We start from the raw sequence: 72089 nt of genomic DNA, 5'->3' as shown, positions 1-72089 counted from the left end.
CAGACACAGCAATGTATAATTGTTACGTTTTTTTTTTATGTCAACTTGACACAGTTTAGGGTCACCTGGAACAAGAGCCCTTGAGAATATCTTAGAAAGAATCTCCCGATTACAATAACTGTCTGAGAAGTTTTGCCAGCTGTGGGTGGTAACATGACTTATCAAGATTCTGAAGTGTGTAAGACTCATTCGGAGAAAGTGAGCTGAGCACAAGCTGCCTTTTCTTGGCTACGGATATACTATGGTCAGTTGTCTCAAGCTCCTCATATGGTGACTTCTCTGCAGTAATTGACTGTAACCTGGAATGCTGAGTTAAAATAAATCTTTTGTCCCCTAAGTTAACTTTTCATCCAGGGTATTTGATCATAATAATAGACAGGGAACTAAGACAGAAGGCACTGAAACGAGATGGTTCTATCCCTGCACCTGTCTAGCCTGAGATGAGGGAAGAGAAACTTCTTTGAAGTGGACCTGAGGGCTGAGGATTTAGTTCAGTTGGAAGAATGCTTGCCTAGCAAGCATCATGTCTAGGTTTGACCCTTTATAGTACCACATAAACCAGGCACGGGGGTGCCCGCCTATAATCCTAGCTCTTAGAAGGCAGAGGCAAAGGATTAGAAGTTCAAAGTCCTCTGAGATCTTTTTACAATCCTAACAATGACCCAGACAAGTTATTTTCTACACCTAGATTGAGGACATTGTCTTAAAGACTCAAGAATGGAAACGATTTCAGCAGGAAACATTTAGGTAGAAACATTTGATGGGCACTGGTCCAGTTTCCTCTTACACTCTGGTTGCCCCATGAACTAATTCAGAGCCTGAATCTGCAGAAGCAGGAGGTTTGCTCAGATTTCCACCATCTCTTGGGCTTTTTTCAGTAGATACTACCGTGAACTTATTCAGCTTCACTGAGATGGTGGCTCCCGTTCTCCATGGAACAATAATCTACAGTCCAGGTCAGCAAGGGAAGTGATTCAGACTGCAAGGAATGTCAAAACACTTGGTGGGGCAATAACTTTCCCTGGAGGCTGGCTAGCATATGGTATACAATGGCCAGAGCACTGATCCTGAGCTGAGGAAATGCTTTAAGGGGGGGCAGTCCTTTGGGACCAGCTTGTATACTGCATATGCAGGGCTTTCTTCCTGGTATAGAATGGGGTGCTTCAGACCAGCAGAGTGCTGGAAGACTTTGCTCCAGTGGGACACTCACTCAAGGTGAGTTATTCTACCATCAGCATCAAGAATGGAAGCAGATTCCCATTCCTTCTCCGAATATCAAGACAAAAGGAGTCTCAATAAAGAGATTTGGATGTCTAGCAAAACCAGTTGAAAACTGTTGATGGGAGAAGAGCCTTAGACAGGGCCTCTACAGATAACTAACAGCTACCTGGACTTTTGTATTTTGCCAGCTACAGTGTATCCAGAGGTAAGGGACTTTCTTCTGAGTCACATGGCTGGTCACAATGGGTTCCACCCTTGGAGATGCTGGAAGGTTGAGCTTCGTCTCAGTTTCACAGAGGATTCCAAAGGGCTGGGAGGTTAGTCCTAGTAGAGGTCTACAGTGAGGGAGAGGAGCTTGCAGTCATAATTCACAGCCTTTACAAAGCAAATTAGTCATCTTGGGGCTGCTACCAGCACACCCAGGTATCAAGATAGGTCAGGAAGCACTGTAGCAGCCAAAGAGCACAAGGCCACAAAGTCCTGCCAGACCCTATCCCACTCCCTAAATGGAACTGAACTGGTTTTCTAAGCACTTTTGCTCATGAAAACCCCACCCACTGGAGTATTGTCTTGGTTTTGTTCTTTTGTTTTTAGTTTGGCTTTGTTTTTACTTGTAGTTGTTTTTGATAACATACTCTTTACAATTACTGAAGTGATATATTGTTCCATAAAACAGTGCCATGTATATGGACTCAAATCACCCTGCCCACCAGGATGGTTATCATAAAAACCCAATGACAGACGTCAGCTGGGTGTGGACAACTGCAGGAATCACACATCAGGAATGCAGAACACTTCCACTATAAAAAAGAGTTCAGCTGAAGAAGAGTTAACAGAATGCAGAAAGTCCACTCCCAGGAACATGCCCAAGAGAAATAAAACCTATCCATGTAAGATGCTGTCTGCGGATGTGTAGTACAACCAATTTAAGCTTATCGCCAATTTACTTACAAATAAATGACACTCAGACTATAGTTATTCTATTTAGCTTTATTAGGGCTAACCCCTAATCTACTCTTCTAACTGTTGGTCTGGCTACCTTCCCAGTGGTATAATCCAGATACTTGGTGTTTCTCCTGGCCATTGCTCATGGTCCATCTCCCCTCGTGTTAGCTTCCTCCTTCTCCCCTCTTCTTCCTCCTCCTCCTCTCATCTCTCTCTTCCAACCAGGTCACTCCAAACCCATGCAAGTCTAATTCCTCCGATAATTGGCTGTAGCCAATTTTATTTAACCAATAGTTTTAAATTAAGGAACAAGGTTTGCACAAACAAAGCTTGTAAAATCAGAAATCACTTGTAGGCTTAGATAGCATTACAGTCCACAGCAACATAACAAACCTTAACACAGATGTCCGTCCCAGGGTGATTCTTAATAGCCCCAAATGGAAGCTGCACAGATGACCACGAGATAGTATGGTGTATCCATACAACCAGTCACTCAGGCAAAAAGGAGTGAAATGCAGGCTGTCGTGTGGGTCAACCTTGAGAATATTAGACTCAGAGAAAGCAGCCAGTCACAAAGGACCACATGCCACATGATTCTGTGCTCAGGAAATATTTGGAAGAGACTGATCACAGTAGTAAGTGGGTTAGTGGTTGCCAAAGGCTGTGTCTGTTAAGGTGGTGAGTGACTAAAAATGAGTAGCATGTTTTTCCTGGTATTAAAAGAATGTTGTGGAATGGATTCTGGCTATTATCACATAACTTTGTGAATATCCTAGGAGATCTCTACATGGATACTCTACATGGATGCTTTGTATGATATGAGAGATGTATGTAAATGAAGCTATTATAAAAATCATAAAACGTTTCTACACAGTAACTTTTACACGGATGCCGGCAACAGCTTTGTTCTCTTTAAAAATTAATTCATTAACCTTAACCTCAACCTCCCCTCCACCAACAACAGCTTTATTATAAATTATCAAACCTTTAAAACAACTAAGATGATTTCTGGACATACAATGGTGTCTACAACATATGGAACTTCATTTAATGCTAATAAGTCATAAAAAGACATGGATGGACCTCAAATACATCTCTCTAAGTGAGAGAAAAGAGTCTGCCAAGGTCTGATTATGTACGATCGCTGTTGACACTCAGAAAAATCCATGTTCTGGAATAGGCAACACCATGGAGACAGTTAAAAGAAGTATATCCAGGGATTAGGGAGGAGCGAGTGGACAGGTGGAGCACAGCAGACTTTTAGAGTAGGGAAGGTATTCTACACAATGCTGCAACAGTGGACACATAGCATTATATATTCCTTAAAACCTAAAGAAGGTACAGCACCAAGGGTGAGCTCTAATGACCACTGTAGAGTTTGGGTGAGGTGAGCCTACCTGTGCTAAATCAGCTTGTTGGCAGGTGGCAGTTTGTCGGGTAGGGAAGAGCAGTGATAACAGAGGTGAGGTTCATGTAAAGTAGAAGACAAATGGGACACTTAGTAGTTCATGTTCGATATTGACAGGAAACTAAGACTAAACAGCCCTTTTAAAATGCTGTTTTTTTAAAAAAAATCATATAGGTGGGAGAAAAAAAATCACATAGCATCCTGGCTGTGCACACTTATAAGATCATTCAACAGTGTGACTTGTGGGGGTCTTTGCAGATACCAGAGGCTGTTATACTAGTCATGTTATAGTTTTTTTTTGTTTTTTTGTTTTGTTGTTTGTTTTTGTTTTCTGGGTTTTTTGTTTGTTTGTTTGTTTGTTTTTTGGAGCTGAGGACCAAACCCAGGGCCTTGAGCTTGCTAGGCAAGGGCTCTACCACTGAGCTGAGCTAAATCTCCAACTCCTGTTATAGTTTTATCTAACTGTTTTTCTCTTTCAATCCTCACTCCCTTACTTGAGACCCTGATGACTGACTGAACTGGCTTGGTCAATCAGGTCATCTTAAATTTGGTTAGAGCTTCCACATTTTATCAGGGCCCTCAGGAGATCACTATCTCCAAGTGTCTATGACTTCATGTGAACATTGTGTCTAATGATAACAACTGAGAACTATGGGTCTCTGAACATCAACTGAGGAAACATCTACAAGGCACTTGGTTCAGTCACAAATCTTTATTAAGTATCCAGTACAAGGCTGTCTCTTTATTGTGGCTAAGAATCAATTCTAAGGACTAGGGATGTTTTTCATAGTGCTCAAAAAGAGTGCTATGCTTATAAAACAGACTGTAGTGCCCTTTAAAATGTGCAATGTTCAAATAAATTATAGATCCTCCATAGAATAGAGTTCCATGGCGCTGTTTTTGAACATAGGGAAATCTTTATTGGCATAGAAAAAATGTTTAAGTGTGTTGCTAAGGGAAGAAGGAATAGCTTTTAAAATTTTACAAAAAAGGAAATCTTACAAGACCACAAAGAATATTAGTCACTGTTCGAAGTACAAAGGTCCTTGTCCTCACAGATAGCACTAGAGAAACCAGCATGTTGAACACACAGGGTTGTCTTTTCAAAGGAAAGATGTTTAACCTATTTTCTGCCAAGAAGACTGGGAGTGGAGTTGGATAACTGTCTAGGTAACCCCTGTGCTATCTGTGAGGACAGGCCATAACCTGGCTCCCCCAAACTCCCACTACTAGGACTGGATATATAGCTGGTAGTCTAAATGATGTCTGATTATCTGTATGACTGAGCCCACACCAGATCCTCTCCTAGGTCTTAAGAACTGACTGTGTGTTTTGGATGCACCTAGAATGATATAAAAGCAGGCTGGAGACAAATAAAGCTGCTTCAGCCTCAGTATCTAGGTGCATCCAAAACACACGGTCAGTTCTTAGATTAAAGACAATGTAATCAAGTGAAGTAGTAAACAAGGAGATCACACAAGATAGTAATTAATTAAAGTAATAAGCAAGATATCACAAAGGTAGTGCTTGCACACTTGCATTCTTACTGCAACTTTCAAAATAGCCAAGATACAGAATCAGCCAAGAGTTCTATCAACAGATGGCTAAGCAAAGAAGACATGGTACCAATTCACAACGACATTTTATCCAGCTAAAGAGAATGAAATATTTACATTTGCAGGAAAATGGAGAGAACTTCAACAATGTTAAGTGAAACAAGCCAGACTCAGACAAATAATGGCTATTTCCTCTCACATGCAGGATCTAGACTTAAATATATATGTATATATACATACTTGAATGTGTATGGCTATGACATAAAGTACAAAGAGGACTGTGAGAAGGGAGGAATGGCCAATTGCTTTAAACCACTAGACATTTATGTGTAATAAAATGTTATTTAGATCCAAAGGGGTGTGCTATATTGTCCATCCCAGAAGTATATGAACTCACCAGTCACAAGAGACTCAGGCCTTAGCTATGTTGGTTGTTACCTTTCAACTGATAGATGGCAGGTGACAAAGAGGTAATTTATAGATGCCCAGTAGGAGGAGCCTGGTCCACAGTTGACCAGCACCTCAGAGAACTGCCCCCACCAAGGGCTTCTCTTTCCTAAGTACCACCTGATAAACCCTACTGCTCCCTAAACCCCACTTTCTTTTTTTTTTTCTTTTCTTTTTTTTTGGAGCTGGGGACTGAACCCAGGGCCTTGCGCTTGCTAGGCAAGTGCTCTACCACTGAGCTAAATCCTCAACCCCTAAACCCCACTTTCTATGCTGTTATGATCCTGTATCCCCATGTCCCCCATAACTATGCTACCCCTGACTTCCTTATGCGTTTATAGCATCCTTATAGAATACAAGGATGTAGACCAGTAGTTTTCAACTTTCCCAATGCTGTGACCCTTTAATACAGTTCCTCATGTTGTGGTGACCACCAACCATAAAATTATTTTCATTGCTACATCATAATTTTGCTACTGTTATGAACTGTAACATAAACATCTATATTTTCTGATGGCCTTATGCAGCCCCTGGGAAAGAGTCAGTAGACTCCAAAAGGGCTGCGACCCACAGATTGAGAACCACCCATGCAGACCATTTACCACGACTTTTATATTTTGATCTTTAGGGGACTGGAGATGGGAAATATGAGTTACGAGAATACTCTAGGCTTTCTTGCCAGCCTATGGAATTCTCTAGGCCTCCAGCTCCAGCAGGGCTTACTCATAAACATAGATAGGACAAGCAGTCTGGAGATTTCACCATTTATACCCAGACCAATACAAAGCCAGTGGCTGCCTTCTTTCCCAAGAATTGCTAGTATGCTGAACTCCCCAGAGAGCCTGGACAGCTGCCCTCATGATGGATGGTTTGGGTAGTTTCTTTACCAAGGAGTCTATGATTCTCACAGATGCTGAGGGCATCAGTAGAGATGACATCTGCTATTCTCATTTCCTAACGTGGGGCAGTAGAGGTGAACTCAAGGGGAGGGTACATGTTTTATACCAAGCCCACTCCACCAACCTGCCTTTCAGCAACTCAGCTTATATCACCACTGGCTGAATCCACTTGGGGTGCATTTCCACTGTCATATGAGTTGCACGTACCCCCTTTGAAATGTCCTGGACAGGCTCTCTCTGTTTTGTTCATTCTCTATGTCTCCCAGGCTCTCTCTCTCTCTCTCTCTCTCTCTCTCTCTCTCTCTCTCTCTCTCTCTCTCTCATGTCCCCATTCTGAGATGGCAATTTACTCCTGCCCTCACCCCCCAGTAAATCTCTTGGGTTAGATCAATGGTATGATACAACCAGCACCACACCTTGGCCCTAGACCTGCTGAAGTACACCCTCTGCTTTATCTCAACAGAGCATCTGGAGGAAGTTCAGGCCTCGTGTTTCTCCATCTTCCATGTCATGCAGTTTTTCTACTACAGCCTTGAATTTCTTTTTTATTTTTTCTTTTTAATTGCATTTTTAGTTACATTTTTAATGTTATTCCATTTCCTGGTTTCCCCTCCAGAAACCTGCTGTCCCCTCCTCCAGCTTCTATGAGCATACTCCCTCACCCACCCACCCACTTCCTCCCACCTCCCCATCCTGACGTTCTCCCACACTGGAGCATTGAGCCTTGGCAGGACCAAGGACTTCACCTTCCACCGATACCCAACAAGATCATCCTCTGCTACATATGCGGATGGAGCCATAGGTCCATTCATGTGCTCTTGGGATGGTGGTTTCATCCCTGTGAGCCCTTGAGGGGGGAGGGTCTGGTTGGTTGATACTGTGTTCTTCTTATGGAGTTGCAAACCCCTTCAGCTACTTCAGCCCTTTCTCTAACTCCTCCATTGGGGACCTTGTTCTCAGTTCAATGGTAGGCTGTATTTATAAGGCTCTGGTACAGCCTCTCAGCAGACAGCTATATTAGGCTCATGTCAGCTTGTACTTCTTGGCATCCACAATATTGTCTGGGTTTGATGGCTGCATATGGGATGCATCCCCACGTGGGGCAATCTCTGGATGGCCTTTCTGTCTCTGCACTACACTTTGTCTTTGTATTTCCTCCCGTGAGTAGTATTTTTGTTCCCCCTTCTAAGAAGGTCTGAAGCAACCACACTTGGGTCTTCCTTCTTGAGCTTCATGTAGTTTGTGAATTGTATCTTAAGTATTCTGAGCTTTTGGGCTATTATCTGCTTTTCAATGAGTGCATACTATGTGTGTACCATGTGTGTTCTTTTGTGACTGAAAACTCACCCTTTTTATTCATTGCCTTTATGTGTCTTTTTTAAAGATCTATCTATCTATCTATCTATCTATCTATCTATCTATCTATCTTTCTATCTATGTATCATGTTCACAATGTTCTGTCTGTATGTATGCTTGCAGGCCAGAAGAGGACACCAGATCTCATTAAAGATGGTTGTGAGCCACCATGTGTTTGCTGGGAATTGAACTCAGGATCTGTGGAAGAGCAGCCAGCACTCTTAACCACTGAGCCATGTCTTCAGCTTTTATGTGTCACCTTGTGTGACTAGTTGTCATGGTTTAGACTGTAGGAGTCTTGCTTAATCTCCTGCTGGAGAGGACAGGCTAGATTACACAGTTGTTACATGGAAGGAAAAAGAGCTTGACAACACAAGTGTTGGTTCTTCTTGGGAACAACCAGAGCTCATCATTTCTGAGTAAGTTCCATCTGTAGTGATGCTTGAGAAAGTCCAGGATTACTTTGCTTCAGTCTGGGCTTGGTTTATGTTTCCATTCACAGGAGCTGACTCTTTCTTTTTTTTTTTTTTTTTTGGTTCTTTTTTTCGGAGCTGGGGACCGAACCCAGGGCCTTGTGCTTCCTAGGCAAGCGCTCTACCACTGAGCTAAATCCCCAACCTCGAGCTGACTCTTTCTTAATCACTTTTTTTTTTTTTTTTTTTTTGGTGGTTGATACCAACCTCACCTTGGGATGTTGCTTTTGACCTTGAATGGAGCAATGTCTGCCACTGGTGTCAGGCAAAATGACGTCATTTCTACCAAATCTGCATGATTTTAGGGGCTGCCTTGTCCTTTCTGGTCCCTAGGCTCCCCACTTAGGAACCTGATAAGTTTGTCCTTGGGTTGCAGATGAACATGGTATGTGGCTAACAATCCTCTGGCTGCACAGTGGGTCGCCCATAGAAATAAGTGTCTTTTCTTCACCATGTTATACTCTGAATAGCCAGCTGATGCTTAAACACTCCCATAGGAGTGGAGGGGGTCTATAACCTTCCTTGGGTCTGATGGTCCTATCTACTCTATGGACAGAGCCATGGGCTAAATGGCCAACATATTTCTTAGTAGCACAGACAGGCTGTAGATAGACTTCCTGGGCTAATTAATGATGATATGGATTCTGAAGCCAAAGTACCTGATCTTTATTCTTCCTGTGCCACTGACCACATTATGTCACCAGGTACTTTCAGCTTTTTTTTTTTTTTGAACAGTCTCATCTATAAAAAAAAAAGGATTGATTCTAACAGTACCTCCCTGAGAAAGGATGTGTGTGGAAGGAACAATCTCACATGCCCACAGTACTAGAGCGGAGTGCAGATATAATAACAGCACTCCACAAACACAAAGCAATATTGTCTGCTGGGACCTCAGGGGCCATCCTGGCCATGCAAGGAGATCTTGGGATGGGGCTCTTGGTTAACCATAAGTGGCTAGTTAAAATGAGAGCTCTTGTCATTGGGTTATAACAGCAGAGAAGGAACGAGACGTGATCTAAGGTGAAACCTGAGGGCTGGGAAGCTGCATGGCAGAGCCAAGACTGACAGTCTAGTTCCTAGTTAGGAGCCACTTTAGCAATATGACATTGACTCAGCTTCCCAACAGGATTTTGGAATGCAGTGGAGGGGCAGTGATTATCTTGTAGACTAATTTAGTAGGAAGTTACAGGTCTTCTGCAAAGTGGAGGCAAAGACTACGTTAGGAGCATTCATCTGTGTAAAATTGACAGAACTAATTACTTCCACTTTAATTAGGAAGTGTCAGGAATTTAATTTATGGTGACAGCAGGGTGCTGTCCCCCAGGGTCAGAGGCCTGAATCTGGGTGAGCCTCTGCCACCAAGGAAGAGAGTGATCTAGGACAGACCACCTCACCTTTCCAGGTCTTTTAAAAATTATCATTATCATTATCATCATCATCTGATCATCATCATCATCATTATCACCACCACCACCACCACCACCACCACCACCACCACCACCACCACCACCACCATCATCATCATTATTATTATTTATTTGGGGTTTCCCATAACATACCCCCATCATTCTAATTTCTTACTCTTCCCATGTCTGCCCCTCACCATGTAATCTCTTCTCCCCCCAGAAATGATTTTTTTTAATTTAGAGAATACTTTATTAGTTTTTGTAATCAAACCCACGTATATAAGACCTTACATATTTAATACAGTGTGTTACCCCTGTACAAGTGGAAAAAACATAAGTTCAACATTTCTAGACCAATATGGCTGTTAATTTCTGTACAGTGCCAACTCAACACAGTAAACGGGGATACTTTTTTCGAAAGTTGACAGCACAGGTAAAGTTTCAAAAAATTCAAATTATATATCTGTATATATATATTTATATTTATATAAAAAGACCAATAATAGCAGTGTGTTATGCATCAACAGCAGCAACAGCTTTTCCAGGTTCTGCAGTCATCTGAACAAAACTGTAGAGACATCCAGCACACTCCATTAAAAAAAAAAAAAAAGTAAAAAAACAAAACCCGAGAAAACAGCACAGTTCTGTTACTCTTGTGGTACCTGGCACCATTTTTTTTTAAATTAGCTTCTCAATCATCATCTGGAAAGAAAACATTCTGAGCAACATCATTAAAAACAGCTCTGATAAAGCACGGTCACTACTACGTATCATAAAGCAGGTACAAGCTATTTTACATCCACAGAGGTATGATACAGTACTGTCCTACATCTATAATACTAGAGGATACAATTTAAAAGGCATTATTTGAGACTTGATTCTACTTTTCCAGCAGAGGGCCCAAAGGATGGTGTGACACAGCTTTGTAAAGAAACATACTCTAAACAGGATTTCCTTTCACTAGTGGCACACTTCTAAGGATTCATTCTCTTCATGAATGTCAGCTAAAACCGTTATTAAAAAAATGAAATATTCCTAGAACAAAACCGTATAACCACCGGATTCACATGAAGATGACCTAGTGGAGACAAGCTGGACCTCACCTTACCAACAAGCTATCAAATCTGTTATGTTTAAACAGTGAGACCTCCAAGGAAGGAGATGCCAAGTAGTGCTTCAAAGCTTCGGACCACAATCAAACACAGCATCCTTTTCAACAGAAGCAGAAGCTCATCTGAATATGCTCATGGATGCTGACATCAACATTTAATCATCTCCTCACTCATCCAGGAAGAGGGGGAGATCAGTTACTACTGTACTTTATTGTGTTCAACCAAATCACCATGTTACAAAAATAGCAAGCTGCCATAATAAAAAATAAGGCTCCTCTATCCAGCACCAGATAGCATCATTTTACTTTCAAGCCTAGAAATTGCACACTTGTATATAAACCAATCGAAGATGAGGATTGAGAGTTCATCTTGGTGGATTTTTCCTTTGATGAATATGAAGTGTCCTTCCTTATCTTTTTTTTTTGATGACTTTTAATTGAAAATTGATTTTATTTGATATTAGAATGGCTACTCCAGCTTGCTTCTTCTGACCATTTGCTTGGAAAGTTGTTTTCCAGCCTTTCACTCTGAGGTAGTGTCTGTCTTTGTCTCTGAGGTGTGTTTCCTGTAGGCAGCAGAATGCAGGGTCCTCATTGCGTATCCAGTTTGTTAATCTATGTCTTTTTATTGGGGAGTTGAGGCCATTGATGTTGAGAGATATTAAGGAATAGTGATTATTGCTTCCTGTTATATTCATATTTGGATGTGAGGTTATGTTTGTGTGCTTTCATTCTCTTTGTTTTGTTGCCAAGACGATTAGTTTCTTGCTTCTTCTAGGGTATAGCTTGCCTCCTTATGTTGGGCTTTACCCTTTATTATCCTTTGTAGTGCTGGATTTGTAGAAAGATATTGTGTAAATTTGGTTTTGTCATGGAATATCTTGGTTTCTCCATCTATGTTAATTGAGAGTTTTGCAGGATACAGTAACCTGGGCTGGCATTTGTGTTCTCTTAGGGTCTGTATGACATCTGTCCAGGATCTTCTGGCCTTCATAGTTTCTGGCGAAAAGTCTGGTGTGATTCTGATAGGTCTGCCTTTATATGTTACTTGACCTTTTTCCCTTACTGCTTTTAATATTCTTTCTTTATTTTGTGCGTTTGGTGTTTTGACAATTATGTGACGGGAGGTGTTTCTTTTCTGGTCCAATCTATTTGGAGTTCTGTAGGCTTCTTGTATGCCTATGGGTATCTCTTTTTTTAGGTTAGGGAAGTTTTCTTCTATGATTTTGTTGAAGATATTTACTGGTCCTTTGAGCTGGGAGTCTTCACTCTCTTCTATACCTATTATCCTTAGGTTTGATCTTCTCATTGAGTCCTGGATTTCCTGTATGTTTTGGACCAGTAGCTTTTTCCGCTTTACATTATCTTTGACAGTTGAGTCAATGATTTCTATGGAATCTTCTGCTCCCGAGATTCTCTCTTCCATCTCTTGTATTCTGTTGGTGAAGCTTGTATCTACAGCTCCTTGTCTTTTCTTTTGATTTTCTATGTCCAGGGTTGTTTCCATGTGTTCTTTCTTGATTGCTTCTATTTCCATTTTTAATTCCTTCAACTGTTTGATTGTGTTTTCCTGGAATTCTTTCAGGAATTTTTGCGATTCCTCTCTGTAGGCTTCTACTTGTTCTCTAAGGGAGTTCTTTATGTCTTTCTTGAAGTCCTCCAGCATCATGATCAAATATGATTTTGAAACTAGATCTTGCTTTTCTGGTGTGTTTGGATATTCCGTGTTTGCTTTGGTGGGAGAATTGGGCTCCGATGATGCCATGTAGTCTTGGTTTCTGTTGCTTGGGTTCCTGCGCTTGCCTCTCGCCATCAGATTATCTCTAGTGTTACTTTGTTCTGCTATTTCTGACCGTGGCTAGACTGTCCTATAAGCCTGTGTGTCAGGAGTGCTGTAGACCTGTTTTCCTGTTTTCTTTCAGCCAGTTATGGGGACAGAGTGTTCTGCTTTCGGGCGTGTAGTTTTTCCTCTCTACAGGTCTTCAGCTGTTCCTGTGGGCCTGTGTCTTGAGTTCACCAGGCAGGTTTCTTGCAGGGGAAAAGTTGGTCCTACCTGTGGTTCCAAGGCTCAAGTTTGCTCGTGGGGTACTGCCTAAGTCCTCTCCGCGGCGGCAGCAACTGGGAAGATCTGCGCCGCTCTTTCCGGGAGCCTCGGTGCACCAGGGTTCCAGATGGCGTTTGGTGTTTTCCTCTGGCGTCTGGATGTGCACAGAGTGCAGTCTCTTCTGGTTTCCCAGGCGTGTCCGCCTCTCTGAAGGTTTAGCTCTCCCTCCCACGGGATTTGGGTGCAGAGAACTGTTTATCCGGTCTGTTTCCTTCAGGTTCCGGCGGTGTCTCAGGCGCAGGGATCCTGCCGCTCCTGGGCCCTCCCCTACGGGAACCCAGAGGCCTTATACAGTTGCCTCTTGGGCCAGGGATGTGGGCAGGGGTGGGCAGTGTTGGTGGTCTCCTCCGCTCTGCAGCCTCAGGAGTGCCCACCTGATCAGGCGGTGAGGTCTCTCTCCAGAAATGATTTTTATAAAAGCCCCAACAAACAAATTCAATTTATGTTGCCCATATACTTACTGGAGCATGGTCAATCTCCCAGTGGCCACCTCCCTAAAGAAAAATGGTAAGTAAATTCTTATCACAATTTTTAAGAGTTCTCTTCGATGGCTTCTTGTCTAGGTTGTCAGTTTTTTCCAGGGGCATGTGGGTAGGGCTTGCCCCAGAATCCTTCCATGTCCTGCTTTCTCAACTGTGGAGCCTGTAGTCATTGATACCACTGCAGAGGAAGCTTCCTTGTCCCTTACAGTCAGTAGGAGCACGGAGCATGGACTTCCACATGGTATTTTTCTGGTCTCAAAAGTGAGAATAATCAAGCTTTTTAACCCATTAACTAACGTAATCAATAAAAACTGAATCCAGAAAGTGTTGGATCATACAAAAATATCAGGGTTGGTCATTGTTGTTTTCTGGGGGCGCTACCTTCCAAAAGAGTGGGAATATTTTTTCTCATTTATTATTTTCTGTAAGTCTTTCAGATAACACAGAGAAATAAATCTACATCATTCCATAATGAGTTTCAGATATTATTTTTCTTGAGACAAAGTCTCACTATGTTTCTCAGGCTGGCTTCGAACTCCTGGTCTTAAGTCACCCTCTTTCTTTGGACTGGCAGAGAGCAGGGAGTATAGGGAGTATAGTAGACTACATACTATTGCACGCATCTCAGTTAGAGCGGTTTCCTTTTTCTAATATTTATTTATTTTTATTTTATGTATATAAGTGTTTTGTCTGCATATACACTGCACAAATGCCTGGTGCCTCTCGAGGCCAGAAGAAGGCATTGGATCTCTTAGAATGCAGTTATAAGTAACCAAAGGTAGCTTTGAACTCTTCATCCCCCTGCCTCTACCTCCCAAATGCTAAGATTACATGTGAATTGATAGTGTGCTCCTGTAGTAACCAAGGCCCACAGTTACTACATAGGGTCTAATGTATCCTCAATCATTCCAGAGTGTACCTGGCCTGGTACTGTATATGCAAAGCCTCTACCTCCACTCACAGAACCTTCACATATAGACACACGGCTTTCTTTTGCTGTCAAATGTCTGCTTCTGATAGCTACCTACCTTAGAGTCTTTGCTAATGGTCCCTAATGGGATGCTCCAGGTGGTTGATTATGCTTAGGATAAATGAACGTTTCTGAACTATGAGACATGCTCCATCTTCAGGGTATGAAATCAATTTAGCATGTTAAGACCAGAATCAAAAAGCAACAAACAATATATTCACATAAATTCAAGTAAAGGTAGGTATTTTATCTAGGTTGTAACTTAAAGATATAACCGTGCAATTTTCAGGGTTGCAATAAAATTTATTTCTTATTATGGAGTGAAGTATAAATTCTTGGAAAATGATGCTTTTAGTCCAGCCATAGGGCCTGGGTCCAATTTCCTAGCTCCACTCGTTAAGCATAGCCACAGTATTTCTAGTTAGTGTAAGGAACGTTTCCAGATGCAGACGAAGTGTCTAGGGAGCTGTTGATTAGAGAACAGGCATGGGTTAGCGCATCATCTGCCTCTTCCTTGTTTCCTGTCCTTAACATGAATGTAATGCTTTGAGATGCAGCCACCACCTTGAGACCAACAGGGAGGGACACTGCCAGGTCTGTAACCAGTGTTGCCAGACAGTTATGATGGAGCTTCTCTCTGTGTGAGACACTGTCCCAACTGGCCTCTTGCTAAAAACCGTAGGAGTTTGTTCACCTACCACATGCAGTTGTTTGAAAGTTCAATTTTAAATGCCTTCTTTGCCACAGGGGATAGCCTAGTGTGTTTAGCTCTGCCACGATCCTCCCTCACACTTCTTCTCTCTGTGTCTGAAGGTTTTTCCTGTGGTGACTCGTATCTACAGTTGCAGTGACATATTTGACTCATCATTGTTGGCTGGCATCATTACCCAAGGCAGTGACAGCACTGCAGATAAATCCTTGTTAGGTGAATTTGACAAAACGGGCAAGACATCAGGCCATTTGTATCTTAGACTGGAATTCAGGAGTGCAAAGAAGTATTTTATTCAGCAGCATCCTTGTGTCTTCACTACATCACTTAAACAGGCAGCCCTGCTGGAGGTGGGTACTGTTTCTACTACACGCATAGGGGAGGAAGCCTCAGATAGGTGGGATGCTTGACCCAAGTCCTTCACTGGGGTAGGTGTGACGCTGCTGGTGATCAGACTTGGGTCCTTCTGATTGTCAAGTCCCGCTTGTTCCACTGCCTCCAGTGAGCAGCCTTCCACAAAACAAACAAAACCAAGCAAAACAAAACTTGCTTTTCAGAAAAGAAGACAAGTTCTTGATATCTGAGTTACTCCTTAGAAAGGATGTCCAGGACTTCAGAAAGCCTCCAAGAGGGTATAAATTGGGGGACAACTTTCACAGATTCCCTTGGGATTCATCCTTTGGGATGAAGGTTGGTGGCTTCTAGGACTGCAGGGACTGGGAAGCAGTCAGGGAGTCGGTTCATCTCTTTCTGTTTGATCGTTTCTTTCTTTTCTGAAGTATGTGCATGGAAGGTCTTTATCTTGGCTTCACTTGGCTTGCTGTCTAAAAACACAGAGTTCAGTTGGTATCTCTAGACTCTGAGGCAGGTTATTAAATGGAAGAAAACAATTATTTCATTTTTAATATTTATTAAAAATTATTATAATAAAACACTTGTTTATTTATATTTAATCATTTAATATTTAATAATTATGTAATTGTTAAACGGGGAGCTGGGTAGAGGCAAGTGAAATTTACATTACCATAGAATAGCAAGACGGGAGAATCTTCAGGTTAGCTAACTGGTTAAGCTTCTATGCTTGGGGTTGGGGATTCAGCTCAGTGGTAGAGCGCTTGCCTAGCAAGCACAAGTCCCTGGGTTTGTTCCCCAGCTCAGAAAAAAAGAAAAAAAGCTTCTATGCTTGCTGCAGAAGCAGAGAAAATAGAGGTTTAATATATATAGCCAGGAAGCCCTCCAGTACTTTCCAGTTTTGCTTCTTCAGATTTCCTTCCCTTCTTCATCCTCCACCAACCCTCCTTCTTTTTCTCTTCCTTGTTTTCTTTGTTTGTTTTTGTTTTTTAAGAATGGGTTTTTCTGTGTAGCTCTGGCTATCCTGGAACTCACTCTGTAGACCAGCCTGGCCTTGATCTCAGAGATCTACTTGCCTTTGCCTCCTGAATGCTGGGACTAAAGGTGAGTGCTACTACCAGGACTTGGTTTTTTTCCCCCCGTCTTCACTCAGAGCTCTTGCTGAGGATTTACTCTTTTCCATCCTGAGCAGTTTTTTCTGAGACATGCCACACAAAAGACACTTCATGAATCTACTCTTAAGCTTCCAACCAGAGCTCTTGCATTTAACATGTTAACATTTTTTCTTTTTTTGTTAATAACCTATGTGATGGGTTGTACTTGCTTGACCCAGGGAATGGCATTATTAGAAGGAGTGCCCCTGTTGGAGTAGGTGTGTCACTGTGGGCATGGGCTATAAGACCCTCATCCTAGCTGCCTGGAAGCAAGTCTTCTGCTAGCAGCCTTCAGATGATGATATAGAACTCTCAGCTCCTCGTGCACTATGCCTATCTGGATGCTACCATGTTCTTTGATAATGGACTGAACCTCTAAATCTGTAAACTAGTCTGTTGGGAGCGATGCCCTTGAAACCCTCCATTGTTGATGTTATTATTATGGTTAGTTAAGTATGACTAGGTTCATGGAAAAATCCCCAGCCAGCTGCAGAAGACTAATACAAATCCGGTGGTCAAGATGAATAATGATATGATAAAGTTGTGACCTTGCTGAGAAATACATCTGACGTCAAGATGCGCAATGTGATGACCTGTAACCCTTCTGAGAAACCAACATCCTGCTAATAGATATGACAAAGCTGTGACCTTTCTGACATCCTGTTGACATCAGCAGACCACACGAGTACTGTGTTTCCCACTTCCCCCCTCTCTTTGTTACCCCTGTTATGGTATAAATTCAGCCTTGGGAAAAAAAATTGTCGCCTTGATCAGACTCTTGTCTTGGTGTCCTTCTTCGCGTCTCTTGTCCCCCATTCTCTTGCAGGCACCCTCAGCACCCTCGCTGACACTAGTCCCAATTAAATGTTGGCCTTAGGAGAGTTGTCTTGGTCATGGTATCTGTTCATAGCAGTAAAATCCTGACAGCATATTTCAAGAGTACACAATGATTTATCAGTGCCACCGAGGGGTTGACCAATCTTGAGTGGGATGAGGAACTTCTTCTACCTGTGTGATCTCATTTTGATGTCCTAAAAGTTGGATTGAACCTTCATCAAATTTTTTAATATTAAAAAAAATGTTAACACTAAGAAGAAGAAAATTACAGTGTGAAGTGGGGAGCTCAAGAGATGGCTCACTAGTCCAGAGCACTTGCTGTTCTTATAGAGGACCAGAGTTTGGTTCCTAGCACCAACATTAGGTCTGTAACTCCAAATGGAAATCTGCCATCCTCTTCCGCCTCTGTAGGCACCCATGTACATGTGCTTATGCATGAACACTCATATACACACATAAAGGTAATAAAAATAAAACTTTTAAAAAGGGACACTTTAAAAAGTGTCACTCTATGACAGTATTAAGTGATGTGAAAGGAATGAAAAATATCTAATACACATATATTGCATATATTAAATATTATAATATTTAAGCACACTGCTGGCATAAGCCAAGTCTCCTGTTTTAAAGCTAGCAAGAGTTAGTAGGCCAATCACGCAACCCAGAGCTTCTGAGAGTAAGGTATTTAGGCAGCTACTGCCTTTAAGTAAGTCAGAATGTACTTGTAGAAGGAATTCCAGATTCGCAGAAGGACCTCAAGGAAATAATCAGAAAAAATGAGCAAAGTAAAGGAACTCTTCAAATAAATTATGGTCTGGTTGTACATGGAATTCCACACAGCTATTGAAAACACTCTCAATCATTGGCATGGATGAATGCCAGCACATTTATAATAAGGGGAACATGCTATAAGTCAGCATATGTGATAGATGCCTGTTGTGATATGTTTACGAGTGGACACCTAGACCTACACATGTATTATCGGTAACAGTTTGAAGAAACAGACTAAGCTAGATGGTGTAGCTGCAGGTGTTTTTCTCACTGTCAATTCTTTTTTCTTTCATTTTTTTAAAATTATGGGTGCATACACACACACACACACACACACACACACACACACACACACAGAGGTGAGTGCAGGTGCCTGTGGTGTATAGAATTAGACATCAGATTCCCTGTAACTGGTGGTTACAAATGGTTATGAGCCACCTAATATGGGTGCTCAGAATAACTTGGGCCCTTGGGTCCTCTGGAAGACCAATAGGTACTTTTAACCATGAAGCTATCTCTCTATTCACCCTACTTTTTAAAAATGGTCTTAGGGTTTTATCTATACTAAATCGGTATTACTTGAGGATCTAAACTAATAATACCTTTAAAATGCCTAATATATTTTTTTTTTTGGTTCTTTTTTTCGGAGCTGGGGACCGAACCCGGGGCCTTGTGCTTCCTAGGTAAGCGCTCTACCACTGAGCTAAATCCCCAGCCCCTAAAATGCCTAATATTTGCTTGAGCTAGAAAGAGCTTGCTCTCCACAGTTCATCCTCAGTATGAAGACAGCAGTGCTGACCATATTCTACCCATGAACTGGAAGCTGTTAATAGCAAAAATGTACCAGGCTTTTGTGGCGCCCCTCCTCCCGAGGCCTGGCATAGAACCTATTGGAAAAACCAGAGCTTCATCAGCCCTATTGGGCACATACTGCAGGGTCAAAAGGGAAGTCAAAGAGAATCCACTTAAAAAATGAGTCCTCGTTATTCTGCTGTACTGGCTGGTTTTGTGTGTCAACTTGACACAAGCTGGAGTTATCACAGAGAAAGGAACCTCCCTTGAGGAAATGCCTCCCTGAGATACATCTGTAAGGCATTTTCTCAATTAGTGGTTGTGATGATTTGCATATGCTTGGCCCAGGGAGTGGCACTATTAGAAGTTGGGAAGTGTGTCACTGTGGGGGTGGGCTTGGAGACCCTCCTCCTAGCTGCCTGAGGATGCTCAGTCTGTTCCTGGCTTCCTTCGGGTGAAGATGTAGAACTCAGCTCCTCCTGCACCATGCCTGCCTGGACGCTGCCATGCTCCTCCTGTCTTGATGATAATGGACTGAACCACTGAACCTGTAAGCCAGCCTCAATTCAATGTTATCCTTTATAAAACTTACATTGTTCATGGTGTCTGTTCACAGCAATAAGACCCTAACTAAGATAGTGGTCAAGTGGGGGAGGGCCCATTGTGGGTCGTGCCATTCCTGGGCTGGTAGTCCTGGGTTCTATAAGCAAGCTAAGCAAGCCAGGAGAAGCAAATCAGTAACATCCCTGCCTAGCCTCTGCATCAGCTCCTGCTTCCTGAACTGCTTGAGTTCCAGTCCTGACTTCTTTGGTGATGAACAGCAATGTGGAAGTGAAATTGGAATAAATCATTTCCTTCCCAACTTGCTTCTTGGTCATGATGTTTTGTGCAGGAATAGAAACCCTGACTAAGACAATGATTCTTTAGAGAGAGAAAAGACACTTCAACTGTATAAGAACAATCCATTCTTAATCCAATTCTAAAAATAACACTGCAAAGACCATCTATGGAGAATTTGCATCATGTGGGAGTCAGAAATGTAAAATGAAAGGAAAGTATTTGGGATGGAAACCCAATTATCTGGGTATGCTTTGGTTGGAAAATGGTTAAAGTGGGCTGGGAAAGGTCTCACAAAGACTTTTATACAAGACTGTCTGAATGTCTAGCCCACTCTGTAAGCAAACAGACCCTGTGAAATCTTGGCTCTTACCTCAGTGGCTTAAGTTGAGAAAAGGGCTTTTTGAACTGCGGCTTCCACATCTGCAAAATAAGGGCTTTGCAGGGACACAGTACAGAAAAAACGAGGGCATAGATTATAGGAGACTTGCAGAGTGGCTGTTGTAGAAGTTTGGTAAGTATGGTTTAAACATCACAATTAATACTGCAAGACAAAGCTAGGAGACATCTGAGAGGAGGTACTGAGAAGATGAATGCCTCACGAAGAGTTGGATGTCTTGTTAGAGGTGCTTAAGCTCAAGGCTTAAGTCGTCTCTAAGCTTATGTTTGAGGGCAAAGTGAATCATATTTTTATAGCTATTTGTAAGGGAAAGGAGGTCATATTCTTTTGTACTTTTCAACAAGATGGCGGAATGCCTTGACTCAGATATACCTCAAAGGCTTGTGATGTACTAAGCCCTGTTTCCCAGTTGGTGCCGTTGAGGGAACATTTGGAATGCAGAGCTTTGTGGGAGGTGCACTGTATTTGGGGGTGTAGTGTATTCTGGAGGCCGACCCTTGAAAGGGACTGTGAGACTCACATACCTCTGTCTCTTGGTTTTAGCTTTCCGATTGTTAGGTAAGCAGCCTTGCTTTGCCTCATGTCCCTGCTGTCAGGTGCTACTTCACCACAAGCCAAAGTGACAGGGAAAATTGAGCATGGACTGGAACATGTAAACTTGAAGCTAAGAAAACCTTTGCATACTAGACTGAGGCGTCCTCTATAACGGTAGCCAGCTGAGCCCTCTGGGTGGAATCTGAACTGCTATGGCTTTATCTTATCTTACCAAGGCTTTCGCAACCCAACTTTCTGCTCTGCCCCACAGGGAAGAGCTCAGCTCATTCTGGTGTTCAGCATGGGGTTTACAGACCACAGTCTTTCTTTGGTCTCATAGAAATGTTTGTCCTCCACTAGGGCTGATGAGCAAGATTAGCTTGACCTCAGAGTCACTCCTGCAGCGTGACAGATTTGAAGAGGGCTCATCATGTGATAGTCCAGTGAGAAACAAAATCAGATAAAAGATGGGCTTTCCAGATGGTGTCAGCACTGAAGCAAATGGACCAAGTCTGGGGTCAGGATCCTCTCTTTGGATTCACCAAGGGATATTGGCAGGTACCTTCAGGACAGTCTGGAGTCTTGGCACTGCCCTAGTGTGGCCCCAGGTGTGCACGAGCACACTGCATTCCACACAGACACCCCACTAGCCTTCTTGATCCCATGACAGCTGCACTGGGTACTTGCACCAACAGTATCTTAGCTTCTCCGGCCCTTAGGCTGGTATGGATGTCCCCAGCAGCTTCCTTACAGGACCTCCTTTTCCCAATCCTTCTCTTGCAGAAAACAGCTGATGGCACAGGCCAAGACTGCAGAAAAGGGGCGTAATGTCCTGCTCTGCCACCTGTGTGGTCGGCACATGTTACTCTTCCTTTCTAGATCGTGTTTCTGTAGGATGGGACAACAGCATGCACTCCGTAGGGGGATGAAGTTGAAACGATGTGGAAGATGAGAACAGCGCTGTGCCTTCACTCCAAACTCCAAAGGTATTAGGTGTTAGTCCTTTGGGAGGTCACCAGCCTGCCTTCAACACGCTCATCTGATCATAGTACTTTGTATGTACATGTACATAGTACAGAGTAGCTCTTCATTTCTCCTCTGTATAACTGAACTTAAAATCCCACACAAGCTCCCCTCTGCCAGTCTGAGTGGGGTCAGGTGCAGAATCCTCAGCAAGGCATTAAGGAGAGCTTTCAAGCTCCATCTCCAGATAGAGGCCCTGCCTCCTCTGACCAGAACCGTCCTTTGTGGTCTCAGTAGTGGCTGGCTCTCAATAGGCACAGTGTGTGTGTGTGTGTGTGTGTGTGTGTGTGTGTGTGTGTGTGTCTCCAAGGCTGTGCTGTAGACATGCTTCCTTCTTCAGTGACAACTGCCTTGCCGTCCCCTCCCTTCCCCTCAGCCCTATTCTAACAAGGTACCTTAAGTGCACATCCCTCACAGTGGCTCCTTTTAAATTCTTTTTTTTTTTTTTTCCCCGGAGCTGGGGACCGAACCCAGGCCTTGTGCTTGCTAGGCAAGCGCTCTACCACTGAGCTAAATCCCCAACCCCTTAAATTCTTGCAACAAGTACATCTGGCTGTCTCTATCAGGAGCTGGGGGACCCAGGGATGCAGCGCCGTCTGAATAAGGTGGTCTCCTGCGATCAGTGTCTACGGACAGGGACGAGAGTCTCATTGTCAGGTGTGCGTTTAGCTGTCCCCTCCCTTACCCACTAGACAAGATCCGCTCATGAGCACACAGCATAACTTGTTCATGTTCGTGCCTCAAAGTAACTGGGACGTTAATGTCTATTGGCTTTCCTGTCTGCATTTCACTGGCCTTGCTAACTCTCTAACAGCATCTCTGACTTTCTCAGTATTTCCATTCCTGTGATGACATAGTTAAAACAGGAGCTTATATTTATTCAGAAAAACTTCAGTCTAGAAATTATTTACTCACTCTGCGTGCTGATGACCCTGCCAGTTTGTTTTGCTTCCCAAATCGAATCCCTTAAGAAGCCAGGTAGCTGGCTAGCTCAGTGAGAGACACCGCCTCAGTGAATAAGTGGACACCATCCTTGGGCCTCCATACACATGCTTGTGTATGCATATCAGCATATATGTACACCCACACAGAACACCTCTCCCCCATGCACACACACTGCACATGGACACACACACACACACACACACACACACACACACACAAAGTTAGGTTTACCCTCATAAACTACTTGGTTTCCTTATTGCAAGATGAGGTTATATGTTCAAAGCAAAACTCTGCCAACCAGTGCCGGCCATGCCCCTCACTACCTTGCTCAGGTTTCCTTTGCCTATGGAAGTTTAATCAGTCAGGCCTTGTTTATTCATCAACCTCCCCACCCCCTGGCATTCACAGTTCCTCGTACTTGAAGCAAACATTTGAGAATCACTAAAACCTCCTTGCCATGCTGATTTCTTCTGAGTAACTCACACCCTCCTCCATCACTGACACTCCTTCTTTTCCCTAGGTGTTTCACAAGAAAACTCTAAAGCAGTGGTTCTCAACCTGTGGGCCCCAACCTTTGTGGGTCAAACAACCGTTTCACAGGGGTCACCAAAGACCACCGGAAAACATAACTATCTACATTACAATTCAGAACACTAGCAAAATTAGTTATGAAGTAAAACCAAAAATAACCTTATGGTTGGGATTCCCACAACATGAAGAACTATTTATTAAACTGTATTAAACGGTTGCAACATTATGGAAGTTGAGAACCACTGCTGTAAACCATCCTGGATGTCCAAAGCATTTACCGGATACCACACACCACACTGAACTGTACCACAGAGCTATCTTCAATAACCATGGGCATGACACCCTTGATCTCAGAGACCTTTACTGCTCTCTTGGCTCATTAGCTTTTTTGTGTGAATGGGTGTGTGTGTGTGTGTGTGTGTGTGTGTGTGTGTGTGTGTTGTGTAGGACAGAGATCAGTTTGTGTGAATTGTTTCACTTCTTCCACAGTGTGGATTCCAGGGATTGAACTCATACTGTCAGGCTTGGCAGTCTTTGCCTGCTGAGCCATCTTGCTGGCTCCTTCTAAGTAAACTCTTCTACATTCTTTCCTGACATAAAGGGCAAGAAATATCTGCTCATTAGCAGTCTGTGAACAAATCAGACTTCAGTGTTCATCTCCAGGGCGTGTGGGCTAAGCTCTGAAACACAGGGAGTAATGACCCTTACAGTCTCCTCTACTAATGACTCGCGGTACACAGGGTGTCTGTAGGGAGTGTTGCTGGAGCCTGAGTTTGACAGATGGGTCCAACCGTCATCTCCTTCACTCAGTGCTGTCAACAGATCTTCTTGGATTGGGGTGGGGCACAGACCTGCCCATCACAGCCGAGAACCCAGGAGTTTCTTGAGCTTCTTTGTCTTTTAGGAGAGTCTAGAGTATTCTAAGTCAATCAATACCTTTTCCTTTCAGAGGCATCCTGGGCCTCAGTTCCTTGCCCCTGCCACTCTAGGGTGCTGTGCGACACACATATGGTTGGGGATAGCCACCAGCTTCTCTAGGTACCAAGGGTGAGAAGGGGCAGACTCAAAGGTGACTTATGGTATGAGAGTGTCGACTTGAAAATGGCTTCTTCACCTTCTGACTCACAGAGTAAGGGCCACGAAGCTTGGCTGCAGTCCTGTACACAGCATGTGGGAAGATCGGTCTGGCAGGCAACGAGCAGTATTCAGTAAAAAATAGTTTCCTTTTTTGTCTACCCCCTTTAGAAAGCTCTGGGAAACTGCTACCAGATGACCTTAAACACAGAACAGGGGAAGATCAGCTTGCTACCACAATGTGAACTGTGCTATCCTATGTCTGCATCCATACCTGACCACTGGCCAGTTGTGCCCAGCAGGCAGGGACCCTGGTGGAAACAACAAATCACTGTGAGAAAAAAACCACTCAGAGCTGAGGCCTATGAAAATAAAGTAAAAGAATCTTGTGAACTCTTCTCTGCTGAGTGAACAGGAGCAGGGCAGGTGCTACAGAGGTGGAGAGGCAGACGCTGAGGGGCTGAATCTAGCACACTTTTTTCAAATGCTGTCACAGGACCCCAGGGAGCCAAGATAAAGTCATCAGTAGCATTTGGTACTTTGATCTGTAGGAAAAGCTAAAATGGGTCTGATGTATGTTGCACCTTAACTAGACTTTTTAAAAACCAAAGTATTGTCTTGTCTGTGACTCCCATATTATGACAACAAGATACTAACACTGTGACATCAAGATTACCACAGAATGCAAATGTCTTCGTGTGGTAAGAGATACTAACTGGTCTATGACCAACGTGAAGGCTAGTCTTTCAAAGATAAAAGAGCAACTTTTTTTTGTCATTTAGGACAAGAGTAAACATAACTAACCCCGCCCTATTATCTGTAAAGTAGAGTAAGTTCTGCTTATACTAGAACTATCCCAGTGAGATATCTACCCCATCAACTATAACAGTAATCGCTGCTACAAGAAATTCGGTGACCTTTTTAAAAAAGATTATAAAATTGAATTTATTGAGTTTCACACAAGATGCACTTATAAAATTAGTACTGAATGCCATTATGACAGAAGTGAGCATCATCCACACTCCCAAGAGCATCTGCAAAGGAAATCAATCTTCAGAGAATAGCACAGAAACAGAAAATCCAAGCGAACAAAAAGATACATCTAGGCCGTGTTCTTGTTCTGACCAGGGCCGCATTTGGCAAAGCTTTCTCTGCACCTCCCCTGGTTGCCAAGGATACTTTCTTTTGTTAAAAAAAAAAGTTTAGAAGTGGGGCCCCACTAAAACATACACAAAAGAATAAAAATGTTCATTTTAAACTTAAACTGCTTCCTGGTTTTACAAGGCATAAATATATAGCATCTCCAACAGCTACCTGTAGATTCTGTTAGTGCAAAACCTTAGAAACCCTCCTGGAGCTCAAAGGCATCCGGACTAGTTTTGTACTTAAACAGGATACGGGTAAACCACTTAAAATTTGCCATCTCTGCCCAAAGTGTTTGCATGAGAACTGAGTTTCAGAAGACAGCATAGGAAAGAGTCAGAAACGGTCAACTTTTTTTCTAAGAGAAGTGCAGAAAAGATTCTTAAGATAAAGTGGGGTGACAAGAACTTGTCCTTTGATGCCAATAGGTAGTAATGAAGCAGGAATAGCATCTTTATCTCAAACAGAAAACCTAGAGCACCTTTTGGTTGCTAGTTACAGTGTCCACGCTGTAGTACCCCCTCGTGTCCCAAACATCCCATTTACGGTCGGTCATGTGAAGGTCTCTCCCAGCACAAACACTCACCATCTCCTCTCTACACAGAACACACCCACAGAAAGACAAAAGCATTTTACAGTCCCAGCAAGGCGATGCTGCTCAATCTGCTGAGAATACTTTAAAACTGTTATTCAAAACGAAATAAAACCCCAAAACTAGCCTGTTGCTAGCAACAGCTTTTCAGCCAATTCAACACCAAATCCTTTAACTTGGAATAACCGATGAAGCAATTAGCCTTAAAGTGAAACCTGGTCACACTGCACCTGGAGTTGACATTGCTCTGTGCCATTCACTGCCATTGTGCCTGTGTCACATAGCTCACACTCTGCCCTGAGAGTAACTGAGGCAGCAGGAAGCATTTTTCAGTGACACGTGACCTTCATTAGGTAATGACTGGGCCAAGAGCTCCTTGTTTCTTATAGGATCTGCTATTCGTCACCTTGTAGTTAAGTAGCCTTTTACTCTGACTAGCTCAGATGTATTGCCAAGGATGACTCTGGTGGTGAGAACATTTATCTGGACTTATATGTAATAACTTGTCAATGCTTTGGCAGATGGAGAAAAGTTTGGAAAGAGTGTGTGGAAACAGTCTGAGGCTGGAAAGGTAACTCATGGTAAAAGCTTCACAGTTTCCCAGGTGTGTCCTTATACTGAAGAGGCCTTGAGGAAAACCCAACATTCTGGAAGCCCAGGCTGACAAAGAAAAGGAGCTTTTGCAGTGCTCTGGCCAGGGCCGGAAGTGGCACTGCTGTTGGTCAAGCAGGAGGAAGTGTTCATCAACTGTCAGCATCCAGAGTCAAGGCCAGAGGCCATCGCTGTTCCGTGATCTGCCCTTCTACAAGGCCACATTACTGGAAGAAGATACTAAGATTTGCTTGCCATTAATAATTTAAGTTTTTAAATAAATATTTAAGTGCCGTGTTTAGCAAGTGTCCTGGCACCCAGCATCTTCATCTCAGCCACAAACTCAGTCAATCCGGTTTCCACAAATTGTGAACCTGTCTATCTCTAACAAATCTTTCTTTGAGGATCTGTGTTTTAACTCCGAGTTTTCCTGTGTTATGTCCTTCTCATCACCATCTGGGGTTGTCAGGAACTGATCAGAATTGCTGGTCACAAGTAAGGGTATGACATTTTCTTTCTGATGAACAGGCTGGCTGGTGATGGAGGCAGACAGGTTTTCTTCTGTGGAGAGGCCTGTGGAAAAGGAGACTGGATTAGGAGATGATTCCCTTCAGGCACAGTGAACACTGATCAAAGCTCGCATCTTTTCAGAGTACTGGGGAGTATCTGTAACCTTTCCTCTTAGATACACCAAATGAACACTAAAAGCATGCTGTATAAGCTGTAATTTACAATAAAATTTAGAAGCTACTCACACTCTGTTCATCCAAATATTACTCACCCCATAGGTAACACTACCCCAGATTCTGGAAAGAGCCTGCCTCTGATTTTGCAGCTCCCTCTCACATGAACACAATTTCTCAGGATTACTGCCTGAGTGGAGAACAACACTGGCTCTTCACCCTGGCCTCTGGGAAGAGCTCAGCAGACTTACCGTGTCCCACTGTATACTTTGGCTAGACTCAGTCTAGCATCATCATCTGCAGGAAGCCCACATTGGAAGGAATCACCACCACCCACTCGCCCTTGCCCAGGAATTTAGGATCCTGGCAATGGAAGCAGCTGAAGACACTAGGACCCACTGACCTCTGAATTAGAAATCCACCCTCCTCCACTTTCCTTCCCCCAGGAGCTTGGGACTGAACCCAGAGCTTTATGCTTGCTAGGTTATGTGTTCGACCACTGAACCAACATCCTCAACCTCACTCAGTACCCCTCTCCCCACAATGTGGTCCTTTAAAGGAAGCTTTAAAGCAGTGTGAGCTGCAGATAGATTGCCAGGCGCACTCCTGCTGAGACCTAGTAGTCCTCTGTGACTGAGAAGGGTAAGAGCCTAACACTGTTTTCAGCTTTGACTGGCACCCCTCTTCAGGGCCTGACTTCAACACCCTCCTGAATCATCTCTAACTTGTAGTCTCTTGACCTCTAGGGCATCCTTAAGATACTCACTTTAAATACACTTCACATGACATGACATGACATGACATGACATGACATGACCCCTGATCTGATGGCTACCCTCCATTAGACTGGCCCTAGACATTTACTAATTTCTGAATGTAACAGAACACAAGCGGACACACTTGCAATCTCTGTATCACTAACAGCACTTGCATGTGCTAACAGTGAAGGACCATCTGAGCCTCCACTTTAGCTTCTGAGAAAACACACAGGAGTATGTATGACCTTGGTTTAGACCCTGGACCAGCTGGTTCCTTTGCCCTGTTCAGAACAAGATTTGTACTCTCCAGCATAGCTGGGTGCTGTCTAGATGCACTGGCCTCCTCTCCCTTTTGATTCTAAGCCAAGAGCCTGGCAGGAGTGCAAGGCCCTGGGGTGTGGGGAGGTTCAATTCTAGGTCTTAGACCAAGTTGGCCATATCCTACCTCAGCACCACCTGGCTACTATCCTTCCAAACACCAACGGCCTCTGTGCAGCTCATCTTCCTTTCCTGACCACACTCACTGTGGTCTGACACATGCTCCACTCACTTTTCTTCCCTCTCCCCAACAGTACAGACCAAGTTTATCAGAGCAGGGATTTCTCTTCCCCCAACTAAATCCCCTGGTCCTGACATGTAATTGGTTCTCAGTAATCACCAATAAAACAGTAGATTAGCAAGTGTAATTACAGTGCTGGGGTTAGGTGTATCTGTTCTAGAACGCAACTATTAAATGACCCAATAGTAAAGTAGAACAAAAACTTCTCCAGGCGGCACTTAACCTTGGTGATTTACCAGGAGGAAGTCAGATGATGAACTCTGAAGTCAACGTACCTTGAGAGGACTTGCACTTGCTCTGGGATTTATTGGAGGGTTTTGCAGGTGTGCTGGCTGGGGGAGGATTAAATAGCTTCTCTTCCATTTTGGCTTCTTTCACATATTGACATGACTTTCCCAACAGCACAATACTATTAAGTATTTTCAAGGAGATCAACCTAAGAAAAGAAACAATGTTGTAGGAATTGATCTAAGTCATGATGTGAGCCAACCTCTTAGCCTGGCTTCTGAGCTGTAGGACAGGTTGAGGGATGGGCCCAGGAGTCAGAGGACCTGGGCTGTGCAACATGAGTTCCTTGTACAAAGCTTGAGCTTTCTGAGGTTCTTTATCACAAAGGAAGACTTCTGATACATTCTGATTCATAACAAATTCTATCAGTCAGTTGCTTTTCCTAATATAGATAATTCAACATATATTCTTTTCTATAAAATAGGTAGATTCAGATGGACAAAAAGTAAGAGACAATTCCCTGTGTGGCACCCAGTATATTATCAGCCATTTGCTCTGAGCACATCATCATTACCTTCTCCCTGTGCAGAAATGGGATCTATTTATAAGGCTGTAGTGGAGGCAAAGTGGGAGCAAGAGGAAGGATGTGGCGCCAGTGTGTGAGTAGAGTTCTTTTTGGTCCTGGGCAAAATTCTTCACAGCTGATACTTACATCACTCACACACACACACACACACACACACACACACACACACACACACACACACGCACACGCACGCACGCACGCACACACCATACATAATACATAGTTTACAAATATTTTTTCTTGTCTGTTACTGTTCCTAAGTGATCCTATGAATGCTTTGTGGTATGGGCACATATACACTTCAGTGACACCAAGGGACAAAACTCGTCTGTCTTCTTTTTGGCTGATCCCTAGAGCATCCTGGAACCTGGCAGCTAAGGCTGCTGAATAGATGGGGCAGGGCAGTGGCAGGCTTGTCTTCCCCGCCACAGCTGACAAGCACACGTCCTCTCAGGAGAACTGTGCAGAAACTATTGTAACAAACAAAGGTTTTTAAGCACACTATATGCAAACATCCCTTTCCTGATTTATGTTATAAACTATGAGAACAATTAACTTTTAACAAAAACAGGAGCAAGTAGAAAAAAGGGAACTATGCTAAGAATACCAACGGCAGGATGTGGGAGCCTGCACAGAAGGAGCATCGTGATCTTTTTTGTTGTTTTAAAGAAATATTTTAATATCTACTGTTATGCAGTCTAAGAACAAAGAAATCTCTTTAAGCTTTAACCCTCAAGCCTAACACCCAGTTTAAAGTTTTAACAGTGTCTTCAGTGTGCAAAGGCCAATGTGATTCCAGTCAAAGTAAGAAACAGCTCAGGGAAAATATGCAAAAAGACTAAAGAGTACAGAACATAAAAATAAAAGTCAATTTTCTGTGATGGAAGTTTTAACTCCTACCTAGAAAAGAAAAGTATACAGTAAAATTTCTAATATTGTATAATTTAATATAAAAAACTTAGTGTCAAACTTGAGAGAGGTGTACATGGAGGCATGTTTCCAGTAATGATTTATGATTATTATAAATTACTTAAACTGTTTACTTACTGCTTGTATTTCACAACCAGGTATGTATGTAAGCTAGTTGGGACCAAATTTGTAAAAGTTTCAGTTGGCCATAGCTACTAAAACTATATTTTTGCATCAGTTAGATTAATGTAAAACAAGCTCAGTGTGCTGAATATTAGTGTAGCAAGAACAAAGGAAAATCAAAGGGGTTTTTAAATATGGACCATGACTCTAATAAAAAATTCTTTCCTAAAAAGAATAAAGTATGGTTGAAATACAAATCTTGAGCAACAAGACCTTACTATAAACTTTGATTAAAGATTCAAACTCAAGTACATAGAATAGGAAAAATACCATTGGATGCAATTAGCTTCTATTACATCTTGCAGTCAATACACACTTTACTGTAAAACAGTCAAGAATAGTTGATCTTACCCAAAATAGAAGAGTATGACACAGGCATAGGACAGGATTCCTTGCACTTTAATTGAGCTTGTTACAACTCTGATGAGCTAGCCAGAAACAAACCAAAACACAAAAGCACAGCGACAAAACAGAACCAGAGTTATTAGTTGATAATTAAAAACAGTTTTTTTCTCTCTTATTTTAACATTTTAGAGCATACTTGCATCTAAGTCCAAGAGGTGGGGTCTAAACTTCTTAACACAATATGGCCCCTCAGTCATCTAATGGTGGCTTGTTTTGCTCAGGCTAGGCCTGCTGCTGCCCACTCTTGCAAGTCCCACACAGTCTTGAAGTGCTCTCTAGAAACAGCATCAGGTTAAGCGGCCACCTCCATGTTCCACTATCCATAGCACAATGCCCACTTCTGGGATTATCCATTAGAGAAGACAATTGCTTGCCCAATGGCTAGGCAAGAGAGTAGCCTCACTGTTAGGAAAGATATCTGGACAAGCAGTCCCCTGACGTACTCTCCCTCTGGATAGCTCAAAATCCAAAGGAATGATGCATTTAGAATTTAGGATAGACTTTTCTTTCAGGTTACTTATCATTTCTTAAGAAGCAAGTCCCATAGAAACAAAGTTACTGATAATACATACTGGTGTTTTATGATGATAGCCATGTCATGACAAGAACAGAAAAGCATGAACTTACTAAGACCGCTAGTGGGAGAGGAATAAATCCCATTCTTCGTGCTACCGAGTCACTGTAGTCTGTGTATGCCTGCACGCAAAGGAGAAAAGGACTCACTCAGTTAATCAGCATCTAGAAAGCACCACTCACTGTCAGCAAATGCTCCGAACAGGTGCCTTTGAACAGAAGAGAAGCCAGCACCTGCCATGAAACTGAACAGGATGCAGCAGCCTAAATGGTCGATATGAGTTTCAAAAAAAAAAGCTCTACCATTGCTACAATGCAGCAGGAACACACGCTATCCATGTTATTACCGCCCAAGAGTTCAGTGTCTAGAAGAAGGCAAGTTCAAGTCTTCAGTTCTACCTGTAGCACATTTATCCACTGGTGAGTTAATGTCAGACAACGCCTTTAACAGAATGCTTACATTTTTCTGTCGGCTGCTAACAAGGTCAAAAGCAAGGCTGGCTCTATATTCACTGTAGACCTGAAGGCAAAGAAGAAAAAAGGATGATGTAGACTACAACAAATACACGCAGTGCAAAGGCTAAGACTTTGTAGAGAAAACTGCTTCCTAATTACACAGGGGCAGATGCTAATTAGCAGATACCCACAGCCTGAGGAAAATAGTCTAAGCTCCCTGAGCTGCTACATTCATGGGCTTATAAAGGATTTGCCTTAAGACAAGTAACAGCCAATGACTCTCATCCCCAGGGTTTAGAATGTAGGGAGAAGTGGCTGTTTTAAGCAGTGCTATATATAAAAAAAAAATAATTCTGGAATTCCGACAATTAAGTACCACGACTGAGTATTTAACCACAACAATAACACCCTCCCCAAAAGGACAGTGACAGTGAGAGACAGAAACTGGGGCTGGACTACATTAGAGCCCTTGCAGCAGCCACTAGGGAGCTTTGACAACTGCATTTCCACTAAAAATGCACATACTACCTGAGTCAAACCTTTCATTTTAATTTCAGGTACTGAGAAAATGACCCCATGAAAAGAGAACAATCCTGCATTGAAGAAGCCAAGAGAGAAAATGATGAATCCATTTTTGATTCCTGCTTTACTGAAAAGGACAGAAAAGATGCTTCAAATATTCAGCAAACCAGAAACAGAATTTTCCAACTGATACCATGTTTGATTTTAAAAACAAGTACCAGTTTATGGTTGTCAAAATATAACTCCAGAAAATCAAGAAAGGTGTTGGGCCAGTTTTTCATTCTGGACATAAGGATGAGGTTGTATAGGACACCCTGCCTTCACTGTGTCTGTATAGTGACGTATAGCCTCAGACCTATTTCTAAAGATACTACAGAAAACGGTTCCAACATAAACAAATCTCTCTTAACATAAACAGCTTCTTCAAGTGCGTTCAAGTGAGTTCACAAGTAAAATGTACAGCTCATCTCCTGGAATTTAGCCATCTGATTAGATAATTCCAGCACTTGGGGGGCAGGGGCAGGCAGACCAATGAGTCTGAGGCCAGCTTGGTTTACAGAGTGAGTTCCAGGACAGCCAGGGTTATGCAGAGAAACCCTGTCTCTAAACACCATAAATAAAAAGGAAAAAAAAAAAAAGCCAACTTTTAAACTTCAAAGTTTGCCAACTTGCAAACTTGTCAAGGTTTTGATGGTTCTATTTTAAAAACAGACTCAGTATTTTAATAACTCATTTTTCATAAATACAGTAAACCAATGGCTCTATCTTTATTAGATAAGAAATCAATGAAACACTGAGGAGGAATTACTAGAAACACGTACATCTGCAGTGATGTCATTGAATTTGGTGATAAAGGCATGCTTTACAATATCCACAGCAATTTCTGATGCAATCACCATACAGACGTCAGGAAACAACACCCAGAGATGATCTACAAGCACAGAAGAAGCACACAGTTAGACTTCTTTACATAAGCAGAACTGCACCTCACGCTCCCAGCAGCCTGGGACCCCCCAGCGTTTCCAATTCATAGTGGAGAACTAGCATCTGTCAATCGTACCTTCATTGCCAAAGTCAACTTTACCAAGCTAAAGGATAATATTCAGTAGTTTGCACTGTCCTAGTACCACTTCACCTGCAGGCCAGTGTCCAGCAGAACCTCTGTCTCTGAGAAGTCTAGATACCAGAGAGGTGACATGGGTAAGTAGTTCTTTAGAAAAGCCATAACTGTCTCAGTCTGACAGTAAAAACCTAGCTGATATGCTGATGCTCTTTCCTCCTTCGTCACTATGACATAAAAGACCCCGAGGTTCATTTATTTCACAGTCACCTAGATGGAACTCACAACTCAGCATGGACAACTGGAGGGCAGGGCTGCCTATATGGACAATACAGAGCAGCTTTTCTGAGTCTGGCAGCAACTGGCTGAAGCTAGGAGTCTCCCGGAACTATTAAAACCAAGTGCTGCCATCTCCTGCAATGTTCTTATACAGATTTGCTAAGGTCTAAATTCCAGTCTCCCTATCTACAAACTGAGGACAATAGAAATCTCTACATCTCACAACGAAGATTTAACTGAGATACTGGTATGCAACAGTGCACTTTCCATACAAAATAGTGTTTCTGTTGTTACCCAGGGTACAGTGGGAAAGCATGACGTTCAAACCAGCGACAGCATCCAAGCATGGCGCTCCTTTGTCACTGCTGTGGTGACAAAGGAGACTCAAGGTAGATTATAGGAGTTCACAGATCCAGTTCTTAGGAGGCTCGGGTCTTCCTCTGGCATAACAATTCTGTTCCTGTGGGACTGACCTCATCTGGGCTCCTGGGGTTGTACATGCCCACTCTGACTTTTGTGGAAACTTATTAGCTGATCTTGTCAACTGTGCACCAAAAGCATCCAGTCAGAGAAGTGGTTCAATGGGTAAAAGGTACTTGCTGCCAAGCCTGACCAGTTGAGTTCATGCTCTAGAACTGTCGTTGTCAAAGGAGTAAAGCAACTGTCAGAAGTTGTTCTTCAGCCTTCGCTTGAGTGTGCAAGTGAGCATGCACAGGCATGCACACACACACACACACACACACACACACACACGTAAAACTAACTGCTTTGGAAGCATATAGATAACAGAGTCGGGTGTGTGGCATTAGGAGCTTTCCCACCATAGGTCAAGCGGCCTTTGGATCTATTGTGACCACAACTGCTGAGATCTACAATTTGACCTTACAGGTTTAGTAAAAAGGTAACTTCTAGAAATGTGTTTCCAAACTCAGTTTCACTTTATATGTGATTCTAATTCTTCAAATGTTCTTGAAAACAAGACACAACCCACTAAGTTAACAAGAGGCATCCTCGATGTTGGAAGTAACACAAGAAGTGTAAAACCCTGCCTGTTCCATTAAGAACAAAACTGTACATCAAGAAATTGACCAGAGCGACCGGAGCAGTGGTTGCATCCCACCCAGCTCCACACTGTGACCACTTTCTACCTCAGCAGCTTATGGGTCCCCAACACTCCTTAGCTCTTCTCACACCTGGATGGGGCACAGCAGCAGGTAACTGTTGACAGAACAGGTGAACACTTGTGGAATCTGACAGCATCCTGTCAGCCCAGACTCAGGAGCGGAGATAAGGAACACACGTTACTGTTTTCCACTCTGTTTCTAAAACGACCCCCATTTAATAATGGTGAGGGTGATGAAGAGCAGGCTCTAGCCTAATGGTAACTAGAGTAACCACACCAGCTATAGCTCCAACAGAGCCTTGAGCAGTATGCTTACTCACCACAACACCTCAGAGATGCTGAGGTCTTATGACAGCCCAGCCTGCAGAGTATGACCATCCGTTCACTTCACAGCGGTACAGATAGTCACTTCAGCACGGACTTCACTCCATGTGAAAGGGTGATCTTTTTTTTTTAGTTTTTCTGAGACAGGGTTTTTCTGAATAGAAGCCCTGGTTCTCTTAGAACTCCCTTTATAGACCAGGCTGGCCTTGAACTCAGAGATCCGCCTGCCTCTGCCTTCCAAGTACTGGGATTAAAGACTTTCGTTACCAATGCCCAGCCTTGGTTTGTCTCAAGAGTAAATTAACAGGATACCATATTTGATTCCAGAGAGAGCAGAGAGTGTTACCTGGATTCCAAGAGAACTGCTCCATGTTTCTTAAGCAAACTATTAGCAAAAGCACGTAATTTGTGAATCGTTCCTTGATATCTAAAGAGAGAGAGAGAGAGAGAATGAACAATAAGTGGTAAAGTGTATTAAGTAGGGGAATACTTAAAATAATTCTATTAAAACATTTGTAAAAAAAAATAGTGATTTTTGGAACCCATGGGGTCCCACTTTAGGCACCAAAATTCACAGTGCTCAGGTCTTTTATATATAAACACTGCACTAGCTGTACATAACCTATCACCTTCTGTCATATGCTCCGAGTCATTTCCAGATCCCGCATAATGCTGGTACAACTGAAAAACAATGACTGTAGTTGTTTTCCTGTATAATGTAGGGAGCAGTGACAAGAAAACATCTGCCCATCTGCCCATGTTCAATACAGATGTGGCTCCTGCTTAGAATATTCTCTACAGCCAAAACCATGTAGGCAGGGAACACAGACACAGGGGCCTAATTGCTGACTAGTGTGTGTGTGTGTGTGTGTGTGTGTGTGTGTGTGTGTGTGTGTGTACGTACACATGTGTGTATGAACATGGACACATGTGTGTAAGCCATTACTTAATTTAACGACATATTTAAAGTTGTTCAAACTGGGCCATCAAATGCCTCCAACAGTCTTTGGGCATACATGGCAACTGTTTTCATTTTATAGAAGAAAAATAGAATTAAACATAAGACTTGGGGTTAAAAAAACAAGACAAAACAAAAACTTAAGTGCTTCTATGAAATATCTAAACGGGTAAGGAGAAGCATGTAATTTTTTACCAAAGAGAATACTGGGTTGGGGATTTAGCTCAGTGGTAGAGCGCTTGCCTAGCAAGCGCAAGGCCCTGGGTTCGGTCCCTAGCTCTGAAAAAAAGAAAAAAGAAAAAAAAAATAATAGCATTCCTTGGAGTTATTAGATAATGTGTGTGTGTGTGTGTATGTAGGATTAGGTTTCACAGTGGTGTTTGCCCTAAGTTAATAACTAGTTGATTAATTGGTATGCATTTAGTGAAAATAGAAAACTGAAGTCATGTCAAAGACAGTTTTTGTATTTCATTTTTTTCAGTTGTTATTTTCTCTAGGAGTTTAAGATACCATGTGGTCCTGAACTTAGTCTGTGTGACAATGAGTGTGCACTGTGTGTGTCTGTGGACACACCACCTGACCCTGAGCACTACCTGTCAGCACCCTGCAGCTTGATTTCACCTCACCATCCTCTGTGACCGGCTTTGCTTCTCCACTTCCTATTCTTGTTGCTCTAGAACATGACTGGGCTTTCCTTTCATTGCAATCCCCTCTGGGTGAGCTACCTTTACTCTCTGTGCCCTCCTTAAATTCTTGAACTCTTCCCGTCAGAGCTGGCACCTCCCCTTTAGAGCTGCCAAGCTTCTCACTTGTAGCAGGGCTGAGCTGTACTTTCAGTGGGCACAAATGCTGTGCTGTCTGTGAAACCAGAGCATGAATCCTTACACAATCCCACCTGTAAGATATATATAACAACTGATTCGAAGTACACAGCACAGAACACTTCCTCTGAAATGCATTAAAAAAAACCCCAAAACCCGGAGCAGCGTGTGTGGGGTTTTCAAGTGCACATGTTGACCAGCTCCACAACACGTATGTATATTCTTTCACATGACTTCAAAGGGGATGCAACTTACAGTCTGTCCTAGCATAGCTCCTAGCAAAGTCAGACTGAAGGGAGGAAATATTCTCTGTATTTAGTTAAAGATGGATCAGAATTCACGGGATTGCTTTTCTAATGTTTAACTGGAATTTTATACAGTTATTTACAAATCTGTCTCAGTGTGGGCACTCTATCCTTTCTAATTTTCATGAACAAAGTTAACAAAGAAACGTATTCATGACAATGAGTACTGAGAATGGCTGTATACAACAAATCTGGTTCTGAACCCAATCAATAGTAGAAGGAAAAAGAGCGCATGGTTTGAAGTCAGTCAAGTGGGCTTCTGTGTGTAACGGAGCCACAAAGAAAGCTGTCCCTAAGCTTTCCAGAGTGGTTGCAATGTTCACACCGTATAGCATGGAAAAGCACTTAGTCCCTAACTTCCTTCTTAGCACTGTTAGCCTACAAGAGCATTCTGGGAGGTAATGCAGTGATGTCCCATTGATTTGCCTTTGTATTTTCCTAATGATTCGTGTGAACTTACTGGTCATTCATACATTTTCATTTTCAAAATCCAATCCTTCTGCAACTCTAAGTCATATCACTTTGATAATTAATTGGCAAATTTTGTTCAGGTATGGTAATGTCCTTGCTCAGATATATACATACATACATATATATGTGTGTGTGTGTGTGTGTGTGTATATATATATATATATATATATATATATATATATATACATATATATATATATGTATATACCCTTAACCTATATGTGATCTGCTTTTTCATTTAAAAAAATATTTTCCCTTCATTTTTATTTTATGCGTGTGAGTGTTTTGCCTGTGCTCCGTGACCCTGCAGTACCCATGGAGACCAGAAGGGACATTAGATCTCTTGAGACTGCGGTTGCAGACACAGGTCCTCTGAAGGAGCCCAGTGCTCTTAATTAACCTCTGATGGTGGGTTTTTGGTTGGTTTTCAAGACAGCATTTCTCTGTGCAGTCTGAGCCCCCTTTCCAGCTCCTGCCTTTCATTTCATTTTTAATCAGCGTAGACTTTTTTACAGTTTTGAAAAATTGATTTATAAATTCTTCTTATGGTTGGTAATTCTGTGTAGTCTCTAAAAATGTTCTCCTAAACAAAGCCTGTAAATATTTTCTTCTATATTTTATTTAAAATTTTAAGATGTAGCACTTATATTTATGGCAATAAATTACTTTGAATTAACATTCTTGGAGGAGGACAGGGCATTGCTGGGAAACCCTGTCTGCCCTCCTTCTCTCAACTCCACCCACAGAGAAAATTCTGCATCTGCTTGGAGAAAACTCCAGTCAACATGACATCATTCCTCACCTCGTGTTTCTGACAATCCACCCAAGAGTGCCCAGCTTCTGGCCATGTTTGACCACCATCCCAGCTCCTAGCTGGCACTCCTCACTCCCCGCCTAACCTCTCTAAGCCTTCCTTCCTGCTTTAGCCTGGATGTGACTTCACTGACCTCTACCTGTGAGAAGGGTGACTACACCAGAGCTGCCTCCTCATAAACCTGACTCTATTTTAATCCTGTCTAATCTGCCCTAGATCTGCAGGACTGAGGGAGAGAAGATGCCTATCAGTGACCGTTATTAGGTAAAAAAAATACCTCGCTATTTATCTGTTTTAGAAAACAGATAAACCTTTCAACCTTTAAAAATGTTTTGAGATATAATTACTTTTAATTAAAATGTCATTATTCAACATTTGTTTATGGTAATGAGTCACTTTCAAAGACTATAACTAGAGCTACAATCAGAGTCTGACAACTTACCACTATTTGACATCTGAAAGAGATTGTTCTTTTCAAACTTCTTGAATACACTTCCTTTAATTTCAACAAACTGAAATGGCAACAGAAACACCACTGTCACTTTAAAAATATTTATTTTATATTTATACGCACACACACACACACACACACATACACACACACACACACACACACACACACACACACACACACACACTCTGTCTTCAGACACACCAGAAGAGGGCATCAGATCCCATTACAGATGGTTGTGAGTCACCATGTGGTTGCTAGGAATTGAACTCAGGACCTCTGGAAGAGCATCCGGTGCTCTTAACCACTGAGCCATCTATCTCTACAGCTCCCATCGTTATCAATTTAACACCTTAAGAGTTGTAAAAATCAATTCTTTCCACAAAAAGCTTCTTAGACTAACAGGTAACCAAGAATTCCTTCCATGCACTGTATTACCATGAGCCCCTTCCTAAACTCCCAGTGCGGAAGTGTGACTCATACTTACATTATTAGACATCATGATAGTAAGCAGTGACTTGTTGTGAGAGTTAAAAGCTACATTGAGAGTTGTCGCTTGAACCATGATAAGAATTGCATGTAGAACTAAGAGCAAGTCAAAGAAAACACTTGTTTCACAATTATTAACACAATATCATACAATTTTAAAGGTAAAAAATGGGGGAATGAACATAGTTTCTAAATCAAATCTGCCTAACAAATATTTTCTTATTGTCACACTTTTCTTATTATCTAGTTGATATAACCTGAGATGATGTATGTACTCTACATGAAAGAGGCAGAAGCAGAGAGGAAATCTGAACATCCATTATTTACAACTGCACCTCTGGAAGGTGGCACAGTTAGGCCTTCACCAGGCCATGGTGGCTCATGCCTTTGATCTCAGCACTTCGGAGGCAGAGGCAGGTGGATCTCTGAGTTCGAGGACAGCTTGGTCTACAAAGTGAGTTCTAAGGCAGCCAGGACTACACAGAGAAACCCTGTCTCGAAAACCTAACAAACAAAAAACCTAAAATCACCACCACCACCACCACCAAAAACAGACGTAGGCCCTCAAAAAAGGTGCTAATTAAAAATAGAAGAAGTTAGGGCAAATGATGAAAGAAGAGACTAAGATAAATACATCTGTATTATGACAATTCACAGTTTTAAAAGTGAACCCAGAAGTAGGTCTGGGTTGGTTTCTTTGGTTCCCCGAGTGATGTGAACATTAAGGTGGCCTTCACGTGCACACCTCATCATGTGCACGGATGGGTGAACAGCAGCACGGGCTGCTGGAGTGCCCTCTAAGTCTAAAAGGATACAGACATAGAGAACAGCCATGAAGAAGTGAGGAATTACTCCGATGTGTGCTCTTTTTCTTTCTTTCGGCTCTGTGGCTGTCCAGTACAGAGCATCTAAGATATCTTGTCCAAATGAGGAGAACAGACGATCGGCTACCTGCAGAGAGAAATGTGGGAACTTTTCAGTGTTTACTAGCAGTCAGACCTGAGGCTGTGGTCCTGCAATGGAGGCTGAGGAGGAGCAAAGGCTGCTAACACTTCCCTGCATGTGCTCCCTGGGGCATGCTGAGGACTCAACACATTCACAGAACCAGAATGGGTTTTGTTGAATTAGTCATTTGTAAAAACAAAACAAAACAAAGCAAAACAGAAAAATTTGGGAAGTTTGATGTAAAAAGTTCAGCACACATAATTAAGTTACTCGGAATCCTCACAATTCTTACAAAAACAACAACAAAACAGTGCACACATGGTTTTCCAATAAATTTGCAACTTGATAGCATGTGTTCTCAGAATTTGTAAGCAGTGGGAATCTTCCCTTTAACTTGTATTCCCAGCCTTCCTAATGCTGTGACCCTGTAATACAGTCCCTCATTCTGTTACCCTGACCATAAAATTATTTTATTGCTACTTCATAACTGTACTTTTGCTAGTTACAAATCATAATGTAAATATGTGATATGCAGGACATCTGATATGTGACCCCTGTGAAGGAGTCTGTTGACCCCCCTCTCCACCTGTTGAGAACCACTGCTTTAATTGGGGGACACACCTGGCTTTGAGGAACTCTCCCTTTAAGTATGACCCAGCACCAGTAGCTCAGGGGGCACCTCGATAAACTCAGCCCCCAATCCTCACTAAATCTGACTCTACTCTCTACCAAGACCCTCCAGGGAATGAAGCACATTCATTAATGGCTTTCCACAAGCCACAGCCCTTTTCTCATTCCCTCTGTGGGACCTGAGTCTTGAGTGCTGGCCAGCTTCAGGCGGCAGGGTCAGACTAAGAAGTGAGGAGCAAGTGGCCTTACCTCTAGCATGTTGTAGATGATATAGAGTTTGATGACAGATTGGCCTCTTATCAGGTGGTACATCATAGAATAGTCAACATAATGCATCATGAAATAGCAGATTACTAAAATGACACCCTTCAAAATGTCACACACCTGTGCGGGCTGAAGCAAACGTCTGTCCCTGAAACATACAAGTAATGAAGATAGGAGTTTTACTCTATGTGTTCTCAAAACAAGTCATCTTTACTGGACAGGCAATAGCATATCAAGGTCACACAATAGCATCTCAAGGTCACGATGAACATCGGGCTGATGTTTTAAAAACTTTAACAAGGATGGTCACTAAAACAACTGCGTAACTGGACCTTTTCTGCTGAGTCTAGAATATAAAGATGTTAGACTAAAGGTGGATCAGAACTGAAGAGTGTGCAGGTGGCAGCTGTGTGTGTGTGTGTGTGTGTGTGTGTGTGTGTGTGTGTGTGTGTGAGAGAGAGAGAGAGAGAGAGAGAGAGAGAGAGAGAGAGAGAGAGAGAGAGAGACCTCACTGTACTCATAGCTGCTGGGTCAGCCTGCCCACCCAGTAGGCGCTTTATGCACACCACTCTGCACCTTGTCCACTTTATTTCCCAACAGCCCCGCTGGTCACATAGAGAGCCAGGATTACAGGCACACCTAGCTCCAGATCTTTTTTTTTTTTTTTTTTTTTTTTAAATTCTTTTTTTCGGAGCTGGGGACGGAACCCAGGGCCTTGCGCTTGCTAGGCAAGTGCTCTACCACTGAGCTAAATCCCCAACCCCGCTCCAGATCTTTCATAGTGATTCCGAAAGGCCCTCATGTTTTTATGGTTATGTAGTTTTCCCCATGAATACATAATTTTTCCAACCCATTATTGACAAGTTTCTAATCTTTTTCAGCTATAAGCTAACACAATGTACATGTCTTATAAGTAAAAATATATCTGTATTGTAAAATCCTACAATTCTATATGCACATGACATTTTGGTAAAAATAGTCAATATGAGCCTCAGAAGGGTTTGTGTCAACTTACACTTCTGTTAGCAGCATATTGGGAAACTTGTGGTCACAAGCACCAAAATAACACATGACCAACATCTGAATCTTTGCCAGTTGCATTGGTGAGAAACAGAACCCAATATCATTTGATGTTAATTTACCTCAGGAGTAGAGCTGGTACTGTGGAAGATACCACCTAGGGCCTTGCTAATGCTGGCCAAGCACTCTGTCACTGAGCCATATCTCCATTTAAAATAAGTAAAAAAAAAAAAAAGCCAAATCTCCTTTCTGCTCCGAGAAGGCCCTGGGCTTGTGAGCTCCCTGCCATAGCCTCCCAGACAGTGTGCATCAAAGGTCTGTGTACCAGGTCTGACTCTGAATGTTCCCTTATACATCCAAGATTTATTTAAATTTCTGATGAATCCTCTCCTCATATCTTCTCGTTTCATTCTTTTTATTGAGGTGGGTTAGTTGTTTGCTGGACACTGTTTCTGTAGAAGTTTGTTCTTTGTAACAAGACTTGAATTTTTCAGAATTAAAAAAATTAGTTGATTCTTCCTTCTGAGAGCAGAGCATAAACACTTAAGCCTAAGTCAAGGAAGGAAGCAATAAGATGGAGAAAACAAATAGAAAAGAAGAAATTTAGGATTCCCCTTTACTGGACATAACATTTTTATGACAAGAATGAATATACTTGAGTCTACTGCAGACTTAGTCCTTGGGATCAAGTTCAGGCTTCTGTCTTGGCAGGTTTTAGCACATTCAAGTGTTAGGACTAGGAGCTTCCGTTAGGAGCTGTGGTCTCTTATCTTTACCAACAGTGACTACTCCAAGCTGCAGTGTGGGCTGAACTCATTTGCTTCTGTGCCCCTGGCCTCTGAGCCACACACCTACCTCTTAGGAGTTTCTTGGCTATCTATTCTGTCAGTCCCCTCTCAGCCTGTCCACATGAGCAGGACTTTTTCAATCTAATGTGTAAGTCTTTTAAACTGTTCCTGTAACTTGGCTGTGGTACCAGCTCTCAGAGTAGCTGTCCCAGGACTGCATTCTTGCTTTCCCCAGGTTACCAGTAAGTTTGATTGACCTTCTTGGACTCAATACGGGATACTGCAAGTATGAAGGGAGACACACTCAGGAAGGGTAACAGTAGATGGGAAGCCATTCTAGTGAGCTTCCATGGAGGCAGCCTGCCTTTGTCCTCCAACCGCTGTGGAATGCCAGTTGCTTTTGCATTGAAGCTCGAGTCAGAGCTCGGGACAGAGGAGCACCCAGCACACTGCCTCCATCTTTACTCTCACCCTGACCTTCCATGGAGAGCCGGGTAAAGTGCATCTTCCTCTCCCCTCGCCCCTGAGGGCACGCCAAGGGCTAACGATGATTCGGGGATTTCATGTTCTATTCCGCATGACGCCCAGACTGGGAGCAGTAGTTCTTCTGTTACGAGCAAACAAGTTCCTAACTCAGCTATCAAGAGGAGGTGTGCTAGATGGTCCTGCACCCCTGGGCTATAGACGGGAGTTGCCCCAACTCATGGCCAGGAAGATAACATCCATGCAGGCATGGCACTTTACAAAAGTCCTCCAACACAGAGAAATCAGCAACTTAGACTTCACCATATAACCTACTGTTTGGAAAAAAAAAACCAAACATACCTCTTCACCTTATTAATTTCTAAAACACACAATGAAAAGCAGGACAAAATGTATCTATTGCACTGGTTCCTCAGCCACCACTGCCTTAACCTCTTATTTGTCTGCTACAGACAATCTTCAAAGTGGAGGACTATTCCAACACAATATAAAAACGTGTTTCACAACCTCGATAAACAAGGATTTTCTTTCCACCTGTGCCCATTAATAAAAAAGGAAAGTGGAAAAAGAAAACAACAAACCCTTCATGTAAGTGGCATCTTATATAATGCCCGTATGCATCCCATCTTCTCCAATCTAACCGCACAAATGAGTTTAGCTAATTAAAAGGACATGAACCAATCATAGCATTTGCTCCTATTCTGGCAGGATATTTATTAACTCTGTGAGAAGCTTATCTACAATGCTGCCAATCAACCCTGAGCGGGCACCGAGGTAATCTTTCAGGCTGAAGTCCTAGTTATGATGGCAGTTAAAGAGCAATTATAGGCAGGTCCTTCAGCAAATGCTGGTGATCTCAAGAGAACGGTGGGCAAACTTAAAAAAAAAAGAAAAAACAAACCAAACCATCCAACCAAATAAACAAACAGACAAAAAACCCCACATTAATCTAATTTAGTTTAGACTAATGGTTTTGTTACATGCCATGGCAAGACAAGATTAAATAAAATATTCGGTAGAACTTCCAATAAAAATAAGATATTTAACACAATTTAAGATATTCAAGTTAAAACACCTATAAAGTACTCTCTGCATCTCTAAATTTTAACCCCTACTAACACTTCCACTATACTTCATAGTTATTACAAAAGACAACTTTGTGTTATATATTTCATATATGCATAAATTTTACTATTATACATCTCTGAGCTGTTTAAAGTGCACATAGATTCATGGCAGTAGAATTCTGTACCAGAGAAAGATGCTCGTCATGAATCGTCCCCACCCCTGACACTCCACTGTTAAAGAGAACCGGGTTTGGCAAGATCAAGAAGGAAGAGGCGACAACAGCGGCAAGTGGAACCCTCCTGCCAGCTCATTTCAAGGGACAGGGGTCAGGGGCGAGTGTGACTCATTTCCCTGTAAAGTGTGCCTAACTGAGGGCTGGAGGGAACACATACTATTAAAATTTTAAAAATGTGTATTTCATGTGGTTCATAGTTTTAAGAGAAGCCCCTTTATGGTCTTAAAGTGAACTGGAATAAAGGACTAGGATCAAGATGCTCAACTGGGAAACTCAAAATTTCTTAAGTTTGGCACACAGTAAAAAAAACAATCACTTATCACTTTACACTTGATGGCTAACATCTTTTCTTGTACTTTAAATTAATTAATTAGAACGAAGTGGCTAATTTATGAAGTGCCATTTCTGTTTGGAAACACATAAAGTAAACAGTGGTTCTAGGAACAAGTGAGCTGGGATTAGCCCTAGGGTGAGGACTGGTGTCTGCTACCACAGAGACCCACAAGTCATTAGAGGTTACTTCTCTGTGATTTTCATGGGTGACAGTGCAGTCAAACACTGGAATAAACATGGATAAGGCTTAAGCCCAGGTGAGGATGCTCCTGAAGGCTGGCAGCCACATTTTGCTCAGTGTTCCCATCCTCAAATGGTTATGTGGCCTACGCTGGTGCTTTTGCTTTGGGACTGAGGTCATTCTGGCCAAGAGTATAAAAGGAAAAATCAGGGTTTACTCACCACAAGGAGTCCCTGTGCCACCAACACTCCATCCTATAAAGGAAGTGAAAGTGCGCCTCCCTTCGGTCTGATTTACAAGAGAGAAAGAAAGAGAGAAGGTTGGAATGTTGCTACGCTACTTTGAGCGTCATGGTGGGGAACATGGTGGGATGACAAAACCTGATGATGCTGTGAAGGCTTTCTACATAACAGTGTACCCTCTCTCTCTCTCTCTCTCTCTCTCTCTCCACTGGTGCGGCACACGTCAGCCTTGGTCAGAGGAGAGAATGGACAGACCTGTTTCCCTGACAAAGAGACTAAGAACTCTCCTACACTCATGTTCTTGTGGTGGCATTAGTTACTCAGGCCAGAATCGAATGCTGAGCTTCGTGTGGAAAGGGAAAAGACTATACAGCACAAATAAAGTTAAGTTTGAGCACAACTAAATTTAAAGAGGTAAGGCCCATGGAGGAAAGCCAACAAGTTAAGAAACGTGAGAACTTGAAATTCATAGTTCTTTTGGGAGATAAGAACTCTCCACAGGGTCAAATGAAAAGATATTCCTCATCTAAAACAAGTCAAAAGAAGTCAATGAAGTCTTCAGTGAGAGTTACGTCTAAACCAAGACAAGGGATCACAGAATTTGCTGCCTGAACTTTATTTACTCTAATAGCAAAAGAAAAATACCCCAGCATTCCTAATTTAAGTCAGCTTATTTAGCACCGTATAATGTTCAAAAGTACTTTCTTTACTAATAGCTGTCAGTTCTGGGCTCTAGATTTTGCCATTTTCTTCTGTAATCTCATTCAATGTATAACTTAAGTGTGACAGAATTCTAAAGCACAAAACAATGGAGATTCTAGGAAGAGACGGTATTCACACTAATATCACTTAAACTACCACATACTTGGTATTTTTAATATATTCCACAGATGAACTTAGAAAGATATCTGATATCTATCAAGCACAGACAACTCACAATGAATCACAACCTAATTCTGTTTCTGTCTTCAATGAAAACATCATCCTAATTTTCTCTAAACTTTAGACGCTATCTTACCCTGTCTAGGAGAGGACAGAATAGAACTAGCTTTCCAGGACCAACCGACCTACCGGCCTGCCTGCCTGCCTACCGACCGACCGACCTACCTACCTACCTACCTACCTTCCTACCTTCCTTCCTTCCTTCCTTCCTTCCTTCCTTCCTTCCTTCCTTCCTTCCTTCCTTCCTTCCTCCCTCCCTCCCTCCCTCCCTCCCTCCTTCCCTCCCTTCCTCTTCGAACACTGGGCAGCAGGTGAAGACTGCTGAGTCATCAGAAACAGACCCGACCCAGTCTTCCTGAGATCCCTGAAGCGGGTGTCAGCCTCCTACAGGAGCGGTGCAGCATCCTTCACTAGCAACGCAACTGCCATCGACTCCTAGTAACACCCGCCAACTGCTCTGAAGGAGCACAGTTTTAGCTGCTTGGAAATCGGCAAGACGGTCTGCAGACTGGGCAGTTACAAGATGGTCTGCAGACTGGGCAGTCAGGTGAGGACTGAGTCACTGAATGGGCTACAAAATCTTCCTGGTCATCATCCTTTGTTAAAGGCGACATCTCTGCTCAGCCAATTGTTATCAGTGGCAACCCAACCTAAGCCAAACCAAAGCCAAACACATCAAGGTAGCAGAAAATCTAGAAATAGCTTCCAAGCATAAGATTTGGTTTGCTTTAGAAAGCCTCCCAGAGATGCCGCACCAGAGAGAGGGGCAGGCAGAGGAGGAGGAGACACTCACTCATGCAAGGATGACGAAGGCAGCGCTGTCCTGCTGCTGCTGCTCTCTGACCCTGCTGCTGTGTGATACTGTTCCATGGCAGGTTTGAATTAACAAATACCCTTTCCTTCTCTTTTAGAAAATAAGAATTGAGATGAGAAATATATAGATACAAAAAGATTGAAACAGAAGAGATGAGAATGAGAGCGCCTTGGGAAAGTAGACCATTAACTTCTTCGCAGGCTTTAAGTTAGACTGAAGGAAAGAGCACCTTTGCTTGCTTTTTGAAAAGACAGGGATCATGAAGCAGCTACAGGCAAAACAAATCAAACAATCGTTTACATTCATAGAGAACAAAAAGGAAGCGGTACGATAGCAGGACTTGGCTATTTCTAAATAACCCCATAAAGCTAAAATGTATTTAGGTATTCTAGAAATACCTGAATGGCCTTGGGCATAATATTAACAATAGTTTTATTCAGTCATTTTTCACAGTGTACTATATTTTCAGTACCATGCTTAAAAAAAAAGAATCACAGAAACATTGTTTTCACGGTTCAGAGTACCATGAACTATGGTTCATGGTAACACACATTGCTTAACTCAGATACAGAACACTGAAGGTACTAAGACATTAAAAGCAGCACTTCATATTTTCTGTAACATTGCTTGCTCTCATACAGAGGATTCAAGATGGCTAAAATTTGGCTGCATGATTTTAACAGCCTCCTCATATTTCATTTATTGTATAAATATAAATGACAGCATAAAATGTAACTTCAGTTAACCAACACTGCAGATAGATTATTAGAAGTTGTTTGTAACAGGCTGCCCCCTAGAGTCCTTTTAGCTATAAAACCATGAAAATAGAAAATACTTTTAAATGCCACTGAAGTTAATTTAGATGGAAAATGCTTCAAATTAAAATTTTAAAGCAATTATCTTTTTGGTGCTAAAATATAAACTACTATAGAAATGTTAGGTCTAGGAAAGAGCAATCATTTATGTGAAGCAAACTGGATGGTTTAAGAATTCCTATTTTCTGCGACACTTAGTACTCTGAATGGAAAGGGTATGCTATATGCTGCTTACGTGTCCTACTTCCCCAAGTGACAGAGAAACAGAAATGACTTTGAGCATAAAGCAGTATTAGCTGTCTGAAGAACAGATGTGCCGTCAAATAAGATGACTTCCATTCTCAAGAGCCTCTTGAGAACACTGCACGCCATTATCAAGAAGTGTATGCCACCTATGTGCTAACCACACAGAAAGGAAGATAGAGTGCAGAGGCAAGAGTTTCCAGGTTATAAACCCTTTTAATGCTTTATCCCAGGGTGCCAACAGCTGACCAGAGCATGCCATGGGTAGACTACGAATCTGTTTAACACTGCTGATCCAGGAATAACTAAAGGTAATCTAGCTCACAGAGTACGTGTATGTATCCCTACAAGTGCTTAATTACTTATGTCAGGCTGCTTGTTGCATTGGATTAATCTAATTTCCCTGTATTCACACTCTTTATGCAGACACACATGAAGATTTTCATAGAATTTCCCATCTTCTGAAAAGGTAACTAAAATGTTATCTCACTGAGCCCTCAGTATAGAAACCAGCTTTAGTAGTAAAGTACACAAAGATTTTTGAAAATCCTGAGTAATGAGAACAAGCCTTCTTAAAAACCCTCCTCAAAGTAAAAGGAAATGCTTGGCAGACCCTAAAGTTGGTGCTTAAATGCCTAGAAAGATCTCCCACCTGCTTAACTTATTAACTGAATGCGCCGTAATTCGTATCGTTCTGGAAGATGAAAAAGATTACAGATATAAATAATAACTTTTATAATACTGAGGTAGGCTGAATTCTTACAACTGTTTATTCTCTGCAATCTTGCTAATCGTAACTTTTATAACTTTCACAACCTAATCATTATATTATTTATTGTTTCTATTTACATTAGGAGCATTTCTTATCAACATGGGTTAAGGTTCATTTGAAAGGGCTGTGTTTATTATTACTAAGAATAGATGGCTCATTTTCTACTTCAAAAGAAACATCTTTGTGACTTTAGTCTTTTAAACAGAACTTATAGTTTTGAATATGGACTGGAAATTTTTTAGCTCAACTTCATTGATGAAACTATAACTCCAAGTGTTATGTTCCATTGAACGTTCACTATATATAAATGGAGTTTCACAAATCACTGCCCATTTCAGCATTTTAAATTTTCAAACTGAAAAGAAATGTTTTGAAAATATTTACACACATGCTTTAGAACTGTAACTCAAACTCCTGTACTAAAGCTGAGCAGCAATTTCTAAAGGGTGACCAACCACATAGAGCAGAGGCATGACTGTCAAGAAGGGGAACCCTAAAACCAAACTTCCTGCTCACCCAAAGGACAAATGCACATTAAGTGCTACATTCCATCGTTCTGTTTCGGTAGAACAGAAGTGCAGGAAACTGGTATTTATTACTCGGTGCTACAGCAGGGACACTGCTGGCTCTGTGGGATGCCGTGGCAGGCACTCTGCCAGCATTAAGGAGTGCTGTGGTCACGCTCTCCCCTGACATGCTTTTCATATCTCCAGGCTTGGGGGGACAGGTACTGAACTTTCAATATCTCTTTTTGCAGATAGGAAACAAGAGTAGTGGAGGCAGACACTCACTACAATACACTAGCTCTCCAAGTTGGTTTGGGCTGACTGATATTTTCTATCAGAATGATGCCATTACAGAGTTATCTTCTGCCACCAACCAGAAGTCTGTGACTATGGCTTCATAGGCTACTCACACAAGTGAACTGGAGGAGGAAGCCTGCAGTACAGGCTCCTTAGGAGATTAGAACCTGGAATTTTCACAAATAAAGCCCAGGAGGCCTCACAACTGTCATACACAGGGGTCAAAATCATGGCCTGCCACTTTCTCTTTTCTTTCTTTTTTTTTTTTTTTTCCGGAGCTGGGGACCGAACCCAGGGCCTTGTGCTTGCTAGGCAAGCGCTCTACCACTGAGCTAAATCCCCAACCCCCGGCCTGCCACTTTCTACTTTTAGTCCTATTATGTATGCTACATGGCCTCCACAACAGTGTCACTTTACTGACTAGAGCAGAGTTTTGGTTCAGAACCTCTCAGGAAAAAAAATGCATATATAAAACACATATTATATAATATAAATTGAACAGATAAGCAGTGTGTGTATCCATAAAAAACCAAAGTAGGAATGAAATTATATGCATCTTTATTCTAATAACTCTACAAGTTATGAAAGTAATGAAACTGTTTAGACACTAAAAACAGTGAAAGATCTAAACTTACCTTAAACCATAGCAAGGCAGAGTGAGGAGTCTGAACAGAGCCAGAAAGACTCTTAGAGGAAGCAGGGTGAACACATACAGAAAGGCATCGAGGCACAAAAATATTCCAAAAAACATAAGCTACATTGGGAGAGAAAGAAAGAGAGAGATTCTTTAAGTAGTTATACTTCCAACACCCTGGATTTCTAAACTTTATGAGAAATTTCTTCCTGATTACTTCAGCTTTAGAAATAGGACATTAGTCTCTTACTAGTATCCCCAGCAGTCAGCTACTCAAAAGATGGTTTTCACACTCAACTGATGTGACTTTCCTGTACTCCTTAAAACACAGGCTCAAGCTTCTTACCTTTACTCCATCATTCCACTTCCTGTTCATGACAAGACTGGAAGATACAGCTTTAGTTTAAAAACAGTTTTTGTAGACTAAGTTTAACATAATTTTACACAAATGGGCAGTTGCTATACTTGGAAGGCCTTACTCTGATTATTTTCAGAACTACCATTTTCTTTAACCTTTCCCCTGTTTCTTATTGATTTATACTTTCCATTTTCACCAATAAATTTAGCAGTATAGAAGAGAATGTGATAGATCTTCTCATGGCTTGAAGTAACTGGACCTTGTTTACCAAACTCTGCTACTTAGCAGACTTCTTGCATGCCTTACAAACATGATCTGATGGATATGCTGTCACCACAATACTCTACATAGCCTTAGGCAATAAACTGTCCTGCCTGCATGCATTACCTAGATTCACACTGCTATAAGCAAATCAGTTTCTCAAAGAATTCACGAGAAAGTTCTAACTTGCAGGACATGGATCTTTAAAGCAGTGATTAGAGTGGGAAAAGATCATTAGGATAGATAGGTCCCGATCCAACATGCCTGCTATCCTGGAGATGTTGTTGTAAGCCAGAGCCCTCCGTGGTTGAGCTAGCTGTCTAGCCCACACTGGTCTTCTTGTAAGAGAGGGGATTAGGACACAGATAAGCAGAGGGATGACCAGGTGAGGTCTCTCGAGAAGGTGGCTGTCCATAGCTAAGGAGAAAGGCTTCAGGAGAAAGTTGACTCCTTCATGTCAGGGTTCCCTCTCCTGCATCCCTGCTTGACACATTAGGAAGCTAAGGATGTGAAGAATGAATGCTAGCCCAAGGATGTGCATGAGAACTAGCAGGTCTGTTTGGTCAAACGGAAGGTCCTGTTCTCATCTACATGCTTCATGAGTTAGGGTGGCTAACTTATCTTGCAATCTGCTTACTGTCTTTAAAAAAAAAATTGTAAGACTTTAACAAATCAAATACTTAGACTGGCTTCTAAGCTTTAAAATATGTTACAAATTAAAAGCTTTGAGAACACATCAATAAGAATAATGTATACTTTCAAATCTTAGGATCTTGTGGATCTTGAGAAGGCAGGTAATTCTATTTCTTTTTATTTAGACTAAATAACTAAATTATTTGGCTGTCCATTAGCAACTATAAATCCAAATCTCTTCTCCAGCACAGAGGTGTGACTATAAAGTAGTAATACTGGTGACATGCAGCTTTTGTTCTAAGACACAAAAGTCTCTTGTCCTCCTTCAACATTCACTTCAGATTTCAGAACACATGCACTGCTGTGACCACCAAAGCAGCAGTGATTCTGAACCTGCCCTAAGCCACGGTCTGTCAGATTAATTGATGCTCAATTAGCAAGCGCAAGGCCCTGGGTTCGGTCCCCAGCTCCGGGGGGGGGGGGGGAATATATATATACATCAAATCCCTGACCCTGTCACTTTCTTCCCATTTTTCCTCTTCAGTCCCACTGCTGCTGGCCCATGACACCTCACCTATCTTACAGAATGGGAACTCTTACTTTACCTATCTCTCAGCTCAACATGGAAGGCCTTTACGACAAATATGGCATCTGTTTACACTGTTTAGAAGATAAAAAGACAAAACTAAAAATACAGGAGACCAATAACCCCAAAAATTAGAACGTAAAGACAATCTATTCAAAGGAAACCACACACAGGAGTTCTGGGCCCTACCTCTTTGCATTCACTGTACTCATGTTTTCCCAGGAAAGAAAGACAAAAGGTGACACAGGTCTTAGGTGAGTTCCTTTCCTGAGCCAGGTCACTCTTTAGGGTCATCCTTCCTTATCCAACAGTGTAGAACTTTGTCTACGCAGATATTTTGACAACTGAATAAGATACATGTTCATGGCCAGGCACATGGTGCACACCTATGCACAAGGCTCAGGAGAGTAAGGAAAGAGGTACAAAACCTGCCTGCACTACAAGGTGAATTCCAAGCCAGCTTGGGCTATATATTAATAAAAATGGGGAAAAACCCACTAAATCAAAATACCTCCCTTAGAAGACAAAGCAGGAAAACAAAGAACAAACGAACAACAACACCACAGTCAAAATAGTGTTTATTGCATTAAGAAGGTCAAAATTGGGCCTGGAGAGATAGCTCAGCTGTTGACTGCTACTCTGGGTTCCATTCCCATCACTCACAGAGATGCTCACAACCGTCTGTAAGTCCAGTTCCAAGGGATCTGCCACCCTCTTCTGGTTTCCATAAGCACCAGGTATATACGGTATGATGATTTTAATTTCCCCTTTAGACCATGACACCGCCAATCCTTAGCACCAACTCAAACAGTGTTCTCAATGAGTCCCTGAGTGACTAATCCATGCTGACTCCCAGTATAAAACTCAGAGCCTATGAAGGCAGGCAAGTTCAAGTCTGGCTCCCTCCTGAGCAGAAACTGCAGGCATGGAGACAGTGGGCTTGCTAGAGCAGTGCTGGAGCACAGTGGGAAGTTCTTCCTAGAAAGGTGAACTACACATAACAAACAGCAGACACTCTGTTCTAAAATATTCTCTTAAATTATATGCTCAGAACATAGATTCATCAAATGTGCATAAAAAAGATGACTTCAAAAATAATCACGGGCTTAATTAATGAGGTAAAAACAGAGGCCAGAGGTACGTGCTGGTCTGACTCTGGGAGATCTTGTTTTGAGGCTTCTAAGGTGCAGTTCCTTCTTACTGCCACCTTTTCAGGCAGGCTACAGGGCCTAACTCTGCAGTGACACTAGGATGCATTCTAGAGCAGTAGAGACATGGTGAAGATATAGCCAGTCTGAAGAGAACTGTGCTAGTTTGATACTCAAACTTACTGCTGAATTCCTAGTCTTCTTTACTAAAAGAAGACCCATTGTAGGCATTTAACATCTGACAGTCTCTGTTGAGGATATTATAGAATGGTAATGCTTCTGCAACACTGTAGGGCAATATGCACCAAACACTTATGAAAAGGTCTCCAGTTGCTCTTAAGCATTTAAACAGAACCTCCTAAATTGCTCTTAGCCATTTGAAAAATAAAACAAAATGTCTTGTCTCAAAACAAAAATACCAACTTCTATCCATGGGAAATTTGTTTTTAAATTGAAAAAAATTTTTTTTCCAAAGTCTCTTCCTGAATGTCATTTGAAATTTCAAAATATATAAAGGTTCATGACTAAAAAGTATGGTTGTGTAATGTATTTCTTCATCGTTCATTTGAAATTCTGAGCAACATCTCCTCTGCTAGGGCCAGCAAGCATCATCTACTGTGGTGAGGCACTGTAGCCTGGAATGCCCCTGGGAAATGTGAGTAAAGAGCCTAGAAGAGCCCCTCTGCAGCCCCGAATGCCACTGACTATAAAGGTTCAGTCCTATGCTTGGGTTCAGAGGTTCCTGGGACAGAGGCTGCACAGGGCGTGAGGAATCCTGGGGACTGGAAGTGCAGTGAGCGCCAGGGTAGTGAGTGGTTAGCTAAGGCAGAGTCTTAAGCAGGCTGGTATAATGGAGGCCTGGGATATAACAGTGTTGAACGTAATAGTAGAAGAGGCCAGACAACCCAGGGAGCATTCATTATGTATAATCTTTCTACAAATTAAATTCTAAAGAACTATTTATTTTGGCAAGCGTGAGGAAAGATCAGGTTTGTGTAGTGTTAGTGTTGGAATATGTGGAGTGCACTGAGGCATATGCCCAAGAGTCCAGAAAGCTGGAAAATGCTGTCTTCACAGAAGAGACAACACTCAGATTAGACTGCAGGACAAAGAGGACCAGAATTCTACACAGGAAAATGTGCTTGTTCCACTGTGGGGTGTAAGCTGCAAATACTGTTATATGAGAGTGATAAGGCCATCTTCAGTTAGCAGCTAAGGAGCTCAACTTCCTACACAGCAGTTTAACAAACCCACATGTAGGAATGTGACTTTGAAAGCAATCGCTGCACATTCGATAGAGGAAATATTTTTTATGTACCTCAACTCAAAACTTCATGTCCCTAAGAGGTCTATACTCTATGAGAAGGTCAAGAAAGGGATTGCTGAGTCGGGTTCTTCTGTGATGGGTGAGCTTATGCACACATCTGTACACATCTCACTGGCTGGTTCAACTCAGAAGAATCTCAATCAATGCATCACGCTCAGCATAAGCTACATCTGGCGTATAATCTGTATCTATATATGTCTATGTTGAACAGTAGACATATTTCTTGAAAGGTAAATAACTTGAAGAATTTAATTTGTAGGACAATTATGTACAATGAATGACCCTACTATTTTCTGGCCTCTTATTTGATGGTAATCCTAGGCAACCCACTTAGGCTAACTTGGTTAGGACTCTTCACAATATACAAGGTAGGATTACTACTTGTTACTCTTAATGGAACAGACAGGGTAGAGGGTAAAAGTATTTTTTATTCATCTGAAGCAATTATCATCTCCAAGGTTTATTGCCTCAGTTTGGTAGTCCTAGTCCTAGGCCTAGTCCTGGAAGCTTCTAGCTTCTGTACAATCTTGTGTAGGTCTAGAATGTTTTCTGTCTCTGAGACTTGCTGCTGAATAAACTCACCCTTTCTAGTTCTTTCTCACCTCTCACTGGCTGGTTCAACTCAGCTATTCTGGCTTCGAACTCCTCTCCAAGCCGACTGATCCAATTTGGCCTCTCTCTTAGTCCCTGGCTCAGTCTCTCTTTACCTGTGTCTAGCTTGTTCTCTCTTTGCATCCTGTCTCTGTACAACTGTCCCAGTAAAAATGCTTCCTCTTCTCTTTCTCTCTCTGCCCCTCAAGTTCTTCCCTTTCCTCTCTCTTCTCATGACGGTTGGCATATCCTATTCTGTCAAATCTTTCTCTGATTTGTCACTTTATCTGCCACTCAATTACACATCTCTTTCAAACATGGGTGCTTCCTTCTGCAAAATAACTTTACCTTCTACCTTTGCCTACTAACTTGTTTTGGATTAAAGGGCATGTCTGAATTCCAGCCAGAGGGAATAAAGCTGTGTGCTAAGGGCTGGCTGAGCCATGCCACATCTAGAAACAGGTATTTTCAGTAAATAATACATTCTTGGTGTTCACGGTGTGATTAAATATCTTGCAGCAGTAGAGGATCCCCTGAGAGGTTGGCCACATGTGGGACAGTAAGGGTGTCCTTAAAGCTCTGCAATAGAGTGACGGTTACCCTAGTACTTGAGGCCTTCACAGCTCTTGCAGGTAAAGGCAGCCAATGCAAGATGACATCTTTTCAGGCTTAGATCTGATTTTCAGGAAGAAATCAGTCTCATTAGGCTACCAATTAAGTAGTCAGGGAAATTAAGAGTCAAAAACGGCCTGAGTAAGGAATCATAATGGCATGATGTAAGACATCCAAAGCCAATAAGACAGAAAAGAGTTTCCAACAAATAGCTCTCAAGTTGTAAGTTTACAAACAGTCATCTTTTAACTTGCTGGATGGTTTTATGTGCCCAGCAGGTAGCAGCAACGTCACAATGCAAGGTAGCTGGGAATGACCCACCGAATCAAGCCTTATTTCGGTAGGGGGCTACTGGTGTTGTCATCTTGCCTCAGGCAGGGATATGTCCTGGAGAGAAGGGGAGGAAGACTCACCACAGTGCTGAGGTACAGTCAGACTGCACTGACCTGCCTTTTTCCCAGTAGCTCTGTAACTGGGGATCTGGGCAAGGTTGAGTCCCAGACAAAGATCGTCTGCATCCCAAGACAGATTTAGAAGGATGTTTCTATAAATGTATTCTCGTGGAATTAGAAACCAAGAGGATGGTTGAGAAGTCCCTGACACAAACAGGGGTCTGAGTAAGCAGAATGCCAGTTTCACAATAAAATTGAGGACTGTTTTACTGAGATAAAGTGGTCTGATAGCTTTTATTATGTTTTTTTTTCATGTCTTGTAATACAACAAAACCAGCTTTACATGATGATGGCAAATTAAGTTTATTACTATAAATGAACCTTTGAATGACCACTGATTCTGCTTACCCTCAAAAAAGGGAAAGAATTAAGATCTCCTATTAAATACTGAAATCTTCCCTTTCTTGGAATTTTTCTGTTACCATCCATTTTCTCTGTCCCTCAAAAGCAAACTCAAAACAGTCTGTGGTAATTAGAAGGAGAACAGACTCTGTAGGCTCATGTATTTGAGTGCTTGGTTCCCTGGTTGGTGAAACTGTTTTGGGAAGTTATAGATATGGCCTTGGAGGAGGACACAAGGGGTGAGATCTGAAGTTTCAAACGTCCACAGCAGGCCCAGTCTCTGTCCCAGCCTGCCTCCAACTTGTAGTAAGACATAGGTCTGAGCTACTGCTCCAGGGCCGTGCTTGCCTGCTTGCTACTGTCCTCCACACACCATGATGGTCACATGCTAACCCTCTGAATCTGAAGCAAGCCCCCAATTAAATGCTTCTTTTTATAAGTTGTCTTGGTCATGGTTAGAGTTTCTTCACAGCAGTAGAATAGTAACCGAGACAGGTTCCTATTGTATTAGGCCTCGTGAGAGGACTCTGCCATCCTTCTCAGACGAAGAAAGTGAAGTGCTAGACTCTGAGGAGTAAGCAGCTGATGCTGGACCACATGATTCTAGTGTTTGGGGAACTCCTCTCCATTTTGCTTAACAGTTCATGTTTAGCAATAGCACAACTCCATATATCTTGTGGATGAATTAAAAAGGCTCATGTGTTGAGCATTTTGTTCCCAGCTGATGCCACTATTTTGGGAAACCCTGAGAGTTTTTGGAGGCAAAGTCCAGCAGGGAGGTATGGTATGCCTCTGACATCCACTCCCATTACTAGGTTCTGCTTCTCTAGCAACTCAGAAGCAGGAGTCAAGGCCTATGCACTTGAACTTCTGAAATTGTATGTGCATAAAATTTTGTCTTCCTTTAGTTGTTTATGTTAGTGCCAAAAATCTGACCAACGCAAATATATACATTCCTTACAACCTTCAACCTGATAAGTTTAAGCTTCAAAAAATTGTGTGAGTTTTTTTAAAGGCAGAAAAAAAAACCCCTCAAGTTTGAGGTTAGCCTAGGGCATACAATAAATAGGCAATTTAGTGAGATCTGTTTTCAGGTGACAAGAACAGGACTTGAGGATTTAGTTGCAGAAACTTGCCTCATATTATACCCCCATATTTAATCCTTAGTATGATGAAATAAATAACAGTGAATAAATAATTAATAAGGTTCTTTAAAAACAGTAGCTACACTTAAGACTAAACAGTGTAACTTAGTTTGCCTAAAATGTATTTTAAAAGTATAATGTACAAAGTATGGTAAACATGAAATACATGACTGCCCAAAGCATGCAATTACAAGGTAAAGATACACTTTCATTGTAGCTTAGCTTTTGGTGACAGGCAAGGTTCATAAACAAGAACTTTTTATAAAATTATATGAATATTTTTATGTCATTTACATTTGTATATAAATATAAAATAGTATTTATTGTAACCTGTATCTGTCCAACACCAGGAATACAGGATGAAGAGGCAAATGAATCAATTGAGGCTGCTTAGAGAGAGACATGCAACATGAGGAAGAGCTGTGAGCTCTCTCTGTCATCTCCACTCCACACTGACTGCTGCTGCTGTCCGAGTTTTTCAGAAGCAGAGCTCTGGGGCTAACACAGTAACTGTTCCTAATCCTTTTGTCTGTTGCTAAAGCGTAACGTTTGTTTACTATCTTAGTCTCCTGTGCTGGAGTTGGTGTTGACCATGTGTTTATTTTTTCCAGTAAGACACAAGTGAGAGCTGTGCGAGGCCTGGGAAAGCTTTAATTCTATATGAAGGCCAGTCCAAAGGGGGCGCTACTGACTGCTCTTTTTCTTTTCTGATTATAAGGGAGATTCAATACTTCCAGTTGTCAACTTTCTATTTAAAGTTCGATAACCAAAAGCTAAGTGACCAAGACTGGGTGAAACAAGGTCTTGGAGCCATGGCATGTCACTAGCCTGCTGGACAAACTCAGACCTCCCATGATTACATTTGCTCAAAAGAAAGGAGAGGAAACTGAGCAACTCTACTAGCCTCACTTTCTGTCCTATATAGCTAGAGCATTCCTAAGGAATACAGCCTGTATAGAAGCCTAAGTTCTAAACTCTTCAGCTTGACCAGGAGACAAATCTAGACCATCCCACCTTCCAGTTCTTGTGGCTCCTCGATCACCCCATCTCCGAGTCTTTCCAGTACCTTCACCCATACCACCTGGTGCGTGTGCACAATCTACCTCTTCCTACCTTTGCCACACACTTCCTTTTCAGGCCCTGACCTTGACTATGTCTGAAGCTTGCCTCCTAAGCAAACCCTTCCCAACCCCCACTGCTCCACCCCCACTCTCCAACAGGGATCTCTGTGTAACCCTGGCTGTCCTGGAATTCACTCTGTAGACCAGGCTGACGCCAAACTCAGAAATCCATCCACCTCTGCCTCCCAAGTGCTGAGATCAAATGCATGCACCACCACCTGGTCCTTCTGGAAATTCTTTGCAGCATTTTACTTGTTTTGCTTAATGGCACTTACCATTCTGTATCTTTTATTATGTTTCCCACCATGCTAAAATCGAGGCTATGTACTTACATGTTACAAATGCCTAGGATATACTGTAAGTACTTAAGACAGAACAGATCAGTCAGTAAGTATGTGATCTTTATCTTCCTCCTTAAATTAGCATATAAACTAATCAGGGATTTTAGAAAATGTTATGATGGACAGAATTTTTTTCAATTTTGTTTTGCAAAATTATTATAATTTTAGTTCTACAAAGACAACAAAATTAGCCTTGGACAAGAGATATTTACATATTTGACACATAGCAAATCATTCCCTAGTACCTGTATCTACCCAGATATGGTAGGAAGTGAGCTCAGTTTAGAAGTGAGCAACAGGAACTGCTACACTGGCCAGAAGACAGGGGTTTCTGTTCTCAACTAGTCTCCAGTTGCAGCCCACTGAAGATAAACTCTAAAAGCTGTGAACTATGAACCAACTGTAGGCAATGTTACCCAGTGTTCCTGCACAGTAAACCCTTCATGAACAAGGTCAGGTTTACCCCAAGAGCCTGGTTAAGGAAAAGAGGAAACAAACTTTCCCTAGGGTCTCTTTCTATGTGCGGTTAGCAATCTGAGAAAGGCTGACAGACAGTGATCTCCTGCAGGGTGAGCAAAGTCATGTTTAATTAAAGCAAAGCAGGAGCTAAAGAAGAGACCCTGGAGAGTCTTGCAACCAGGTCTCTCCCAAGCATCTCCTGTTGTGTCCTGACAGTTTAGGAATGAAACATGTGGATGAAGAAATTCATCTTGTTCCATGGCAGGACCCTCCTCACAAGGTGCTAACGTTAAGGCTGTTAAAGATTTTAAAACATTTCTACAGGGTTCAAGTGTAACTGATCCACAAGCAGGAGACACTAGCACAGGAAGGAGAGGGGACAACCCAGGAGTCACAGCTAAAAGCAGTGGGGCTGGGATCTGAAGCCAGCAGCGGCAGCCTGCCAGAGAGCCACTGCACTTCTCTGCCTCCCACTGTATTTCCAGAGAAGCCAGTCTCCTCAGTTTTATGGGAGACAGAACGATACCCCAAAAGTGGACTATAAGCACTCAGTAGCAGACTGTGGAAGTGCCTACCTAGAATAGGACTGGGAGGTTTGTGCACGAAAAGAAAAGAAATTCATCATATCTCCTCCTACGCCCCACCCCAACCTGCTGAGACCAAGGAAGTGCTCTAAGATGTCAGGGCTTCATGCCAGGGGAAGAAGTTTGAAAAGGAGTGCTAGTGCAAAGCTGGAGAAACTGCTTGAAGCACAGAGCACACTGTCAAGTGTAAGGCTGTTGTCCCACTGACATATCATGCAATTCCTGCTATTATTTTGTTCTACATTAGTCCACAGGTTTGGTAAAAGACACTGAGCTGATTTTCCTTGACCTGAAAGTATGGACACCAATGTTTTGTAATCCTTGCAGACTTCAGAAAAGCACAGAGCTCTCTAATTTTTAGATGATGTTATGTGAAAATATAGTCATCTACCAAGACAACAGCCAATAAGATACTATATGTTGGCAATGACAATGTTCACTGAAAAGGAGACGATAAAATAATTTAGATTAAGCTGAATGCCAAGTAGTCTCCCCAGCTTTAAGTGAAGTCCTGCTTCTACGTTAGCAGTCAAGGAGAAGTGTGCTCTCTTCTGAAGCACTCTGTGTTCCTAAAGGGCCAATCGCCAGCAGTCCCTTTCACAGAAAGCAAAACAACTGAGAAATGAATGTTAATTCAAACTTCGGGATTTTATACATTTAACCTTCATACAAGTAATTGCAGTTTTATAAACAGTTAACTCCTGGTACAGCAATGCTCTCTCTGATATTTTGCGGTTTCTTTTAAAGGGTAAATCCTGATGGCAACACACCACATATATTACTTAGCCAACAGTGGACCTTAGTTTCAGAAAGAGCACTTGGCTTGTCTTAAGTCTTATCAAGACCTGTAGTCATTTGCTCATGAAACACGACATCTGTTGGCCACTGCAAAGTTGCGATGAAGGAAAATGCATGTATGCATTGGGCCTGCTCTGACGAAGAACAGAACTAACAGCTGATGTAACAAAGAGATCAGATTCAGTGTCAGGGAGAGCTGGGCGCATACAGGAAGTCTGGCTGTGTTTGCAGGTAAATTCCAGTATTTTCAGAGAAAAATGGCATCCAGGATTGATCATCAAGAGAGAAACTTTCCTTACAGGGAGGGTTAAGGCTGGGTGGTATAGGTTAAATATGTTGTCTTATCTCAGACAAACAGCATCAGCAGATTATCTTTGCCCTGACTGCACTGTGTCCAAACACTTCTACACCATGGTTTATCACGCACACCAAAAAAATAAAAAAATAAATGTAAAAAGCAACCTAACAGTGCTTCCCAACGTAAGAACTGGTTTCATCTTTTTTCTACTTACTTCCCACCACAAACATCTGACTCACCTGACCAGCTCTGGACACAATGTTAGCTGAATCTCTGAAGAGAAATGCAGTTACTCTGGTGTGGAGGAAGGAACACTGCCCATAAGCCATCAGTCCCTCAGGTTCCTCCATGGGAACCTCCGTCCTCCTCAGTGAGGATCTCGAAAGCTCAGGACCCTGCCTCCTCCTCAGCGGTTTTCTAACCCCCCACCCCCACCCCCACATCTCAGCAGGTGACACTGCCAAGAACCTACATAAAGGCAAGTCGCTTCTTCTTAGCCATGGAGGCTGGGAGGCAGCTTCCTACGGCCTGCCTGCCACGCCTCTTGCTTCACAGCGCACTGAGAACATGCCCGGGAGGCTTCCTGCAGCCAGTCTAATAGGAAGCACCATTCTGAGGAAGCAGCCAGATTTGACAAGGCTTATGCTACTATAAAAACCCATGATTTAGCTCCTACATCTTTCCTTGCAATAAGATCTAGACTCTCACAGGACTCCTAACTCCAGCAGCATCAGAGGGAAAAGGGCTTTCCTGTTCTCTGCCTGACTCTGCAACAAGATACGGAGGACCTGGTGTTGTTTATTCTGTGTTTATCTTTAAAAGGGGGCTTTCTGTGACAAGGTTAAACAAGTCATCTTCTTTCTTGATGGTCTGTCACATATGTCTTCAAATATGTGGCTATTCTAAAACTGAAACCTCAGAGAAGGTTGAAATTAAATAACAAGTGGAGAAAAAAGAAAGAGAGAAAGTGCTATTCTCGAAACACACAACTAAAGGGAGAGGGCAAGCTCGGAGATGGAGAGGAAACCCTGACTTAAAGCCGTTTGGATAAGACACAAATACATCCCAAAGTGAAGGCGTGAAGAGATCCAGGAACGTTCCCCTCAGACTAAAACCAGGTGTTATAAGCCACTTTCTACAAAGGAATCCTTTACCTCCAAACACATTCAATCACTTACCACATTATTTCCAATATTTTAAAAAGTCAATGGATGCTGTTCACAATTTTTTCATAATTAACACTTTCAAATGATGTTCGGAAATGAAAAAGAAAGCGTACCTTTTCCAATTCTCTTGGTATTCGCATACAAGTGTACACCCTTTCTCTTCGCTCTGTATACTTGGCCTCGTTATGTTCGAGGAAGTACCCTCTTGTCAGTTCAGCACTGAGGAACCTCAATAATGACAATTCTACAGAAAAAAGAAAGACACAAAAGAAAGTGTTTATCAAGAACTCGGAGGCTGGGGCCATAGGTAAAACATATAGAAAACCAACAGGGAATATACAGTCTACAGGTCTGTGCCAGCAAGAAAGGGAAACCAAACGGCCAGAGGGTGGTGTTGGGGAACTGCTGCTGTTGCATGCTGAATGCCACCGGAGTAGGGAAGGGATGGCTGCTGAGAACCAAAGGAGCTGAGGAACACCTTTCAGACCAGGCCTGGGTCTCATGGTGCTATGGGCCTGGACTGCAGAGAAAGGGGAAGAGCTGTGAAGACTCCATTGAATAAACATTCCAGTGGTCCAGAAGCAGCTCAGGGCCCGGGAAAGCAGTGCTTTCCACCCATGACTTTGCCAGCCATTCAGACACAGGACAGCTGCCTTCTGCTTGGGTGAGCCTGGAGATCCGGCAGAAGTCAGCCAGCAGCAGCACTTCCCCCTATGAAAATGTACTTCTCCTAAGTAAAAATTTCCCAACGCTATGAAATCACTAGCTATACAAAGCAGAACCTTTCTTTCCTAGGGCTGGTCCACTTGTCCACACTGCCATTGCTCCTCCAATGTAAATTCATCCTGTTTATAGCAGTAGAGGAAGGCAAGGCAAAAGTAGCTGATATGTGTTCCACTCTGCAGGACTTGAGGATACTAAGCTAATGTGGGGATGCCTGACCTCAGTTCTTTCTGGTATGCCATACTTCTCCTAACCCCATCATCTCACCCATCTCTTCAAACCCCTTACCTGACCAACACCTTCTGACTCCTCATGAGGCTGCATGAGGCTCAACTTTTTTCCAGGATCGCAAAAGTTTTCAAACTAATTTCTGAGCTTACTCTGATTTCTCTGACAAATGTACCAAAGCACTACCAAGTGGGGATAGTCAAAAAGCCACCAGGAAGGTAGAAGCAGGCTTAGCTGAGGGACTGGACAGCATACCTTAAAGAGCTTACTTTTGTCAACACTGGAATGAATCCCTAGCTCCAGGGGTTTCACATCACATTACATGCTTATTTTTGCTTAAGTGGTATGTTCTATGTAAACACACACACACACACACACACACACACACACACACACACACACCCCTCTATACATGAGACTTATAATGCATTTGCAGAATTGGTGAGACACTGAGAAGTATTTGGGAGTGAAATGGGGGAAGGTAAGCCTTCCTGGGGAGAAATGTTACCATGTCCCCATTGTTGCTTGGCACAGGGCACACAGGGTCATGGTGCACCATGGGGAGCCTGTCTTCCTTTCTCAGATTACAGTTAAGTCAACAGTGATGTAGACACAAGCTACAAATGCCACTGCTTATATTAATGGAATTAAGCTCAGTCTTAAAGGCAATGGTATAATCTCATCTACAGAGAGTAAAACTTTGGGCTTTCTAGAACAAAATCTGAAGAGAAGAAGAAAGCCTTGCATGCTGCCCTGCAAAAGAGAAAGCCATGCTTACGCTTAGTTCACGCTTTTCACCCAATCTTATTTAACACTAACTTTACTTAAAGATGACCTATAAGAACATAAAAAGTAGGATTAGTCTAAGTATTCAGCATTGGTGGAACCACTTAAAAATATCAATGATACACTTTTATTGATACACTTTTATAAGACAACTCAGCAGTCAAAAGAGAATATGAATCTCCATAAGAGAAGAGTTGCTGGGTGCTAGGGGTGGGACTCTGAGACTGGGGAGTTAGCAGGGAATGTGTTGGGCCTTGGCCCATGGTCCTCAGTGATAATGATTACAAATGACAGCCCAAGGGGCCTGGGCTTAACCCTGAGAGCAGTGCCCTGGTGTCATCGCAAGGATGGGAGGCTTTCTGTTCCCAACAAGAGACAGAAGCTGGGCAGACTAGGAATCTGGCTTCTGCGTTAAAGAGGCACACAGACAGGTCATTACAGTAGTTTTATATTGCAAAAAGCATACTAAAACAAAAAGGTCTGGCTGTACCTTGTTATTGGGCAAATTCTCTTCAGCAGTGGTGCCTACCTTGGTGACTACTGAGGCCAGTTTTCGCTGTAATCAGTATTTTGGTTCACAGGTTGACAAAACGGATGTGGGGTCAACTGGAGAAGGGAACTTTACCAGCTCTCAGCTTTTAGGCCTATGATGGTCAAGTCACAGATCTCAAGTTCTCACAAGGGAAAACTGAACCTTCTGCCAATTCTGTAACACCTGTTTCCGTCTTGCCTTCCACACAGATCCTTGAGGCACTTGACAGTGTTTGTGTGAGTGTAGATGAAAACCACAGGGCATGATGTGGTGTCATGAACTCCAGTTCCTTTCTGCATGTTAATCGTAAAATTAACCATTTCTGGTGTGGTTGTAACCTAAATCTATAAATGCTATTTCTGCCATCCTGGCTCTATGGTGGAAAGTGTCACAAGCACATTTAACTAAGGATGTAGCCTAAATTAATTAGATTTCATAAATAGGTTCTGATATAAACAGAAATGTTTCAGCAATATTGTAAGTACAAAGAGGACTGTGTGAGAGGCTACCTCTAGGAGGCAAGACTCTCGGTGTTAAGCACCGAGTTAGATGCTTACCTGCTGAGACATCGACTTAGCTTCTACAATGGTAAAACACTGAACAGTGAAAGTGTATTCTTTAAGTACAAACACTCAAAACTATAAAACAGATTCTATAGCTATAGCTGTCTCCAAGTCACTAAGAGGCAAAGGACATCATCTCTAAGGTTGCACCAAAAGCAAGCAGTAAACCTGATTCAGAGTTCTGGCCAAGTGGGTGCTTTTCACGACTAGATTACACATCCCACTACTGTTCTTTCTTGAAACAAGGACTTGGTATGGAGTCCTGGCTGGCTGGCCTATATAGATCTGGCTGGCTTCAAGTTTGCAGTGATCCTCCTGACTCTGTTTCCACAGTACCAGAACTATAGACATGAGACACCGCATCCAGCACTAAGAACTTTTAAAAACAGGTACCTGGGCATTTTCCGAGAAGTCTAGTACGCCATCAGTCCCCATTCTCTGTACTTCGACAGAACCTGGGTTCTATGCAGCCACCTGAACAGCAGACTCTCTAAGACCATGAACCAAGTACCATGGACCTTATTTTTCCAACGTCCATCTGAGTACGTTCTAGCATAACACTGTCTCTACACACAACCAACATCATGCTATAGGCTAAAGAATTGTTTTCAAAGGTACAGTAAAATAAGAATGATGAAAAGCCCAAGCTTTGTGGTATAAACTAACTTGAAGGACTTAACTTGCTTCCGTATCAACAATTCCTAGAGATAAGACCAGGATTAATGGATGGGATCCTTCTACGCTAAGGTGGTTACAAAGGTCTTATGTTCATTACTTTATATAACTCTCATAATAATTATAAACTGAAAAGGAGACTTAAAGATATTCACATAATATAAATGAAGAGACTGAGAAAATAACAGACCCAGTCGGAACTCATTTAAAAGGACAGATGTGAGAGCGAAGAGCAGAGCTGACCTGCGAAATGCAGGGTGCATTTCTCTCCACAATTACACCCACTCACCCACTGCTCCGTTAGAGAGAAAGGCTGGCCACAATATGCTTTTCAATCATGCCAAATGAAGGGGCTTCCACTGCCTTAGACCAGACCTGTCAAGCTGGCCTTGTTGCTTGTATGGTATCCCCATCCCGTCACTCCCTGGAGAAGTCTGGCCTCCCTATAGAGATATTCAGTGCAGTAGTGCATGGTGGCTTTGCTAAACTTTATAGTTCTATATACATGTCTGAATTTACTTGTCTTTGGGTACAGTCTTGTGAAAATAGATCTATTTTAAGATCATAAGTTTGTCTATTAGAAGATTGTGAACATTAATAAAAGCAAAATATCAGTCATAAGTCCAAATCAATTCCACCAGTATCTTTTAATCTATCACAAAAACATTCTGTAATTCTTTATCTTTAATTGAGAAATAAGAGTTTAAATTCTCTTCCTTTACTCCGAAATAAGAACTATTAGTCTTACTCATCTATTTACTTTAGAAATTAGAAGCTAGGATCAAAAAGTATTTATTAAAAGTAACGAGTAATCTTACATATATTTACATATTCAGCAATATGTCTAAATATATCTTTCTTAAAATAGCACTGCACATTAAAAAAGCAAATTGGAAAGGAATACTAGTTGACTGTTAAGAAACCATGAAACACACTTGTCTCTGGCCTTAAGTAAAAGAAGTGTTTACAAAGTTTAACCAGGTCTGTAAAGTAGTCAGTGAGTCTTTCTTACACACAGGCATACTTTCATACAGGGGAACTAGGAATTAACTTCTAGGAGACAATACAATAGGAGTTTGCCTTCCTAAGTCAAATGTAAGAAAAAGAACCATTTTGCATAGTATATTCAGGTTCTTGATGCTTTTTGTTTTTTGTTTTGTTTTTGTTTTTGTTTTGTTTTTTGGGGTTTTTTTGGCCTGGTTGTTTAGGAGATATGGGCTCTCCATGTAGCCCAGGCTGGACTTGAACTCAGGATCTTCTTACCTCTGCCTCCCACCCTTTAAAAAGAGTTTATGGTCTCCTTTAGGACAGTAAAGAGCAGAGCAGTCGTATGCTTAGAGACAGAAAAAGGTTAAAAAATAAAAGTGATATCTTAACAAAGGAAAGGATTAAAAGTGTGAGGTGTCAATAGTCCTCCAGCTAGCTTAAAAGTTCAGGTCTACGCACAGTAGAATACAAGGACTAGGACTCGTCTGAATCCCACTGACAATCTCTGTGGGAACTGCTAATAGGAAACCAGTTGGCTGTTCTGGATTTCAGCTTTTCTTTCTTCTCCTGGAGATACAGTCCAGTGTGTAAAAGCAGGAGAGAAACAAATCAGACAAGAGTAGAGTTCCAGAAGTCAAGTCAGCATTACAAAGAGAACACTAGTCACAGCATTGTCCATCACAAACAACACTGCGGCCACACCTGACATCAGGCTTCTCCTTTCACAAGCAATGCTTATCTGCTTGCCTCCTGCACTTGCCCTACAGGGAACTGCCTCATGCTCATGGGCAGATGTCATGTTTGTCTTACACAGAGCCTCTGTTAAGTCTCCATGGAGAGTAAGGCAACTAAGTTACAGACTATTTAGTAATCACTCCACGAAGCAGACCAAGTGGATCAAGCAAGCAGCCTATGCAGTTCAACAACTGAACCAAGTTAAGAAGACAGATGGCCTAATTCTTAGTCCAGCACTGACTTGCTCAGCATCGATTCCCAGAGCCATACATGGCTATACAGAATCTCTCTCACCTAGAACTCTTCAGGCAAGTCAAGAGGGGAAAAACACAGGAACCGGATGATAGGCATTACTTAATCTGGTCTGTGTCGAAAACTGCAACATGAAATGGCAGTAATATTAAGAGCAAGGTGAGAGTTCAGTTCTTGGTGAGCACTATTTCCAGAGTTCAAACTCACCACACACGGGAATGGTGAATGAGGCATCCATCTTTAACTGTGTTAAGGTGCAAGTACTAGCATTTGTCAGACAATTCATGCATTAAAAAAGCGCTGCTGAGAATCAAATGATAGCAATCTTCAAAGAAACAGAAAAAAAAATAACTGACATAGATGAACGCATGTCACATTTATAGCCCCATATACTCTAATATACATATACTTATATATTTTTCTCAACAGATAAGTCAGGATGAACCTTAAATACTAAACTCCATTTTATTTTACTCAACGATGGATAAGCACTTGTATGTTCATTTTAAGAGAATACTAGATGCTAGGACTGATCAATACATTTCTTATAAGGAGCCCTGAATGCCTTGTGGGAAATAATAAAAAGGATTGGAACTAAATGACAGTTAAAACCATCAAGACACTAAGATCATGACTTTCAAAAGGAACGGCATAGACTGGCCTAGCTTGCAAAGTGGAGGACAGGGCAAGCCCACAGGAGCCTGTACAGAGAATGGACAATTAATACTTTAGTGTGAGCTCCCACACTAAACAACTCAGAGAGATGTTTCCAGTCTGACACTAGGTGGTGCCCTCTGGCCCAGCCAACCTGTTTCCTATTTCTTGGTAAGGAGGCAAAGAAAGATAACAGAGCAGAAGACAGAAGCACTTGGAGGCGAACAAAAAGAATGCCTGGATTTCTAAGCTAGAGAGGGTGCCATGGCCAAGTGCAGACCCAGTCGCAGGTGGACAGGCACCAGCAACAGTGAGAGCTGCCTGGCTCTTAGAAGAGACACCAGGTGTCAGAAGAGGGTGGTCCACACGGGAAAACCACTGGTTGGTGCCTCTAACTGGATGTTCCTGGGATGCTTGCCTAGATCCCTACTGCCATCTACCAAAGCAGGAACAACCACTACCTTTTCCCTTATAAAAGACTGATAGGACTAAGGAGCAAGAAGGGCCATCCATCTCAATAGCTAAGGCTTGATGCTCTCTCCCTAGAAAGGACTTTCTGCCACTGGAGGTTGAAAAAAAAATCCAGCTTTAAATCTGTTAAGTGTATGATGCTCAGTGGGCCGCCTCTGTGAAGAACGAGTGTGGGATAGGATGTCAAATTTATGTAAGTCCAAGTACGCAGCTCAGCCCAGGAACGCTCACTTCAACGGTTCAAGGTCTGTGTTTGTACCAGGGAAGAATAAATTCACTTAGGAAGCTCAAGGTCTGTGTTCACTAAAGGCTCTTCACAGTGTCACTGTTTTTCTTCATTGTAAACAACATAAAAGGCTTCAACCGTAACGGCTTTCCTGAAGCTTAAGACGATTTCAATGTAGTGAAACCTGGTCAGGTTAAGTGAACAAGAGCTGGGAGACTGAAGACTTTGTCTTACTTAGGCCTTGCCAATTTAGAAAGCAAACACTCTTGTAAGCAAGTGTTTAACCGACAACTAAACCAAATAAAGAATACTGGGAAAATTTTAATTGGCTAAACAAAAAAGACCAAACACAGCACACAGCCTGTGCTGGAGTTTTCAAAGATATGGAGACTGATGCAAAACTATGTTCAATTCTGTGAAGTAGCAGGTCTATCAGGATCTTACAGACTTTCAGGACACCTATAATTTCAATACCCATAGTGAACAGAGTCAATCTTATAACTTGACTGTGTATTTATATAAGCTGCAGGACCTTATTCCATCGCATTAGCTCAGAATAAGTTGGAAGAAATGTCATCAAATTGCTGTCCAAGATTTTGGACCTACGATGTAAGAATTAAAATGCAATCATTTATTATACCCAATGCAACGGCCATGCCAAAACTTTCCCTTTTGCTTCCAGGCTTACTACAAAGCTTCAGTGTAAATACCAAAGCTGATACAAATTCTTTTAAAATAATAAGATCTTCGAACACACGGGAGTTATGATATTTTAACAGTATGCTTCAGAGTTTATGGACAAGCAGGGTTTAAAAGTGGTACGTGTTTTCTTGTGTGACAAAACCGTTTCTTCTGTCTTAAGTTTTAGTTTAGGAAAACTCCACATGTAACATTTTAGGGGGTGCTGCACATTTCTGTGTCGGAGAAAACTACTGAACTTCACGGTCACGACCACACTGTCAGCTGAGTCTATGAAAAATGTATTCGGCGGGCAAGTTAACAGGTTTCCGAGACTCAACTTCGCATAAAACACAGGGGGGAAAGTCACCTTGGCACTGACATCCTCCAGAAAGCCCCCCGTTTCCCATTTGTGACCTCCTTCGGATGTGGGAGATGCCTGCCACTGCTGAGGCCGGCCGCGAACACTCAGTGACCGGGGACCGACGACCTCCCGGGTGCACCTGGCTCGGGGATGGCCGCGGGAGCGTCGGGCGGCGCGCACTAGCCGCCGGGGTAGCTGTCACCGGCCGCGGGGACATGGGAGCCACAGGAGCCGCGGCTGCTCCGCGCGCAGAGGGAAGACGCTGGCGTCCTCGCTATCACAACCCGGTCGGCCCGTGGGTAGCCCGCCGCGGCCTAGTGCTGTCCGCCCGCCCGCCCGCTCCCTGCTCGCCTCACCTGCGCGGCCGCGGCGCTTCTCCCGCCGCCGGTCGCTCTCGTAGAAGCCCAGCGTCTCTGTGTGCTGGGGCGCGGGCCCATGGCCGCCACCACCCGGCTGCTCCGCCTCGCCGCGGCCCGTCCGCTCGGGGCCGTCCGCGCCGCCACCGCCGCCTTCTCCCGGGGCGGCCGCGTCGCAGACGCCCGCCATGTTCCGAAAGCCACACACTGTCCCCGCCACCTCCCTCCAGCCGCCCGCCCGGCCTCCGCCTCCCGCCGGCCCCCTCGCCGCCTCGCCCCGCCCCTCGCCCGAGCCCGGGCAGCCGCCATCCGTAGTCCGCCGGCCGGCGCGCGCCATTGGCGTCAGCGGCGCGTGGGAGGCCGCGGTGGCCGCAGCTACGGCTGCCGCCATTTTCTTTCTGCCGTCGCCGTGTCGCGCGGCGGGCTCTGCGGACCGGGGCGCTGCGCCGGGCTCCATGTCGCCGGGTCGCGCGGTGGGGGACGGCGGGCGGCGGCGGGGCTCAGCGTGGCTTTCCGTACGGCCTGAGCCTCTTGTGCCCGTGCGGTGGCCGGAGTGCGCCGGTGCGACCCGCCTGGCCTTGGCTGCGCGGCGACTGGGGCCGGGCTCCAGCTCTGTGGCTCCCGCCGGCGCCGACCCGGTGGCTCTGCTGCCTTGGCTGCATCTCTCCTGCATATTTATGATCATCTGTCACATTCCCTGTCCGTGGACAGTGTCCAAAGCCTAGCTCGGGGGAGCGTGCCAACAGGTGGGGGACTCGGCCCGACCGGCAGTGTGATCGGTGCGCCGGGGACATTTTGGGCTGCCT

The 72089-nt window shown here is 42.7% G+C and overlaps 1 protein-coding gene across 2 annotated transcripts; it reads right to left on the bottom strand.

Moving 5' to 3' along the window:
- Nucleotides 1–25254: 25254 nt before the first annotated feature.
- On the bottom strand, nucleotides 25255–71517 carry Tapt1 (transmembrane anterior posterior transformation 1). Of its 2 annotated transcripts, XM_039092783.2 has the most exons (14): nucleotides 71284–71517; nucleotides 63167–63297; nucleotides 50833–50951; nucleotides 41444–41606; nucleotides 40435–40570; nucleotides 39618–39715; nucleotides 39122–39191; nucleotides 35657–35737; nucleotides 33346–33455; nucleotides 32007–32066; nucleotides 31601–31669; nucleotides 30920–30996; nucleotides 28938–29098; nucleotides 25255–27235 (listed from the first exon to the last, which is right to left on the bottom strand). In XM_039092783.2, the coding sequence occupies exons 1-14, from the start codon at nucleotides 71471–71473 to the stop codon at nucleotides 27006–27008; spliced, it is 1695 nt and encodes a 564-aa protein (XP_038948711.1). In that variant the 5' UTR covers nucleotides 71474–71517; the 3' UTR covers nucleotides 25255–27005. The 2 variants fall into 2 exon arrangements, with proteins under 2 accessions (XP_038948711.1, XP_038948712.1); XM_039092784.2 differs by lacking the exons at nucleotides 63167–63297; nucleotides 71284–71517 and adding an exon at nucleotides 45788–45854 and having other exon boundaries at nucleotides 50833–50947.
- Between the last annotated feature and the right edge of the window lie 572 nt (nucleotides 71518–72089).

This window comes from Rattus norvegicus, chromosome 14, assembly GCF_036323735.1.
Source record: "Rattus norvegicus strain BN/NHsdMcwi chromosome 14, GRCr8, whole genome shotgun sequence".
Taxonomy (NCBI): domain Eukaryota; kingdom Metazoa; phylum Chordata; class Mammalia; order Rodentia; family Muridae; genus Rattus; species Rattus norvegicus.
The sequence above is the reverse complement of the archived record's forward strand: the minus strand, read 5'-3'. Positions and strand labels throughout refer to the sequence as shown.

Excerpts from the sequence above, each read along its gene's own strand:
- Tapt1 (XM_039092783.2), bottom strand. The coding sequence starts at position 71,473 with ATGGCGGGCGTCTGCGACGCGGCCGCCCCGGGAGAAGGCGGCGGTGGC. Across the intron at positions 39,192-39,617 it reads CTATCATGATGTCTAATAAT|TTTGTTGAAATTAAAGGAAG; the intron begins GTAAGTATGAGT and ends TTGCCATTTCAG. Across the intron at positions 35,738-39,121 it reads CTTTCAGATGTCAAATAGTG|ATATCAAGGAACGATTCACA; the intron begins GTAAGTTGTCAG and ends CTCTCTCTTTAG.